Genomic DNA, 72,089 nt, shown 5'->3' with positions numbered 1-72,089 from the left:
TGGTTTATTTGTGATTCCCAGACCCCCCACCCCACATACACACACACAGATATTCGCATTCAATATAGAAAGTCAGTCATAATAATTATTATTTAAAATCCTATTCAGTTTTACTACGATACTAGCTCCGTGCATCTACAGAAAAGTCGTGCCGTATGTTAAACTGTTCCTTGCTTGTCGTGATGACCCGTCATATTTGTCAAATGAAGTTTTCCAAAAATGGACTTTTTTTTAAACGTCAGATTTGAAGTATATTTGTTACTTAGTGCTACATTTAAAAGTAACAAAATGTGTTAGAGCCAGGCATTAAATAAGTATATCAAGGAAATACCAAACAATTGAAAATAATTATCATTGAAGATTACATAGTTCCTCAAAATAAATAAGTTATAATGCAATCAAGTCATGAAGTTGATTTGATATTAATGCTCAAAAAGGTAATGACTTGAAAGTTGAATTGTAATGTTTGTATACTAACTTCTTATCAAGCGTTTTCACTTGTCGTTATCATTGTCGAACTCAGCCAATCGCCCAACGGAAATGTTGGGCAATTAGCAATTACGCTAGTCAACAAAATTTCAACTTTTCTCCCCTATTAAATTAAGATGGTGTGTTCCTGATTGCTTTACTCCGGAAAGGGACCTTATAAGTACTAAAAACCCACAAGGAGTCAACAGGATTATGTACACGTTAACTGGATTATCTCTCCAAGACGCCACACACATAGTAGTCCAAGAGGTTCAGATCCATCGAGCAAGAAGGCCACATTTTATGTCCTGCAGGGCTTTCAGGAAGTATGGAGTGGGTTTTTTTTTGCTCTCAGAACGATCATGAGTCTTCCTTGGAGGTGTTCCCAACCCATCAGACTCCTTGAAAGCCTTTGTAATATCGTAAACTTTTGATTTTGGGAGCTCTGTAAACTCAACAATCTGATTGAGCGTGTGACTGACGCGGAGGCACACAATGACTTTTTTTGTTTCTTTTTTTAATACAATTTGCAAGATACAATAAAGGTAATGAGTAATAACCTGTTATAAAGTAGTGTTATATCGGCTTTTCTTTGGGACTGAGGACTGTGGGTATAGTCCAGTCCTACTTTTAGTCCCTTAAAGAAGATAAATTGATACCTCATGACGTCATTGAGGGTGTTTTTCTATTGTGTAATATTTCTGTTATATAATAGAATAAGTTTTATAATAAAGTAAAAATAAATTAAGTTAGCATTATGGTCACATTGTAATTTAAACATAAATATATTTTTTGTAAATATCTTAATACATAACTCATATATCTTACTTGCCTTAATAAACCATCAACATTTGTGGTAAAAATTCTGAGGACCAATAGGACCAGTTCTAAGATTGGACTGGACCGAATAAATAAAAACCGACAAAACACTAATTATCAGCGTACTGAACGTCGAATGGTAGAAATCATATAAGCTCTACTTAAGCTGTGTACGGTTATGTACTAATAGATAAATAATCATTCCGACGGTTGTGAAGAAAATAATTGGCTCACTACCAACTGATTTTGGGCCTTGCTTTTTTTTTTTTGAGAAAAGGTTGTGTGAAACTATAAAAGTAAATAGATTCTTGTTTGTGCGTCTATTTTTAATAATGGATCTATTTTGTTTGAAGCTTTATTTATAAGAATACTAACAAGAGAATATTGATTTCCATAATGTCACATTTCATGTGACTTGAGATCCCCTCAAAATACGTTAGTTAGTTGACAAGGTCCAAACATAATGTTCCTCATACAAAATAAAATGCCCTACATGTCTATGTAACGTTATACTTGCTCAAAAATGTGTTATTCTAATTACAAAACAAGTCCCCCGCTTTCCATGAGCCAATCAATAAGGATTATTAAATAAATGTAATCCACCATAGCCAAATATTGTAACTACATACATACTGATAAGCAGGTGGCTAAAGCAATTAATAGGTCATTTCCCCCCTGTATGATAGATGCTATCATGATTACAACTATAACAAAAGATTTGAGATACAATGTAAAAATGTACTTTTGTAGCGTTTTACAGTACACTGCTAAATACCAAGTAGGAGTTTCTGTCGAATTTCACACTTTTTAATATTTCTTAGTACTATGTAGAGTAGTACATGAGAAGCTGTAAATCAATGGATCCGAACTTTCGTTTGTAGAACGCATAAATAACAAAAAAATATTGATACTTATCGCAGGATGTAAAATATTCGAGACTTCCTCCCATTTTTTTAGCCTTTACTATTCTCACAATCAGGGGCGATCTTAGGATTTTTTTTTTTTTTTTTTTTTTTGGGTGTTGAATATTTTTTTTTTTTCAAATTTTCCCGCTCACATCCCATTTTCCGACTCTAATGTGAAATGACTTTAGTAAAAAATGGGTCCTTTTAATAAAATATATTTGTTAATATGACTGTTTTTTTTAGAAAAGTAATGTTTTAATTTATTTGTTAAACCCATTTATTTAAAAAAAAAAAAAACTTTTGACCCTTTTAATAAATTGTCTAAATATTTCATTCAATGACGGTTTTTTCAAGGATATATTTCTTTCTTTTTCAATGGAAGCTTTTTTAAAAGTAATATTATATTTCACATTTTGTCTTCTTTTCTTTGACTCAAATAAGATTTTTTTTTTCTTCAAGTCAATAATTCATTTTTGCCATGCTCCCTCCCCCCGTGGCACTGGCCGGCCCATACAATACTCCATGCTCATAACAGTCATAAATTCATTAGAGAATCAAACATATAATTACGATTGTTCATTTATTTATTAGCATTTCTACCAACTAAGAGGAAATTGTATAATAAGATTACATACTAAAATGTCCTATTATCGAAACTGGCTAATAACCAGGCCTGACCCTTTTCACTATTTTTACGTTCATCCGTTAATTTCTATTAAAAAAAAATCCGTACAGAAGCTCGTTCGTTAATTTATTCGAGTTTATTTATTCATTTTTAACGCTCATCGGTTATTTTCTTTTTTAAACAAAACGACATCAAATTTTGTTCAAACTTAGCTGATATGTCTATATTGAGGTACCGCGGATGACGTCACATAATCATGCCTTGTTCTACAATTTATTGCGGAACATGATTATATGTATAAACCAATTCTATCAGTTTCGATCTAAAGTTGACATGATTTTTTTAAATGAAGAATTTAGAGTATTTGTGATGAAGGTAACATCTATGATCTAATTTTTGACTAATGAAAATGACTAATAAATATTTTATTGTATATTATAAAGTTCAAATACCCACAGTTATATTACTCTTAAATACATACTAAATGTGTAATTTGAATAGATCAAAATTAAATAGTAGCACCATTAGGTAGTTGGTAATTAAAATGACTGATGATGTAATTCAACACAAGTCCTTGGAGTACTTTTCGAGGCTTTTTGACCAATTAAATAAGACAGAAATGTCGTTAAGGACAATTAATATGAACCTTACAGAGGTCTCCGAAGGATACTTATTTCGAGTATAGGATAGTTCAGAAATTTGTTGACTTTTTTGTAAGCTGTTAAAAACAACTATTTTTTTATTAAATAATTTGATTCATTTTAATGACCTTTTGTGAAAAAGGTTAGACTTGTTTTGTTCTCTTTTCCTAGACTGTTTCAATATTTAGATGTTTGATGACGTTTAGTTTAAAATCACGACCTAATAATCCCATTTTTTTGTGACTCTTATACTCCATGAAGAGGGACCTCCATCATACTCACCACGCCGTAGCACCGGTCCTGATTCACAACATCTCTATTATAAAAAGATTCTTCAATTGGGTTGTGGTAGAGTATAACCATTTTTTATTTCCATATATAATGATATATTATCATACCAACGATCAGCCAATTATATATAAAGTAAATTTGTCATTAAGGCATCCATCACTTTTATCAGTCAGTTAAAGCTCAATAATAACCATGAGTATTTATTTACATGTCCCAATCAAGATTAATCAAATTTGTATCTTAAAATCTTTGGAATTATACTTTAAAAAGAAGAAAAAACTAATCTCCTTAATTTTCTCTAGTTCAAACAATTAAGAGTAAAGATTTGATCCGCCCTCCATATAACTGCATCCACTCTTTTCCTAAAACATGATCAGACTCGTTTTATTCTCGTTTTAATTCGTATTCGTAGTAGAGTCCATGAACTTTTGTCTTCTTTTCATCTTTTAAGGTGAGTAATCACTTATCACTGATAATCGATATCTTACTTTTTATCATTGCTTCTGAGATCTATTTAGAAAAAAATGATATCCCATCGAGTATTAACTTGAATTATATTTGTAATCGGTTCTTTTTACCCTAAATAGTTGGTGGCGGTCTCTAATATAAGCGGATGTAAATTAGTATAAAATATAAGTCTGTGTTTTACAACTAATTAAATTGATTTAATATTCGATATTTCTAAATATTTTTACGGGTTTGTATCTGGTTCAAGTTTTTGCGGTTCTATCGCTTTGAACATCTAATTTTGGATCAAATATTTTGGTCTAGGATATTTTTCATTTAAAACTTTTTTATGATCTTTTCCTTTTTTTTTTAGAAATGCCGGTTCTTGGAAATTTTTAAGACGTTTCTAAGTTACCTTGATAACTTTGCAGAGCTCTGAAGGACTCTTGTTATTCGCAGAGTCCCAGTTGGGAAACATTGCCTTAGTTTATCTTTACTGTAGACTAAATCTTAAAAAAAAAGAAAAAAAAAAAGGAACGAAACGTGCCTATTAGCTTGAGGAATAAAATTTTACTTTTACACTTTCTGTTCGTTTGTTAATTTTTTTACACGAAACGACGAGTACGTCATCATTTTTTGTCCCAATTTAGTTGTCTACTAAAAACTAAATTTCCTCGGGAGACATCAATTTTGAGGTACCAGAGAAGACGTCACATAGTTAAAGAGTAATTTTTAGAACACTTTGCCCAAAAAAATAATAAAATTATGTGATAATGATTCATGCTGCAATATTGTGTAATTATCTACTAGACTACTCCAATGATTTTTACACATTTTGATTATGATAGAGTCAGAGACGACCTCAGGATACAGGAGTATCGGTTGATACTTGATGAGATACAAAAGAGCTCCAACACATTCAATCCAAATGATGGAACCTAAATCATTAATTGATTAACTGCTTCTCTTATTTAAACATTTTTTTCTCATTCTAATTTATTTATTGTGTGGTTATCGTAATTTTTGTTACAAGGCTTATAATAGTGGCTGGAGCCAACTGTTAGTAAATGAATCAATTATTATTGATTATTGAAAACTCAATAATTCAAAACGTAAAAAATAATTAAACATTTTATCCATTAAAATTGAAGTAAATTGAATAATTGCAGCATGGATCATGAACATTGTGTGGCGATAACATAAAAGAAGGTTGGAATTTTTTGGATGAAACAGATAAAAACGCAATTGAAGTTTTTTTACTTCAATGAAAAACCGAAGAGGATTTTTTAAAGAGTCAAATACAATATTAAACCACTGAAAAACTGTCCAACAAGTTATTAATATGAATAACATTTGTTTAAATGTTTACATGAACATATTATAAACTAATTTAGTCAATTTGATTCTGCGGTATTTGAACCTTAAATCGATTTTTGCTATTATCAATATAATCCATTTCAGTTGGCAAGCCTTGTTCTTGAGCAGCTAATCCCTTTGTTTCTTTCGTTATTCCCGCAACACGAATACTTATACACAGTTCTTTAAAAAAAAAAAATCACGTCACGACGTCTTTGTATTTTTGATGATCAGTTTTACCAAATAACAGATTTTTATCTGGTTCAGTTAACCTTAAAAACCGCGGCTCCTAAAGACTTTATTACTTTTTTGAATTAATATAAATTATAGTACTCATATCAACGGATACATTTATCACACTGTCGCAATATTGAGAAAAAGTATGCCAGCTTGCTTTTATGTTATCGCCACAATTATATATTTATTAGGCAAAGTGTCCTTTCGGAAAAGTTTCCATGAACGACTCATGATACTTTTAGGTCTTTAAGTAGAAAATGTCTTTTGTGAACAATAGAAAAAGGAGGGAAGGAATGAATGGCTAAATATTTTTCCGTTCAGACGTTCAAAAATGAACGTCTCTCATTTCGGGCTCAATATCCAAGCCTGATTAGCTCTTAGGATCACAGCCCATGAAAAACGTAAAACAGATACTTTGTAGTAGGCTCATTGTTCAGTGTGTGTTTAACTGCCAAACTCACTTTTTGCGTGTTCTCCGTTTTTCATGGCGTGTAATCCAATATGGAGAAAACATACATATTTATAATTTTATTGTATCATGTGATCTACGTATAAACTTACAGAAACACACGTTATATGTAGTTGTAGGAACATATTTAGTCCACATTCTTTATTATACTCATAAATTGTTAAGACAAGATGGTAGATAAACATTTTTGAAGCATTTTAGACTTATGTGTCTACATATTGTATGTATATAGTAAGTGAAATAATTATAAATTCAGAACATAATTTTTAATATATAGTTTAAAGAGGTTTGCATTCATGTGTGTTTTAGAGCCATAAAACTTTTTTATGTTCTCAAACATTTAAAACATATATAGACCGACGACTTTTTCTTCAAAGAATGAATGGTCCACAATAAATCTTTAAAACTAACTAGCGAAATCAAGACCACGTGATATATATTTGTACAAGGAAGGGGTACTTTTTTGTTTGCTCATGTCGTTACTTTTTTATATCACGCAACCTTTTTTTATTTTTAAACAGAAATAATTCCCTAAATCAGTGGGTAATGAGCCGAATTAGTCAATTACATCAACTGCTATTTCTCTCTTAAATACTCCAAGACGATCATTATCATAATATTATTTATCCACAATTTTTTAAAATGAATTAAGTATTCTATTAAAAGCGTAGCTATACATTTGCGTTTCTATATGATGGTCAAAATATCTTCATAGGAATAATAAAATTGCCAATATATGGGTATATGTGACGAGGGATCAATAAAAAATTGTATATCTGTCCTTTTGAAAACGGAGCATATGTGTAGGTTAACTACTTCGTTTAAGTCATTAATCAACAGCTGGTTACAAAATAAATTGGGTATTTTTGTGTTATCAAGGTAAGGCCGTACTAATGACATTTTTTACTCAAGGACCAAAAGGTATCATGAATTACTCACTCTAAAACTACGGCATGAAGATAAATTATTTAGTGACGTCATCTGTAGTAGCTCAAAATTGACCTCTCACGCGGAATTTATTTTTCGTAGCCAACTAAATTTGGACAAATTTAATGACCTGGTCGTCCTTTTGTTCATAATGAAGGAATGAATGTGTCCAAGCTTGGTGATAATGTAAAATATTACTCCTTCAAATAACCCTTCGTTACTTCCCTACAAATCCTAACAAAATGGCTTCCCTGGGATGTTTAGCCACCCCCAGCATTAAAATGGATATATCTTTGGGGGTTTAGATAAATAATAAGAATACATAAATAAAATTAGTTTTAATTAGTTGATATGAATTTTCATAGAAGGTAAAGGACGCACACATGAAAATGATAACGAGACAACATCTGTGGTATTATAAAAAGCGATTCCCATGTAAGATACTTTGTCGTACTAAATATATCAGTACGTGTGCATTTCGCGAATCACGAGTAACAAAACAATTTCGTCAGCAACTAATTTTGAATTAGAATGGATAACGTGGTCGTTTTTTCGTTTAAAAAATAATGAAAAGAATAAACAGAAAAAAATGAGTACTTGAACGTATTTTTTTCAAAAATGTACCCCTGAGCGGAAAAACAGTGAACGGATAGAACCTGGTAATAGCTTTTATTTTGTGTACAAGTAGTGATGAAAATCCTGCTTTTATTATTTTCCTATGTAATTATTTAATTCCTCAGGAGTGAACTTCATTTTCTACTATATTCAATTATATTCAATACAAGAATGAAAATTTGTATTTGTTCATAAAAGACCCTGAAGATATGTTGCGGAGTTATAATTGTAAGTTTTTTTTGTTGGACTTGGAGTAGAATCGAGGATCGACATTGGAATAATTCCTTTGTCACTGCTCCTTGTAGCTGATCTAATGAAACCTCATGACAGCTTACCTACTCTTCCCCAAAACATTCTTCAACCGGTTAAGATAACCATGTTGACTTTCGGTATATTTCTTTAACATGCCCAAATTGCTCCGGATTAGCATCACTGTGCTGTGTATAAGCCATCGTCTCAAAACAACATAATTTCAACTGTTCTTATTTTAATATGTGGTGCGTCAAAACAATCTTGGACAAAAATCAAGAAAAGAGAAAATCCCAATTTGATTTTTAAATTTTGATTTTTTTTTAAAAATACGATACATGTATATTATATAGGGCCCAATATTTTACAGACCTATTTGAGAAAATTATAGGGGCTTTGCCTTAAAATTTATGACTGTAGATACACAATAATTTTAGCTATAGTTTAGAACCTTTATTTTATTTAATAAACTTATTTTGGCCCCGATATGGCCTTTTTAAACATGAAATATACCAATTTCTCACCTTTTTTTTGAGTGACGATCAATTTTTGGCTACTTTAAGTGCAATTTAGGGCCCTTCCAAAGGATTAATAAGATCCATCTTTAATAGAAAATGACGATAATTCATCCGTTGAAGAATACAAATAAAATTTGCACTCAATTTTGACAAAAATTCTTATATATGTAATACTCAAGTCTATATAATAAACAACACAGATTAAACAAATAGACATTCATTAGCTATGCAGTATGTAAATTCATGTATGTATCAATATGACCTGATTTACTGTAACTTATTTACTATAAGCTATATGTATATATGTACATGAATAAATTAAGCCTATAATGACAATTTGATACATAGCATTTCATGATTAATAGCTCAGTTAAATATATTTTGATAAGAATATGTACGTATAATAAACAGACATGATATTTATTATCTGACAAGCCGTTGAGTGCAGTCATAAGTTTTTAGGTGATTGTACTTAATATACATATTTATTAGTGTTGGATTCGAGCATAGAGATAAAATACATAGAATGCTTACGCTCAACAAAAGCAAGATGTATTTTTTGAGGCAGACATTTAGTTGAGCGAAACAAGTTTTGTATCTAAATTTATTCAAAAGTGATGGTCGATTTTGCATTTTTTTACGTTTTCTACTACAGTAACCATATATACTCTTCTGGGTAAGTATAAAAAAATCGATCTGTAGGTTTTGTCCTAATCCTGGTCACTAATAAACAGAACCGGGCAGCATACCAAATTTTTTGGTTCCGTATCTGCACCTCCTTACCATTAGACTAAGTGGATCCGTACCTCTGTTCATTTTTTCAGATTATGGTTCCGTATCCATATATCCGTTCCTCCCTAAATTATTTATTACAAATCAAAGATATTCTACTAATAAATATTGAAAAATACCTCAAATAACAAGTATAATAATAAACAATACAATCAGATTTCTTGCATTATCTTCTAATAATTAAAATGTTAAATTTATATTAATAAATATAATTACTTAATAATAATATTAAGCAAAATATGAATAAAATATAATATTAAATATATATATTATAATGAGAAATGATGAATAAAAAGATCAAATACACAATTTACACCTTTTCTTCCTTTCTCAAAAGCAAGTCCATGTTTCCCCTCATAACTACTAATAATCCCAATTATGGGAATAAGGGAAGACGTCTTAGGTTGTAAAATGTCTGAACCCACACTAAAGAGCCTTTCCATGCCTGCAGATGAGGGCAAGGGTCTATTGTACTCGACAAACAAGTCCATCTAGGCTGCCTTAAACACATGGGGATTATATTCTATAACTTTTTTTCTCCACCTCCCCTTTCAAATTATCTAGCCATTTATTCTTCTAAACATAATATTGAATCATAGAGCTGACAAAATTTTTGTAATACGATTAAAAACACTCAAGAAGAAAATATAACATAAATAAAAATAATAATTAACATTCAATACTTGAAATAATTATTTATCCCTCCCTTGTCATCTTCAATATATATACATATAATAACCGGTAGATCTGATAGGTAAGCTACACCGTGACTGAAAAGAATAGAGGATCTCGACTCAGCTCTCATAAATCTATCAATAACATTGTTCAAAACGGTTGAAGGACCCTCAGTCGTCCGTGGATGAAATCCTCGAGTCCTGTCGTCTGTATTATAGAGCCCACAGTCCGGGTGAGGTATCAAATGCAAATAACTTTCGTGATGACTTCGTCAGCTTTTAGGTGAGCCCGAGTCGTCGATAGCATAGCCACCCGCCAATCTTCTTTGTTAATACTAGACATTATTAGCAAATTCCAGATTCCCCTTGCAAATGTATTTTACCACAGAACATATACATATAGAGGTTTAGCTACAGACAAGCACTATTGGCAAATGCGGGACAGTAGCGCCTCAAACGTTCAGTGTGTATCAACAAGACCGATAAGTCAAAAATCTTGAAAAGATTAAATATTTCAACGAAAATTAATTAGGTAAGTTGGTTATAATACACTTTAAGTCCCTTAAAAGACACTTTAATATCGCTTTCACATTTTAATGGCTTGATACAACATTTCTCTACTTCAACGTAAAAGACTTCGCTCATTTACTTTTCAGTGTTCTAATACAAAATGAAAACTGTCGGGGGAACTTATTGTGCTGCGATAAATTATTCTAACAACTGGAAATCCCACTATTTGCATGTCTTTAGATTTCTTCTTGACGATGATATCTGTATAAGATGTAGTCAGAATTATCATCCTGCCGATAAGAGGAATGTCGAGTGAGTCAACCAACGTTAGTCTTAGAGTTTGTAATAAGCATTTTGAGGACTGCATGCTCATGAATGCTGCTTTAAAAAAAAAAAGATATCTAATGTAATTCCCACTATGTTCGATGTACCAAATCCTTCCAAAAGTAACTCCTCAACGTCGTCTTTTTCTCCGACGTATTCAAGATAAGAGCCCAATTCGTTTTACTTTACTTGAAATGCATTCAGCATGTATGATTATGATATTTACTGACAAAAACATATAGGGCTTAAAAAACATTTTTTGGGAGATAACATTTCCATGAATGTCTCTGCACCCGGTAAATCCGAAAAACTTTCACTAATCCTAAAACTCAGACAATATATATCTCTCCAAAATGGGGGCGATAAAAAGAATTTTGAGGAAAGCAATAAGAAGCTAAAAATCTAATTCATATTTTCTAAAGGTTATGAAAAGCGGGCTTGAAAAAATATTTACTAAGGTTCAAAGTAAACTCGTACTCAAGTCTCTATCCTCAAATGGTTACAGATACATTCAGTCACGTGGCCTTCTTCTGGCTCCTTCTGTGTCAACAATAAAAATGTGGATTCGAAATTTTAAAATAATCTGTCATTATCGAAATTGTGTCACATTAATTTAAGTCAAAATTAAAATCCTAAAAGAAGTTTATTGTCTTTCTGCCATTTTATTTGATATAAGTTATTGTTATAATTTATTGTCCGTTAATTACGTTTTGGCTTGAAATGTTTAGGCTAAATATGATGTGACATACAAGGATCATCATCAGGATCCCATTTGACATATCACTGGTACAAAATATTCAATTAATTCCTAATACATTGCAGCTAAATGAAGTTATATATTTTTTTAAACTTTTTATTCATCATATCTTGAGATAGATTAACACCAAAGTCGACCGTAGTCTGAAGATCTTAGAGGCCATTGTATAAATTGGATAACACTAGAGATACTTTTTTTAGTATTCTACATGTTAATTTGTATAATAATGTATGGTTATACTTGGAGCCATGTCCCATGACTTCATATCAACGGATAAGAAGTATCAGAAGATAAACCTTTAACTATACACTGATAAAGAATGCAGTACTTGGAAGTAAGACAGATCCAACAATACTCTCTGTCTTTCATGAGGACAACACACTTAATACCTATGTATTATCTCCTTAAAAATTAAATGATAGTGATAAGAGCTTTGGAAAATAAAAAATATCATTCAGATTGCCAACTAGAAAAAAATGTCACACTTGTTCCAAGTCATATTTTCTAAACATCTATTTTTTTTTTTTTTTGGGGGGTCAGACACTAGACATATTTAAACTTGTGCAAGATTCCAACTTGTACACTACATAATTCGTTACCAAGTGACATTTATTATGAAGAGTTGGAGAATATCCATTCTCTTGATCCATTTGATATAGGGATGATATTGTTTTTTGAGGGGGAGAGTTGTGTAGGATATCCTAAAGAAAGCGTGTTGTTGCATTCAATGAGTGAGAAATGTACAAAGCCTGCTCAAAACTGAGCAGCTGGAGAAGAGTGAAATAAAGGAACCAAAGAGTTTGGAGATAATAATCGTTATTATGAATCAATATTGAGTGCAATGGCGTTTGATTAAATATAAGGGATATTATTTAGTTACTTATAAGTAATTCAATTGATAAGAGTACATATTTGTCTATGATAATATGAAAAAGATTATTCATTAAATTGAATATTGACTTAACTCCACAGAGTGTGTCATGTAATGCTGTGTCGACTTGAGTTGATGCATTAGAAAAGGAAAAAAAGATATATATATATGTATCAAGGATGTTTTAAATATTGTAATTCATAAATAAATTGAGAAATGAAAAAATGTTTCCATGCTGTATGTGGCCAGAGGACCGCTAATTTAATGCCCTATATAATTATGGTGCATTCATTTTTATCGTAGCGGCTGTACTGCTCAGATTTAATAGGGGTCCGCAAAAAGACAAACAAACTTTGCTCTAAAAGTACAGATATGTACAGTCCTGTGTATACCTAATAACAGGGGTGTAGCTAGTTTTCATCATTTGGGGGGAAGCTTAGGCCCAAAATTTATCAACAGCATAATACTTATGTAAATAGTTGTTTTTAATTTATCATATATATATATGATAAATATAAATGTTTTTTTTTTTTTTTGGGGGGGGGCTTGAGTCACCCAAACAAAGGGGCTAACAACGTCCCTGTCTAGTATGGAATAGAAATTACTTAGCTACATACTACACCGTTAGCTCTATTGTATCTCACAACCTTTTCTCCAAAAAGAAACTGAAAAAAGGGTGAAAATAAGTTACCATTCGTTAGTTAACATCAAGAAGCTGTGTGAAGTTTACTGTTAGTGATATATCGCCGTACAACTTTTCCTCTGAGATAGTGCAATTCGTTACAAAACTGTTGTATAACTATGTCTAGTCTGCCACCTCAGAGATTTGAAGAACTTCAATATAAATTAGAGAGGACAGTGCCCTAATAGGGGAGTCGGTGGGTAGTGGGCTTGAGGTGCTGCAGACCCCTCCCCCCCCCAAAAAAAAATAAAAAATAAGGAATTTTTGCTTATTACTAGAATTTTTTTTGCCATTCCGGTAAATTATGCAGCAGAGCAAAAAATTTAATATTTGAAATGTTTTTCCAAAAAAATTAATTTTTAATTTTTTGTGAAAAGCTATGAATTTTTGAATTGTTTTTTCAAAAATTTAATATTAAATTTTTTTTTCTAAAAATTATTTTTTGTGAATAGCTGTAGATTTTTTAAATTTAATTTTATAATTTTTTTTCCACAAAATTATATTTTAAAAAGGCAATACTTGAATTTTTTTCAATAAATTTAATTTTTGATTTATTTTCCCAAAATAAATAATTTTGCACATAGCTATGTATTTTTGTAAAAAAAAATCCAAAAACCAAGCCCACCTCAAAATATAATTCAGCGGACGCCCCTGATGAGGTTTAGTAATAAAAGTTTTTTGCGTGGAATTTTAAAATGGACTCAGTATCTGAGTCGAGTCAAAAATTCATCGCCTCAACTCGAGTTAATCATTTTTCGAATCGACATAACACAAGTTTCCTATGGCCTACGGCGGGATTTCCTATGTAGTGTTAAAAAGTCTCAGTGGAATGAGAGAGAGATGATACTAGATACTTAAAGTTAGTACATAGCAATAATCAAACAGATGATAGGATGATGCGCCAGCTGTCTTTTTGCCTCCCTCAATATTGTATTATCATCTGATAGCAACGGAAGTCTAACTGGCACGAGTCCCCCACCAAACATTATTATTTCATCTCATCTCAAACTGGGACCTAAAAAAATAATAATTAAACAAAGGGCTCTCCTTTCTTCATCCCAAGTTCTTAATTATTATTACATCATCAGCACAGAAAAACAGGAAATTTAAATTATCAAAATTCAAAATAGCTGACGTTGGAGATGCCTCAACATCAATATTGATTCAAACTATTTCATCAAAAATATATACATTCTATATTATTTTTAACCCATATATATGTATATTCCATTATTAAGGGGGAAAAAGACGCTTGTTTGATGGAAAATCTCTCAAACTTATCATCGTCATCATGTGTTAAAGAAAGTTCTTCACCCTAACTTTGAGAAAAAAGAGATTCCCCTATATCTAATTTATGTCCGTAGATCATAAATATATGTATTGGATATATGAGGATAAATATGATATATATTGAGGATTGTGCAGTATGAATGATGTCTGACAAATATATAGGGACTAGCTTATCAAGGAGACCTCCCGGAGTGAATCCTTTAGATATAAATATATAGTCGAATATTTATGTAACAACGATATTACATTGAAAAAGAGAGCGCAGAGTTTTCAGTCTCTGCGCCTGAGGAGGGGGATTTTTGTTGTTGCTATTTTATGGGGGAAGGAAGGTGTTTTTTTTCCTTCTTTTAGGAACACCGGCCGGCTGTTAGGGAAAAAAAGAGTGGATCATTCTTCAGTCTACGTTAAGTCGTTTAGTTTGCTGAGAGTGGATTGAGGCATTCATGTGTTGTTTTACTAACTAAGTGTAGTTTTTATATTTGACAATTTTTAAATTACATTTCAGGATTGCATCCCACATTGAGTAAGTAGTATTATGAAATTTGTTATAGTAGTTTCATGTTGCCGGCGCGCGCTGCTACTTGATTTGCATGTTACTGGTCGTGGTTGCTGTGAGTGTGCGGGTGAGCACACAGTGACATTTTCTACTAATTTTTCCTTCCCTCTCATGCCCTCAGTTGTTATTTGAGTGTTAAGTTGTGTGCGTCTCGTTGTTGTACATCTGTTGATATATAAAAATTAATTTATATTTTAGAACTGGAGTTCCAAGCCTATATGCCTCCTTTATGGCCATGATGAATGGGGGGGAGTCCAAATTATTCACTGACTTTCGTGAGGCTTGGGGTTCTCGCTATCCTGGCTCTGAACTCCCTGCTGCCTGGGAGGAGGACGTGAGGGCCAATTTGGAAAAACATGAAACTAAGGTCCGAAGTTTGAAGGAAGAGCTTGAAAAGGAGGAAATGTACGTGGAGTACTTGAATAATCTCCTCCTAGACATTGAAAATCATCGTATTGAGCCAGGCGATGAGACTGAGGGAGAGTCTCCCTTTGTCACAGTCATCAATGTGAGTAGTCCTCTCCCTGAGGATAAATCCTCCAAAAAAAAGCCAGATTTTACTACTTTCCAACCGAAAAAGAATCCCATGTCACCTCCACCTCCTGCTCCTCTTACACCCACGAAAGAGGAGGATCGAGGACAACCTGACGGAGTTGATCATGAACCTCCATCTTCAAATCCAGAGCCACACCATGGCAATAAAATTAAAGCTCTGCGTGCCAATTGGGAAAAACAATTAGTCCCTGCTTCCATTCCACCTGCTCCTCGAAAAAAGCCTCCTCCTCCAAAATTAAGATCGAATGGACAAATGAAAAGTCGAGACTCGAGTGATAGTGAGGGGCAGGTTCCTTCTCCTCCTCATCCCTCAGAAGAAAGGAAAAAATCCAAGCCAAAACCTAAATTGCCTTCTGAAGATGATGAACCCCTCTATGACACGGTTGCACAGGAAGACGAGGAATGCTATGACAATCACCTTCTATATAGTACTTCCCTCAAGTCTGATACACTCAGTTCTGCAGACCTCGGTTTTGACGAACTAAAATCTTCTGCACAGTCTGGAGGATCCGGAACACTTTCATCTTCAGACACAGATGGTCTTGGATCCTCTCCACTCCATCGGGATCCAACTCTGAATGAGGATGAGGCAGGAGGAAATTACGTCAACATACAATATTTTCTCCATCGCGGAGCTCGAGGAGGTGGCACGATGAACTCATCTGATGTAGCTCAAAGTGACGATGAGCTTGAGGATCTTCCTCCTCCACGAAGACCTAGAAGAATCCCTGGACAAGCCGACAGACTTGTCACATATACTTGTGTACTGAATAGTGTTTTAGATTCTGAGTCTGTTTATTTAGAAGGACTAAGTGTACTTTTGCAATATATGAAGGCCATGAAGGTCACTCTCAACACACCCAATCCCGTGATTCCTAAGGAGGACTTTGATATCATATTTTATAAGATACCCGAGCTCCATGATTTACACTTTACGTTTTACAATAGTCTAAAAAAGCGAGTCGAGAGTCTGATTGCTAATGAGTCCACTTCTACAGTCAACATGACTGGAAGTAATAGCATAGGCCATTCCTTCAAAATGTTAGCCTGTCGAACTAAAATCTACGCCTCCTTTCTCAACAATTATCCAAAGGCTTTGGAAGCCCTTCATCGCTCGACCGAGTCATATCCACAATTTGCCGATCTCACTCGATCCATTAAGCTCCGCTCAGTCAAGGGGCTTCAACGAGGTCAGTGCATGAGTCTTGAGGATTTATTGCATAAACCAGTGGCTCGAGTTCAGAAGCATTGCCTTTGTCTACAAGACTTGATTAAATATTCCCCATCAGAGTCTCCAGATCTTCCATCACTCAACGATGCACTCGAAACAGTTCAAAATTTTCTGAACGAGTATAACGTATCTCACGCTGGAGAGCTCTTTCCTCATCAGGAAAGACAGCAGAGGCACCTTGTCAAGAACTCTTTCATTGTGGAGTTATTTGAGGGAAATCGTAAATTGAGGCATTTATTTTTGTTTAATGATGTGCTAGTCTGTGCCAAGTATAAGGCTTCTGGAGGAAGAAGTGAAAAGTTTACGTTTCAGCTCAAATGGTACATCCCTCTTTGTCATGTAAGTATTGCTGCATTCTATTAATTCTATGTTATTTATAATATATGTACAAATGGAGTGTGACACGGATTTTTCTTCTGCGTCTGGCTTTCCTTGAATCGATATTTTCCATATATGTGTGTGTGTGTACTGTACTCCCATTCATTCAAAACATGTACAGTATATACGTTCATTTATTATACGGCTAGGGAGGGGGAAAGAAAGATATTATACAAAGAAAATACACATCATCTTAGGTCAGCTGTTTTTTACAATTGATCATTTTCTTGAAACTCTGTTATATGTAGTTTTTTGTAACTTAACTTTTCTTATTAATTTTATGAAAAAAAAAACATAATATTAATATTGTAAGGGGTAATAGTTTTAATTATTAGTCTCTAGGGTCCCTTCATTTAACAAAAAGTAATTAACTAATTTAAATGGTTAGTGTTGGATCGGTCTAAAAAGACTACATTTCTATCAGTCTGGTCATAGTAAAATTTGTTAGTCCTAGAACCAATCTTTGACGGTCTTGTATGGTAACTGCAAGAGCTGAAATTACATATAAACCTCCCTCGATCTAACGGACTAATATAGAGAGAGGGTTAAAGCCGATAGTCTCTTACAGTAAGCTGATGAATTCCAGTAATATTTGCCCCCAATAATGCTGAGAATTTATCCTTGCTTATTGTTTTCCCGTGCATTTTTTCTTCGTTCTAAAATACTTCCGTATTCTTCGAGAGCGACCTCCAAAACAAAGCAGATTCATGAGCGTTATAAACTTGATTTTAATGCAAGTTTTCTTTCTTAATTAATTCATTTAATTTAAGCCTGTCAGTAGTGATGGAAATCATTTGTATTTTGGGCATGTTAAAAAAAAAAAAAAAGAAACCCAAAATCAACATGGTAACCTAGACAATTTGAAGAATGTTTTCAAGGGGCTTTGCTTTCATGACGTTTCATCAGATCAGCTACAATCAGATGTGAAAAGGATGGAGGGATGAAGGAAATCAAGAATGACATTGCCTAGAATCACCCCCATGTCGATTCCCAATTCTACTCTAGATTCCAAAAAGGACTTTAAATTATGACTCTGCAACAAAACCTAAAGGTTACTTACTCTCCGTCTTGTATGAGTACACACGAATGTTCAATCAGGTTTTGAATTTAATTGAACGAAGTTAATTACTCAGAAGTTAATTAATAATGACAAACGCTAAGTAAATGAAAATCCATACCTCAGATTATTAATTCCCCCCACCCCCAAAAGTCCAGGTGAAACCTCTCGCGGCAACAGGGAGACAAAATTTGGTGCCGTGAATTTCGTCCGTTGCAACAGGATACGTTGAATCAAGTTTTAACTGTATTATTGAATACAGGTGTCTTTTTTTTCTTCATTTTTAAAGCCTTTTGATGAAGTTTTTTTAAAATATTCCTTTAGTACAAATGTATCTATTTTATTTGATAAAGGTATTCATTATCATACGCCTCCAACATGGCGTTGCATCGATTCATGATGTAATCTGTGACGTTTGTGAATATGTTCTATTGTTTTTTTGAAAAAATAAACGCATAGATTTGCAAATAAATATAACGAGAAGGAACTACGAGACAACGACACAAAATCAGTTTTATGATATCTTGATTTGAAATCAAATCAGTATTGCAGAGTTTTAATTAATTTTGTTGATTATATTATTTACAATTTTACATACTGCTATTTCCATAATGGATGGAAATTGGATACTGTTTGTTTTTATTGATAGAAGGTGCATTTTTAACGTATGTGTGTTGTTAATCAGATTCAACTGATTATTCCTTATGAGGTGTTCATAAATATTAGTACATTAAACTGTTAGACTACAAATTTTAAATGGTATTTGAGTGAATTTAAGCTTTTGTAGATAAATGTTATTTTTGAGATGGTAATATTGACAGAATACATTGGGCAGTCGAGGATTTGGTCAATGTGAGATGAAGACTACAATTCAAAAATGTTTTTGAACCATAAATATTTCCTATATTTGTTCATTCAAATTTAAAAAAAAATTAAAATCTTTGACTCAAATTGAATGCCCATAATGTCAATAAGTCCACTACGAGGATTGTTACGAGTAAAATGAGAATGTAAACAGGATTTGTTCCGGAGTTATAATTTTAAGTCTTTGTTGGACTCTAGAGTAGAATTGGGGATCGACATCGGGTTGATTCTTGGCATTGTCCTTGTATATTTCCTTACCCTCTTCCCTTGTTACAGCTGATTGTAGCTGATCTCTTCCAAAAAAAAAATATTCAAATTGTCAGGGTTACCATGTTGATTTTTGCCTTCTTTTTTTCTAATATGCCCATTACACACGATTTTCATAACTGCAAATATATTCCCTATTTTTTTCTGTTTAAATATGACGCGCACGCTCAAATGTGTTCTTATTACTTAGATCAAGTGTCTTTGCAGTCAATATGCACTCAGAAATGAGATGCGTGTGTTGCAACTTTTCCCCGTTCTTTCTGTTCTTGTAAACTTATTGTTATTAATATAGATCCAAAGGAACCGTGTTTTTTAAAGGACTTAATTCTCCTTTTCATCCCTGATGTCTGTAAAGATGGGATTATACTAATTTGTTGGGAGTTGACGGCTCTATTTCTACAAATTCCTACTAATAAATTGACATGGAATGAATATTATAATGAATTATTGACTCACCCTTTTCAACATACATGTATTAATAGCCATTCTTTGAATACCTACAAACTAGGGCAACTGACCAATGGGGAAACTAAACAATATTTGTTCATTTCTATAATATTATGAATATAAATAAATTAGTCTGATGTCGAAAGGGATAACGTATTAATATGAATGAATAATTAATGTACAGAAAGTGAAGAATTTCGTCCTAATTGTAATTCATTACTTGGTTTATTTGCTTTCAACTATTTGCATTTTCACGTGACGTCAGGATTGTTGCGTATGTCATTTTGGGGGCATAACCAATCGAATTTTATAAGGAAACAACTCCGTTTGTACTAATATTGTGGAAAATTAATTATAAAAAAATAAAAATAATTAAGCTACGGTGTTAATAATCTTGCAAATTGTACATGTTTAGGAAAAAGGACTATAGCGTTAGGTTTGCAGTCTACCGAGTGTCCATTATAGTTTTTAAATTTATTTTTGATGACCTTTTATTAGAAAATACATCTCTATAACAGGAGTCCTTGTTTGGAATAATTAGTGTAGACAATAAGTTAACGATTACATTTGTAAAGAAAATATATTTTGTCCAGTTCAGTGTGGGTTCGTTTGAGTTCAGTCCTGCATATCAGTCCTACAACTTATATAGTTCGGTCCATGATGACGTCACCTAACTGTATTTGTTTTTGGTAATCAGTTATAGTACTGATAATCCCCAAGGACCGGTCCTAAGACTAGAATGAACCGTAATGAATAAATAAGGACTTACACAATAACATGGGGAGTTACTTTGCTTAGCTTGAACGTTATTTTTTGCCATCAAGAAGTAGTTTAAAATTAAAATACGAAATCGTTTTTGACTCATTGTTTTGTAAATAACAAAATTTGTGTCACAATTAGCCCAATAACTCACAAACTAAAGAACAAATTGTCATGAGATTTTGACAGCTCTCTTTTGAAGGTTGGCTCGAAGTGAAAATGAGGTTAATAATAATGAAAAAAAAGTGCCATGTGATGTTCAGGACTTTTCAGCCCAAGCGTTAGCAGCATATCTAATGAAACGCTAAAAACAGCTAGGCTTGCATATATTCTTCAAATTATCAGGATTAAAAGTTCCTTATTCGGTTTCTTTTTTTTTACATATTCATAGTTCATATTTTATACAACTTCTATGGCTTCCTGGCCTTATCAGAAGGTGGTCTTTTTTTATTGATATATTCATTTATGTGTACATACACAAACATACATATCTACATAGATAGACAGATAAAGTAATTAAACTCTAACTTTATTCTTACGAAGTAAATTGATATACTATACACATGATGATATGATAAGTGTAAAGAATATTCATATATGTCAGTTGTTGTATGAATTTCAATCTAATTATATGCTCATGTTGTATACTAATGTAAAGTAACTGCAAGTTACTGGAGATGCTGTATTCTTTGAAGTCGTAAAAAATGGACTAGATTCTTTTATTGATAACTAGTGATAGTACCTGGTATTGTCCGGAGTAATTAGGTGTTGGCTAGAAGACAAACTTTGCTTTAATTATATAGAAGACGCGGGTGTACAAAAGATTATAATTATATATATATTTTGTTTTTGGAATTTCTTAGAAAAAAATTTGAAAAATTAAATTTCATATATTAAATTTTTTGAAAAAAATTCAAATATTTAATTTCAAAAATCCAGTTATTCATAAAAAAATAATTTTTTTTGAAATTTTTTCCAAAAATTCTCGGCTCTTCATATAAAATTAAATTTTTTGGAAAGAAAATTCAAAAATTAATTTTTTTATGGATTTTTTTCAAAAATCAACAGCTGTTCACAAAAAATGAAAATTTTTGTATAAAAATTTCAAACATGAAATTTCTTAGAATTTTTTTTCAAAAATCCACAGCTATTCAAAAAAATGTTAAATTTCTTTGAAAATAACTTAAAAATCCACAGCTGCTCATTTAAAATTAAACTTTTTTGAAAAAAAAATTCAAAAATCAACAGTTATTCACCAAAAAATTAATAAAATTAAACGTCAAATATTAAATTTTCTAGTAAAAAGTACAAATTCCTTCATTCCCTCCAGCCACTCCCTGCAAACGCCCCTGGAAGATAAAATCCTTAGTTTTTTATTGTCTTTTGGAAAAAGGAAATGATCTTGCCGCAATTTGTTTTTGTAAACGAAGAACAATAACTCATAATAATGAACCTTTACCTTATAACTGAGAAATAATTTTCTATTATAAATTTTTGGAATTAAGAACATGTCAGAAGTACGTGAAATAGAGATAATGCAACTTCCTCATTAATTTGGGTATCTGTAATTAATGTTTAGCTACGGGTTTGCCCTATTAAAATATATTTTTTTTTCTCTATAATGTCACACAAATATATAATTATTGTACACATGATATATATATTATATCTTCATGGGAGGTTGAAAATAAAAGTCGTCATTCATTATAACATTTCATCAGAATAAAAGTCTTAACTCATGAGTAATTATATATTAATTTTTCTCTCCTTTCTTTGCAGGCTTTAATTGTGGAGGAGCCAAGTTCTGAGCCTAAAGAGAACAGTCCTGCTAATCTAGTATCTCTCCGAACTCAGGCCGCTGCTCTGAGGGATCAAATCCTACGTATAGAAAAAGAAGAAGAATGGAAGGGTGTGAAAAAGGGCCTAGTGAGTAAGGCCTCTGAGAAACATCGAAAAAAATTGGCAGAGATTGAATCACTCCTCGTACTTGCTTCCCCTAGTCTAGTCTTTCAGGTAGGGCGTGTTTATAGCTTATTATTTACATTGTACATAACCCGTTTTTGTGTTTTTATTTTTTTATTTCTTCAAAGATAATATTTCTCTTTTTTTTTCCAACAAATATCTCTTCAACTTGTTAGAGTTACATTTTGCGATATTATACTTCTTCTTATCTTTGATAATAAAACATGGAGACCGCAAATAATTCACCAATTCGTATAAGAACCCTTAAATTATTATTACAAACAGGGGGCAGAATACTTTTTACTCATAAAAAGAAATATTAAAAAATGTAAAAAGTACCATTTTTCACTCATAGGATCATAGTAGGTGTAGTTAAAAGAAATCCATTATTGTTCCAATAGATGGTTTTTGCAATGTGTATGCCTCGTTGTACTAGTAGGATCGGCTCAATCTAGATGGTGTTAGAAAGATAAGATTTTGTACTAAAAATACTTATTTGAGAGTTTTGTGATTGATTGTCACAGTATTATTTGAGCGGTTATCGAAGATGAACATCAGCAAAGACAAAATATGCCTTATTTGACAGTTTTTCTTCAATACATGGTAAAACGTAAACCATGCGGGTGAAAATGTGAATAGTATTTATGGCCTTGGTTAACTTTTTATTACACGGTCCGAGTTGAATATCATTTTCCTTGGTAGAATCTTCGATTATTATTACTTCGTTATTTTTATTGTATTAGGCAGCCTTTCATACAAAAATAAACCGAAAAAAGGCCTAAAATCCGTTGGTAGTTAGACAATTCTTTCCAACTGTGTATCCAATTATTGTTAGACATTATTCAGAGCTTAAAGTAAGGTAATTCTAATAGAACCAATCAACGTTCAGAATACTGATAAGGAGAAGGAAGAAGAAAAATCGACAGCTGATATCAAATACAGTGTAATTTTATGTTTTAATGAGGTAACGCTGTATTATATCAATGAAGTCATATCATAATCTTTGCGTCTGCACAATCATTTGTGTATCTTGTTGCCTCTACAATTGTATTTCTTTCTTTATTTTATAACCTATGAGGCATAAGCAAAATATTTCAACAACATTCGTATTGTATTTTAACGGTCATTCCCTCCCTTCACTTATTGAGCTTCCTCCTACGTCTCTAAGAGAACAAATTCATCATTATGCATACTATATACATAACCCAAATTGACATATTCTTAAGATGTTATTGTTTTTATAAAGTTGGGAAAACGGATGTTTTCCGTTTTCCTCTATTTTTATATACATACATTCATAATATGTACATCATGACAGAAGGGGCTTCATAGGAAACCTTATTTACAGAGTGCTGTAAATACCCTTTTGATATTATTTGTTTGTAATGATTACATAATCCTTTTATGTTTGTCAGTAAACTATTGTCAAATGCATACAAAAGTTTTATGTAAAAGAAATGTGCGTTGAACTAGTGCTGTTCAGACTCGGTCCGAGGCGTAGTTTCTTCCCGGTTCGGTTTTAAGTAAGGATTCATAGAGAATCGGTCCCGTTCAGTCCATTCCCAGTTATCGGTTCTTCAAAAACGTACCAAATTCACAAGCGCCCTCTACAATAAGTTTAGTAGTAAAACTTTTGAGTATCTTTAATGATGCCGAAATGAAGAATAATGGTAAAATATTCACGTGTTTTTAAGTCTTAATTAGACTGATTAATCCCTTAACGGATTTTACAGGGGATATATCATTTTCGATTTCTTCAATTTTTGGTGGTAGAGACGATCTCTCGTCTTAAAAATGAAAATTATGCCAATATAATAGAGATATAATTTCAGTAAGCTTGGACTGGGATTAAAGCGCTCCGAAAGATAACCAGCTGTAATAGATTGGATTGAAAATAATAAGTTTTCAATATGTCGAGTGGGGAAATTAGATTATGCCGGGACTTTGAAGAGGAAGGGAGTTTATAAACTTAAGATACTTCTTGTTATCGATATGAATACTTGATCAAATCAACTTCGACGGGGATGAAAGATTGTTTTACAGATCTATCCTTCCCAGAAGACCGATCAATGGGTCTTCGAATTCGTCATGATCCTTCTCTTGTAGCAGATTGATGACTCCTTCGCTCTCCTAAAATTTAAATATCAAGAGTTGATTTGCTTCTCTCATGAATCAGGGGTACCATATAAAAAATAAATATTTTTTTAGAATTTGTTTTCGCTAGAAATTGACATACATTTGAAAATAGATAAATCTATTAAGGGTTAAAATATTGATTTGTGAAGACGTCACTCGAATGTCTATGATGACGTCATTTGTCAAGACTGTTCAATGGAACGCCCTATTCGGACCCTCCTTAAAATTTTGGACGGAACAAAATTTAATATCAACATTTGAGGACCGATACATCCCTAGTCATAAGTGATTTTTCCTTAACTGAAATGTACCAATATTTCGGTCTGGATCGAAATTCAAATCTGGAGATCAAACTATAGACTGAAATTTCGATTCTAAAAAAGGTTGTAAGTAGTGTTTTGTCAGTCCTTATTAATGAGTTAAGACCAGAGTCGCGTCCAGTTCAGTCTAGGCCCGGTCTAGTTCAGCCCTGCATATTAGGCCTACAACTTATATAGTTAGGTCCTTGATTACGTCACTAATCTTTATTCTTTTTTATATATCAGTTCTAGTACTGACTGTCTGAAGGACCAACAGTTTTAAGGACTGGTTCTAAGAATGGACTGGACTAGACGGAATAACTAAGGAGGGACAAAACACTAATCGTACATCTGGGCCGAAATATCGGTCCAAATCGATTTTGAAAAATGTAAATGCGCTGTGACAATACGTCCCTAGTGTAAAAATGGCTTATGAATAACAATGGTTTACCAAATAAAAGAAGAAAAAAAACGAACCACATATTTTGCCTATGAGTCAGGAATAAATTCACAATATTTGTGTGTGTGTGTTTGTTGTGTGTTTATCACATTCACCTTGAAAACATGGTCTCCTTCTATTCAAGTAAACACGAAGGCTGGAAAATACAAATACGTAATATACATATATTGTTTAGTTAGTTAGCACAAAAACACCTTCGAAGAACAATCATGAAAAGGAGAAATACCCAATTTTATTATCCTTTTCTGTGCTTGAACTTGATTTTTTCCATCAAGAAGCAGTGTAGAATGAAAACCCGAGATTGTTTTTGATCCATTGTTTTGAAAATAACAAAAATAGAGTTACACTTAGCCCAATAACTCACAAACCAAAGAACAGATTGTCATGCAATTTTAACAACTGTCTTTTGAAGGTTTACAAACCCGGGCCTTGTAAACCATGTGTTCCAGCATACAGCCAAATATTTTATAGACATATATCGGTTCAATTATAGGCTTTCTATTCAAATTTCGGATGCTATAGTTTAGAACCTTCATTTAATTTAAGGTGCCTAATTCGGGCCAGATATGGTCTTTTAAATAGGTATATAAATTATATCAATTTCTAATTCTTAAATTATAACAATGCATTTTTGCTATTAAAAGTGCTATTTGCGACAAACCCAAAGGATTATTCAGTACAGAGTACAAATGTAATCCAGACTATATTTTGAGAAAAATCATTTGTGTATATAGACCACATGTATATATTAAGTACAAAAAATAAATTATTTACTGCGTAATTCATGACATCATATCTGGTACCTTCGTACATTATAAAGGAATTCCAAAGCCATTAATTTCATCTCTTATTGGTTAGCCGAAATAATTTACAATTATTCATTCAAAAGCGTTTCACTCTTAGTTTATTTTCTGGGGGGGAAGTATCCTTGTAATTGGTCATGAGACGATTAAAAAAAATGCCGATTCTGACATTATTTATAACACTGCGAACGATTTTTAGACTATTTCACATCTCATCATGTTTTTACTTACCTAAAACAGTCACTGGTTCAAGGAGGGGTGTCCAAACTTTTTAGCTCGAGGGATGCATTTAGAAGTAGATTCTTTGTGTATTTATTTATAAAAACAAGCAACTCACCTGTATTAGAAGTAAAATTATTAATGAGATTAGTGCATTTGCTCACAATCGTTAACAAACTTGTCAAAACCTTATTTTCCCGATAGTTAGTTGCAATATCTTGTGTCTGTGATATTTTTCTCCAACTTCTTTGTAAATTCTTAATTTATCATTTACTTTCTATTTCCAATTTTTTGATATTGTTTATTGGACCTAATGAAGATATTCTTGCTATTCCATTGAAATATATTTCTGTTTAACTTGATCACAACATATCCGATGAAATATTGGAAAAAACTGTCTAAAAAATTATAAAATCTCATTTTGGGTTGTTGAATTTGTTTAATATTTTTTTTTGCAAAATTTACATTTTAGATTAATATATATTGGTTAAAAATTTGTTACCAAACAAAGTGCATGAAAGCTTTAACAAATGTTATTATTTACTTGATAGGTTATCACAATGTATACGTAATATGTGCTACTTTAATACAGAGTTACTTTTTAAAATTGTCACATAAATAATTATAATTGGCTTTAAATAAAAACTTCAAGTCCAATTTAATTGAAATCTTTTGATAGTTTATCTATTACAAATATTTAAAATATGAATTTGTGCAATTTGGCTATTTTAGTCTTTTTTTATAGCTACCAATCTTTTCCAAGGCCCATTACAACTGGCATTTCTTCTCAAGGATTGTTATGAGAACATCCTTATTTCTCGAAGGATAAGCCTTGACTTCCCTCTCCAACATTCCATAAATGGAAAAGTCCAGGGGATTTAAATCGGGTGAAGAGGGAGGCCTCATAGACTTGTCCCAAAAAAGGCTGGGGTTTCTTAACACTAGTTTTGAACTGAGTGGGCACCATGAGTTGGAGCTGAATCCTAATTGAAGCAAACTTGTTGACGTGGAAATGCTGTTTCAATCCTGGGCTTCACTTTCTTGTCTTCAAAAAGTCTAAATAAACTTTTTGATTTATTTTTACCCCATTAGGAATCCGGAATATAGGTGATTTTGTCCCATTTGAAGCCACAGCGCCCCATACCATGATTGACTCCAGTTTTTGCAATTGAATCAATGCTGTGATATGTCTTTCCCTAGACTCTGTCATTTTGCTTGTCGAATTGCCAACTTACATTATATAATTTTTTGCTACAATCAATCATGATGATATTCCTATCTACTCCTTGCCAGTTGAACAAAACTTTGCTTCGATACTTCCTCTTTGTAGTGGCGCCCTGTGACAAAAGATGAACATACTGAATTTTGATTGTTTGATCCCAATATCATCTTTTACAGTCCTGGTCATAGTGGTCCTGCTTACATTGTGATTCTGGGTCATCTTTTATTATGATCTGTGTGGATTTCGCCGATTTTTTTACAGACAGCCTTGCCCAACCTTTGAGCTCTCACATTTTAGTTTTTTCAACCCTGACGTCCTCCTATCAGACTCAATTCCATCCTCCAATCGCTTTTTGCACATGTAAACAATTTTTTGATTGACCTTAGCAATGTTTTCGATGGACTTGGATTTGTGCCCGTCTTTTAAAAGAGGTTAATCTGTTTCCTTAGGGATTTGTCTATTTTTTGCTAAAATTATAAGTTCTATGGTAATTATGAAAATTTAATGTTTTGTTTACATGTATTCTTGTAAAAAATTATATTCAACAACAAAACCTCTCAGACAGTTATTTTATGCAATAGAAGTCTTTAAAATATGGGACAGTTTTAAAAAGCATCCCTGTAATTTCAACTAACACAAAAATATAAACTGCATTTTGTTGTCAGTTGTCGATGTTAGTAATTCTTTCCTCTTATCAGTGTTTTAAACGTTGATTGGACGAATTAGCATTCCCTCTTGTTAAGCTGTGAACTATTCCAAGTTAATTCTATAGGTCGGAAGAATTGGCTAACAAACAACTGATTTTAGGCGTTTGTTCTATTTAGGGGAAAGGTTGCCAGATACAATTAAGTTAACGACGTTCATAAACACTATTTTGGTGGATGTTTTATATTTTTAAATTCATTTTAGAATATATTTCAATGAAATATGTTCATGATGTCTATACTCAGTTCCAAAAAAAATAATTAAGCGTTATCAGTCAAATTTTAGAGTTTGTTGGCCACCTTAATGATTGTATGTTGGGTTTCGGTCGGAAAATCTTATACCGGTCTGAGATCATTATGATTTTTAGTAGACAAAATTAATTCGGTTCTTGAAAGAAGTTTGGGCTGGACTGGTTTCAAAGATAAATTTGCTTTAGATCATTCTCAAAGATACCTTTTGTCTGAATCGGTCTTGCAAAGAAAAATATTTCTGGATAGGTTTCTTATAAAATTCGCTCTTGGCCGATTCGATGGATAAATTGTTGATGATGTCATGTGTATTTTAGTTTTTTGAACATCAGCAGTATAACGTCATATATTTTCAAATGTGTTGCAACAATCATATTTGTACATGTCATAAATCAGGATAGGTAAGAAAATTGGCCCATAGATTGAGACTGAAATGTTTTTTCCTATATATTGAGATCGAAAAAATTAATCTACGGTCGGAGATGACAGTCTCGACCGAAAATCTGGTACAAATCGGTTGAGAAACAATCACTTAAGACCGAACTGAAAAAAATCGATCTTGGACCGAGTTTCAACACTAGTATATATCTTATAATGTATGTCATCAAATGAAATAATGTCGTAATGATGATTATAACATGTCCACAATTGTTAACAATTGTCATTCTGCAAATATAATTAAATTGACAAAAAGTATTTGCAAAATTTTTTTATTACTTAATTAATCTAACAAACTTATATTTATTATATTTCCAGGTTGCACACCGCCAAGGCAAATCCTATACCTTTTTCCTCTCGTCTGAGTATGAGAGGTCTCAATGGGTTGAAACACTTCATGTCCTCCAATCCTCTCTTTCTGCCAACTCGGGTACGACTACTCCTCCCATCAAGGACATTACCATGTTCGAACTCCAATCATGGATTACAAACTGTCGTAAACTACTCAAAACTAATATGGGCTCTTTTTTGATGAGATCTCCACGGGATGAACCCCTCTTATTTGGAGATCTTCATTTCACTGTTAGTTCTCTTCAGGGGCTTACAAGGTCCTCTGAAATATTTGTTATTCTGGAAGTTGATTCCTACGGGCATTATTTTAGGAAATCAAAGACCAAATCTATACTGACTTCATGTCCAGGAGATCCGACATGGAATGAAGAGTTCATCATTGAGTTGGAGGGATCTGAAAATATACGTATACTAGTCTATGAGCAAGGCTCCTCTTCTCCTCCTACTCTAAGAGGAAGAGCCACGCTTGAATTGAGTCGTTCTTGGATCTCTGAGTCAGAGATGGAGCAACGCATTTCCATGAATGATTTAGTACTTACTTGCAATATGAAGTTTGTTTGTTTTGAAGAGACATTGAGACGAGTCCCGGATGTGAAGTCCTCTTCCGGCCTCTTTGGAACGAGCATCAGTAACTTATCCAAAAAAGAAAAGCGTCCTATTCCCTTTATTGTGACAACCTGTGTCCGAGAAGTAGAGAGAAGAGGCTTAACAGAGGTTGGAGTCTATCGCGTCTCAGGCTCAGCTGCCGATGTGTCCCGACTCAGAAAAGCATTCGAAACGAATCCCTATGAGGCTGAACAGTTGTTAAAAGACTGCGACATTCATTCTGTGGCTGGTGTTCTAAAACACTATTTAAGAGATCTTCCAGAGTCCCTCTTCACCAGTCCCATTTATCAAAAGTTATTCGAGGCTTATCAAGATCCGGATCATGACCGTCGTAGAAACATCTATCTCACACTCTTTGCACTCATCCCTTCATCACCAAATCAGTCGTGTATACAATATCTGATCGAGCACATGGTACGTGTGAGCCGTTTTGAAGCTCAAAACAAGATGTCTCTTCATAATTTGGCCACGGTCTTTGGTCCCACAATGCTGCATGCAGGATCAGAGAGGGATAAGAAGGGAAACAAGGATATGTTGTTGACAACTGGAACTGTGGATGTCATGGCACAAGCGGGTATCCTTCACTTTTTCCTTACACGCAAATCTAACAATGAAACTCTACAACTTGTTGAAAGAAAGGTTTAAAAGCAAGAATTGTTACAAATTCATTCAGTCAAGGAATCCCCCAAGAAAAAAAAAAATGTGTTTGTTTCATAATATCTAATTTACCCGTGTTTTCTTCCTAATGATTCCTTCTCAATCTTTCGCTATGTTATTCTTTTCTTTGTTTGTTTTTAACACTTTAATATTTAATATATTTATGCACAAGGCACATATATATTTATCTTTATAAAGACTACATTTCCTCCTTTTCTGTGATCAACTAAGGCCTCCTTAAGAATACAATGAACCTACCACTACTATCAAAAAAATTTTATACCCTCTTTATATATACAAAGGAACTATCATTACATATATAGGCCCTTTTTCCTACAAAAATTTAACAGTTTTTTTTTCCATTTTTTTAAATATATAACCCTAACAAATGCTGTGTAACTTTTTTTGATCGTATCTATGTATTTCAATATATATTATATGTGTTTTTCTACTTTTTACCCCCTTCTCTTTAGTAGTAGTAGTTGTAATAGTATGTGTTTATTATTTATCCTTCAAGTGTCATTCCAATTTATATAATGATCCGTCATTACTATTAATACTTGAATGTCAAGACGTATTTTTTATATTATAAGATCCACACATACTTACATATTACATTTTATGTATGTACAAGAAGGGAATAAATAGGATTAGACTCTACATTGCTGTACTTTTTATTTATTGTTCGTAGAAATGAGGAGTGTTGTGTCAGTCCTGATTAGGACTGATATGTGGATTAAACTGAACCGCAAGGGACTGCAGTCTTCAGGCCTAAATAAGGAACGACTACAAATGAGTACTCTGTCCTAGAGATAAAAAACATAGGAGTAATGATATGAAAAAGAAGTTCATAGTTGGCTTTTTATATGAACAAAATTGTATTTTCCTTTCAACTGTTTTCACTCATTTTGACAGGGAGCAGAAACAATTACGAAAATTTAAGTTATTATCACTCTGACACGGTCCGATCTAAATAATAGTAAAAATGACATATCCTTTTTTTCTCTTTCTTCTTCTTGCAACTTTGATTCATTAATATAGATACATATTAAAGTATGAATGCAATAGATATGAAATTCAACATATTAAACGCCGCACATTTTCGACTTTAACATAGAGAAATAATTATATTTCATTTAAAAGAATGGCCAAAGGTTTGCGCTCAGCCGAGTGGCCATTAAAGTTTCCATTGTTTAAGCCAACTTAATTTCGGCTTCAACAATTATGCCTTTCTTTGGTTCAGCGGAAGCACTCCTATGTATTTGATCTCTATTGTTCGGTCCTAAGTTATAAACAAAGTGGCGAAACAAAGACAACGTGATTAATATTTGTATGAAGTAGTGATTATTTTGTCCACTTTGTCAAGTTTCTCATTCCCAGTTATAAAGATGAGAAAGGAACATTGCACAGGGCGTCAGGATGCTAGACGTATTGTCTGGGATGTATAAAATCAGACCTAGAGAGCGGGAGCGGGTTTTCTAGGTGGCAATCCGAATAGGCTTATTTATTTTCCAAAGCTATTATCCTTATTATCTAATTCTTGAAGACAAAACATCTAAGTATAAAGTAATCAAATCTGCGTTTGTTCATGATTGACGGAGAGTAATAATGAGTAAATTTAAGGTTTTGTTGGACTCAGAGTAGAATTGAGGATCAACAGGTTATATGTCCTTACTATATACGGAGTAGGATTTGTGTTTATTTACTCCCTCTTACAGCTAATTATAGCTGATCTAATAAAACGTTATGACAGCTAAGCTGTTCTCCTCTCAAAATTCTTCCAATTGTATGGGTGAATACGGCCATTTTTTTAGTACATTTAGTTTAAGAAAAGGTCCAAAAGCAAACTTTAAAGTATTTATGAAAAAAGATCATTTTATTAATGAATTAAGAAAAAAAAAACGATAGCACCAACCATTTTTTCTTTTCCAATATCCAAGCAGTTATTTTTCTCTACACTTTGCTCAGTCGTATTTTCAACCTGGGATATTATCATAAAGAGGGATGAGCAATGATGTAAATCATTTGTACTTTTTAGCTGGCCCGTTAATTTGTAATTAGTAGTATATAGAACGAATTTTCTTTTCCTTAGCATTAGTCATTATTATTTAATTCCCGAGTAGTGAACATCCTTTCTAAATTGATTAAATTATATTCAATACCTGTTTGAACGTTCGTGTGTGCTCATAAAAGACGGAACCATGAGGATTTGTAGCTGAGTTATAATTGTAAGTCCTTGCTGGACTCAGAGTATAATTGGGGATCGGAGTGGGAGTAATTCAAGCAAATGTCCTTGTTTATATCCTTTTCTCCTTCCTTCCTTGTCCCAGCTGATCTAAAGAAACGTCATGAGAATTATTCTTTCTCTCCTACAAAACATTCTTCAAATTGTCAGGGGTAACCATTTGGATTTTCGGTTCCTTTTTTTAACATGCCCATTCCACACTGGATTCTCACCTTTGTGGATGAAGCTCGCCCATAGAGAAAGAGATCTCTATGATCACGCCTCACACTTGTAAAATTGTTCAGGGGAAATATGAAATAAAAAAACACTCTTCAGATTGCCAGCTATAAATAATTTCACACGCGAGTAAAGGCAGATTTGTAGAGCTCCAGCTATAGATCGGTGAGCTGATTGCATCGGCAAATTAAAGGGAGTTGTTGAATCATCAATCATCTGCCAAAGTCACTAATTAATTAATTATTATTAATGTTTTACTTCCCTAAAAAACAACATCGAATTTACAAAAAAATAAATAAAAAAAATAGTAATTAAGTTTTTAATTACTATTTAGCCATAGAAAGTCCAACGTTTTTTCTTTTACTCTTAATTAATATTTTTGACCATAATAGTCAATTTAATTTAAAGAATGTGATATCACTTGTAACTATGTAGTGTTGGATTCAAGTATTACTCGAACTTGAAAATAATGCAACTTTACTAAAGCTGATAATTATCTGAAAATGATTCAAACTTGTCTGAAATATTTTTTGGAAAATTCGACTTTGAATGAAATAAAATTATAATCAAAAGTAGAAATATTTGATTATTAATGATTATACCTGTCTGATCAAACGAAAAGTTGGTGTATTAATTACATGGGCTATAGGAGCTTAGTATTTGAATAACTTCAATATGTCAATAGAAAACCAAATAAGGAATACCTCATGCTCCCCCCCCCATCCCTCTTTTGTGACCGTAAGTTTTTGAAATCATTAACTAGTCATTGTAGTCTCTCTGTAAAGTTAATTAGAATAATTTATTAATATAAATTGAAGATAATGGTTTGAAAAATACAAATGTATCCCTCGTTTGTTCTGAAAATAAATCCTTGCAGCGTTTAACCACCACATATGTGGAGATTCTCAAAATTGAAAATTCTGGAACTAGTCGTGAAAGATCCTAAATTAATTCATGACTCGATTCCAAAACAAATTTTCTAGTGAATTCAGTTGATTTCCAAATTTGTTATCACTATTCTTCAATCCTTGAGGAATCAGTAGGTATAAAATGATTACGTGTGAAAATGCTCATGACAGACGGAGAGAAACATTCAATTATACGACAATTAAAAATATGAATTCATTTTTATAAAGAGCTAAGACGCTAAAATAATTACAATATTAAGTTGAAAAAGAGATTTGACAGTCATTTAGGATAAAAAAATCGTTGTGACATCTTCTGCTATATTAGATTTGAGGTTCAAAATACAATTTTAGAGAGCAGATATGTCGGAAATAATAAAATACCGAGCAGTAGAAGAACTAGAAAATATAAACTGCTCAGAATCAAAAGGTTTAAGTTATACTATTGACAGATTATTTTATTCGGAACTCGCATTTTCAGATATGATATATAACAAATTGACTGCATTTGCTGATTGTGGCATATTAAGAAGGATTGATTAATTGCAAGTGGGCGATTAAGGATTATTTGCTGATACATCAATGTTGCCCTTGTACAAACACTAAAAAAAATGATACATATAAAATCATACAATTTAACAGCAATTAATTACTTTTACACAGGATTGAAAAAAACCAAATTTGTCACCGAATAATTTCATTTTTTGACTCCTAAATTTTTCATAGATTTTATATAACGACGACGTTTAACATTTCTTCAATAGAGCCCCTCGAGCCAAGCCCTGCCATCGCTCCCGAATATCCTCACAATGCATGACAGGTTACAAATTAACTGTTATTCATTTTTGTTTGATAAATTTGTAATTTGTAGGGGGTATTCATCTTATTTACATACTCGGTTGAAGAGAAGGGGAGACTGGGATCATGGAGGAATTCATATTTCTTTACTACCTACATCTACATAAAATGGGAAGTAAGTAATGAATGGGATTTTTTCTCAAGATGTTGCTACGGGGAGTCACGAGAAGTAAGGTAGACATTTTTTCTCTCTCCATATAATATAACAATTGTATACTTGGGTGGTGGTGGTTGGTTAATTACTAACTCAGTCTACCATTCTCTAGATTCTTATTAAGAGGAAGAAAAGAAAACCGGTTGTTCTGAAAGAAAATAAGAAATTCTGTGGAATTTGATGAATAGTTATACTAGAGTCATTGAATGGGAATATGTAATTATTATGGAGGTTTGTATCTTCAAAAGTAATTACCTTCCTTTTGGAACCAACAGTCCTGTAGAGCCTTTTATATGTGACGTCATTATTGTGGAAGTCGGCCATCTTGGATTAAATGTAGAACAGATCTATATTTGATTGGATCCGGGTCAATTCGAATATGTAAGCATTACGAGTAAATTGTGGAACGGTTCTGCTATCATTTTTTTTGGGTCTTCGGGCTTTAAATAGCTATTTTTAGCACTTTACCTGCACAACCTGAGGCCATGGTGTATTTTGGATATTTGAAGGGAAGCGGTGGTGGCAGAATTTAACTTGATTCAGGGACCAGCAGCTCATATACACAACCCATGGGTATTCTTGCATTTTAGTAGGAACTCTTGGTGCTTTTTAAACTGCCTTGAGCCCCAGTATGAGAGTATTTTGGGATATAATGAAGGTTCCTTGATGCTCAGGGAAGGGGTGGCGAATAAATTTAACTTAACTTCTGCTCAGCAGTTCACCCGCACCACCCATGGGGTGTATTATAGGAGATTAGAAGGGCTCCTTAGTGCTTAGAACCACAGCAGTGGTAGAATTTAAATTGTATTTTGCTACAGCACTTCACCTATACATCCTGCGAGCTCGGGTGTATTTTGGGATATTAGGAGAGTTTGCTCAAGGAAGCGGCAGCGGATAAATTTAACTTTAATGGGATTCATCAGTTCACCTACACAAGCCATGCGCTGGAGTACATTAGACGGGTTCCTTGGTGACTAGAATCGCGGCGGCGGTAGAGTTTAAACTGTATTTTGGCCCAGTACTTCACCTGCACAACCTGAGAGCCTGTGTGTATTTTGGAATATTAGGAGGTTTTGCTTATGCTTAGAGAAGCGGCTGTGAGACTGTGAGTTCGGCGTCTATCCCCAAAAAAAGCAACAACCTACAATTTGTTCATTTTATGTAGTAAAAATATCAGCTTTGAGCCCATAAGACGTTGTTTCCTTCAGTTTATGACGTGGTTTGGCTTAAGATGGGTTTACTAAACATTTTGAAAAGTATAAGCTTGTCAAATAAGCTGAAGAACTAAGGCTAAAAAATTCAAAAGAGAGTTTTTTTTACATATTTATTTTGTATATGTCCCCGGAAATGTCCCCACCTTCTGTAGTATAGGCAGACTTATTGATCAGTTATTTAGGTGAATAATAACGTCACGTATTAGAAAACTCTTGTTAATATTATTTATTCATAAAAGTTATTTCTAGCAACTTATCCTCATTAGAAGATGGAATAAGTTGCTTCGGGATGCATTCGAGTCTTCGAGCGTCTAATATTTTCCATTATTTTGGAACAGGGACAGTTTTTTGTCAGATTATGTAGGCTTGATACTCTACTTACCGCCACATACTATAATTTTGGGGTTTCAGATTTAGTGATTGGGGAGGCCAAGAGTAAATGTCTCAGAATTTACAATTGTATCGAGGCACTTTTTCACCATCTCTGCTTTAGAAGTGGTACTTTTCTGGGCCCATCGAGGGACACCACCTCTACACGATACAGAACTCTACACGGTTCTAAAAAAATATCCAAAAACCATCCTACCCTTGGAACCTCTAATAGGGGTGTTAGAGGAATTTTAAGGTTAAGTCCATGTTGAACTCAGTCAGAGTAGAATTTAGGATCGACATCGGTATTACTCCAACCTAAATTACCTTGCTATAAATGGAGCTGGATTTGTTTTTATTTCCTTCTTCTCACGGTAGCTTGCAGATCATCTAATAAAACGTCATGTAAGTTAAGCTTTGGTTTCGATATTTGTTATATACAGATAGGTCATATTTCTTACAACACTCGCCATAGTAAGTCTAAACAGAATCATCAAAAAATTATTAACTCATAAAACCACCTCCTTAATAATGGGACTTCATTTGGCTATAGATAATCCTATTCTATGCATGAACAATTGGAACATGGGTGGCAAGTTTAACAAGTAATCATTATAATTATCATTATTAAAAACTCAATGAGTATTTTTCATTTTTTGAAGAATACAATTGAAAAAAAAAAAAAAAAAAACTTTCAATTTTTTAGTAGTCTAAAGAATTTCTTTGCTTGAAGAATAAAGAAAACCGTTGGTTCAATTACACACTCTTCATATATTATGTATATTTTGTCTTGTATATGTGTATACAAAGGTATTGAAGAAGAAAAAGTTATTTCATTCAATGAGTAAATGGCTTCAAGAAATTCTTTCTTGTCATATCATAATATTTGTAAAAAAAATAGTCGTAATGGAATTTTAAATATTTGATCATCATTATTGTAATTACACAGCGTTTATCATACCTTTTGATAGGTTTTTTATATGTTTTGTTTGCTTTTCCAGAAATTAAAATAAAGGATGGGGATTTATCATCATATTTTATGGGTATTTCTAGGGGGGTGGGGGAGAAAAAGTCCTTATACTGCAAGTCCAACCCTACTCTCAACTCTCAAGACTTTGCTCACAGTTTTAAGAACTATAAAAAGGCAAAATAATTTATCTAACCATCACTAGGGATGGCAGGATGGATATTTTGTAGAGCACAAGGTGGGATTTATAGGTGGAATTGAGATTGAACATGTTACACGTCGTTGCGTTATTGTATCTTGGAACCTTTCATCCAAAAAGAAATATAACAAAAACCTCGCCCAAAATCAATTGCTAGTAGGCCAATTCCTCCCCATATGGAGTTTTTAATCAGCTGCCTGCTATATAAATTAGGTGGGAGAATTATCCAAGACAATAGATATATGCAGTGATGTATAAAACATCCCTTTCCGGTTTATAAAAATAAAAGAAACCGAAAATGAACTTAGTAATCCTGAAAATTTGAAGAATATTTGGAAGGATAGCAGTTGAGCTGTCATGACGTTTTGTTGGATCAGCTACAAGCAGCTGTAAAGTAAAGGAAATTCATAAAACACCTTTCTCATTATCTAGCACAAGCATATAAACTGGAAGTACTCCCGAGGAGAAAAGTTTTGTAAAATATTACAATAATTAAATAATAAGACACCGAGGCCCCTGCAATTTTTATAATCGTCTATTAGGCGTTTTTATCTAAAGAGAGTGACTGAACGTAGAAAAACTGTACAATTTAGTGGGTAAAGTCCCTGAATGACGTTCATTGATTGATTCATGTCTCAGGTCCTTTTACTCCAGGGCATTTAAAAAAAGAAGAAGTAAGTATTAGATAAATATACAACACGTAGTTTGATTAATAAGCCCCCTTTGCTGTATTTATCTCGACCTTGCATTGTTTCACTTCACTTCATTTACTTCCTTTTAAGTATAAAATCACAATCAATAGCGAGGTTATGAAAGCCAGCAAAAAACAAAAAAGAAGACATCTGACCAAGACTTTGACGGAGGGATCATATGCGAAAAATCATTTTTAATCGTGTTGTAGTTTTAGAGCTTATACGTAGCAGATAGACACTATGATTATTTTTTTTTTTTCGTTGGGTCATAAGGTCATATATGGACAATGTTGCCACGATTCGTAATGGATACAATACTAAAATTGCTATAGGTATTTGAATAATTTTTAGTACTTCAATATATAGTATAAGTTTTTGTTATAAAATATTTGCAATTAAGTTTTTTTCTACTTCATTAAGTTGTACCAAGTCAAAGTTTTTATTTATATTCGCACATTATTTTCTAATGTGAATGATAGCAGAGCAGGAAGCCAATTTTTTTTTATCTCAGACCTCTTTGACGCAGTAATTACAAAAAATGGACATTCCTAATATTAAAGACGTTCGTTAAAAGACAGGTTATAATGTTGATTAGGTCATTAACACTTTGGGCTCTCTTCTGAGTAGAGTTAGAGTTGGCGGGCAAATCAGAAAGAGAGATGCCGACATCGTGCCAGTTTGAATACCAAAATAAGTTTTGACGCAACTTTCTCAATGCACTATTTAGCTAAATATCCGTAAGAGGACAATCAGAAAAGCTTTAAATAAGGCAATGACATCAAGAACTTCGTGAGACTACCAACATAATTTACCCAAATGAGAAGGCCGTGAGTAAAATGACTTAAAATGCCGGAAAATCTGCCCATTCAATACGTTTGGCTTCCCTTGATCTCAGATTGACTGCTTACGATCGAGTATCGTCGAGAGGGAGTCCGATTCACACAAATTTGGATTATATCAACGAAGATATTAACCCTGCATACATCCAAGGTTCCTGATGGATGTATCAAGAAGGCCATTAGCAGTTTCAGTCCCGTTTCGAGTAATTTAGCAGTGCAAGTAGATATCATGTAAAATAAAACAAACTTAAAATTTAAATTAAATTGTTTCATCGTCAGGGGAATTTTTTTATACATAAGTAAAAAAAACCCAGCAAACTAATTTATTTGTGTAGATATATACAGATTTGTTATGTTATGCACCCTCTAATAATCAAACGAACATTAAAGAGAAAAAAATGAGCGTTTTCTTTCGTAAAACCTGGCTCATTATTGTAAAAATGATAAGTTCACATATTTTTCAAAAAATTAAGAATCAAATTTAAAGGAGCTTTATGGAGAAAATTAGTCATTTTTATCTACCAACGCCATGGAATTTTTTGTCTTGAATCAACTAAACAATCATTTTCTCATTTAGGGTCATATTGGTGATATAATGTTCTCATGACTTAAAGAAATTAAGTGGTTCAGTATGAACGAATACTGTGGAAGATGAACCTGATATCACGAAACCTTGACATAAACATATTCTTTCAGTTCTGTTTTTTTTTTATAATTAAACGAAATCAATATCATAAAAAACTGATTTGGACCTTTTGATGCCATTCATCTAAAATTTTTGTTTTGTTTTTCATACGCCTAATAATTGCTCATTCTTATGCCTAGGAGTGAATTGATGGAACCTGGTAAATACATACACTCCAATGGGCAATATATGAGCTTTTTAAAAATGACTAAAAATAAATAAGTAAAAGATCTGAGACTCTAGCTTTGTTTTCTTTTAACTCTCGTTATCCCTTATTCTTCCTTCTTTCTATTTATCTTTGTTCCTGCCCCCCTTCCCCCTCCCTTGTGCTTTCTTCTACCCTTTTCTTTCTTCCCAGTGGAAAAGAAGAGAACAGGATAAAAAACCCAGTGGTACTATATTATTGATTAACCTAAATAACTCGTGAAGCCCACATTTCATATGATTTCTTATAACATCCAATAGTATGTTTAGTAAACTTGGAAGAATATTGTAGAGTACTTAAGCATAGGCGTGATGAGAGGCAATGCCTCCACACCCACAAATTAGGCAAATTTGCTATTTTCTGCAAAATAAATTTTATTTTTAATATTATATGTAGGCAGAAATTTAAAAAAAATAATCCAGAAATTGTATTTTTTTTAAAAAAAGAACATAATAAAAATGAGTGTTGTCGAATTACTTTTTTTTTAAGTTTCCTTTAATTGGTTCGATGGGGTTGCACTGATTAAGTATAATTAAACATTATAGTATTACAATTACTCCATCTAACATAGGAATTTTTTGGTAAAATCCATATACATAAAGTATATTTCTTTCTCTAGGAATCACCGGGGCGCAAACGTTCAAAAGAATAACTCCCGAGCGTGCTATTCATGAGCTGTGGCGAATCCAAGAAGTCTCACTCTTTATTTATTTGGTTCGGATAAGATTTAGGAGAGAGGCGTCTGCAGGGGTGGATTGGAGAGACTATTGCCCCCCAAGTTAAGGAATTTTTTCTTTTTACTAGAATTTTTTTTCGTCATTCAGGCAAATTAAACCCCAGACAAAAATTTCAAAAAAAAATTCCGTAGCTATTGAAAAAAGATTTGAAAAATTTAATTTTTGGGAAAAAAAATTCAAAAATCCATAGCTACTTGCACAAAATTAAATTTCAAATATAAAATTGTATCAATTTTTTTTTTCAAAAATCCAGAGAAACTCACTAAAAATTTGTAAATTGTATAATTCAATAATTTTCCCGAATGTCGAAATTTTTTTGAGTAAAAACAAAAAGTCCTAAATTTGGGTAGGGCTACAGCAACTCAGGCCCACCCCCTGCGGACGCTCCTGGGTCTTAAGGATGAGTCCCGATGATCAACAGCCCTAAGGACCAATAGGACCGGTCTAGACTGAATGGAATAAATATGGACCGACACAACACTAGTCATAAGGACTGTCAGTACAAGGTCTGAAGGTCATCAAGGACCGAAATTTATTAGTTTTAGGACTGATACACAGGATTGAACCTGATTTGGCAGAATCTGAACGTGGCGAACTGCAGTCTTAAGTCCTAATAATGATCGAAACAAAACTAAAAAAAGTAATTTTTTGAAAGTGCCTGGATTGACAACAAAATAATGTGTGAAATTTTTTGAAAACTCAACTCTGTTAAAGTATCTTTTCTAGATAGACTCATCGACATTTTTCATTTTTAACTATCCTAATTTAAAAAAGAAAGAAAGAAATTATTTAATAATTTAAAAAAAATAAGGTTAATAAATTTAAATTAAGATTTTTTTTTTGTGTAGACATGACATATTTATTTTTAATAGGAAAACACTGGAGATATATGCAGTGCTTTTGAAAAAATAAAGTATACATAGAAAATATTTATTAAAAAATGTATTTAATTAAAAAAATAATCAAAGAGATGTCCTTATAAAAGGGCCCAAATTTATGTTGAATTAGTTATTCAATTATTAATATTTGGATAACATTGAAGACGCCCCCCCCCCTAAAATGTTATTATTTTCAATACTCCCTGAATCTGTTTGATTTTGATATTGGAATTATGTATATCATAATTCATATGCAGTTTCAGTATCTAGATGTTAAGATTTGAATTAAATATAAACACTGCTATGTTAAAATGAATTTTGTTTGTTTTTACTTTTGAACGCTCTAAAGACTAAAGTGCCCAATGCCGTCTACTACTGCTGGTATTATATAATACTATATATGAATACAATGACAAATACTGAATGGTCCTTCACTAATGAAACGAGAACCATGACCCATGTATGACACTTTTCCTTTAAATATCGTTGTATGGAACATACCTATTATGTAAACACATATGTACTAATAGTCATACCATAAATAAACTATGGAAGTGGATTATCTTAATCAGTGCTTCTTTTTTCTAGTTAGACACATTACCTTCATTCCCTCATACTGCACAGACTGTAGGTATGTAGATAGTATGTAAATATTAAACAGAACGGAGCAGTGACCATAAAAAGAATCCTCTAATCCTCTTAAGTGGAAGTTGTTACTTTTTTATGGTTGTTTTTTTTAGAAAATACTTGTATTTGAAGGTATCTGAAGTAAATAGATGAGGAAATCTTATAAGGATCATTTGAATATGTGTCCCGTCAACACAAAAACAAGTTTAAATGATAAATAAGTATCTTAATTCAAATTAAAGTTCTAAACTAGAGTATAATTAAAATTCTTGGTTATTTAAACTCATCCCACAAATTTGAATAATATGCCTTTAATTAACTCAAATATGGCTATGAAATATTGGGCTGTACGTGTATTTGAAGTACAGTAATAACTGTGATTGTCTACTTTTCTTGATCTTTGTTCAAGAATGCTTTTATGTTGATGCATCACATATGAAATAATATCATTTAAATTTGTTTTTCTATAAAAAAATTTATGTTTTTAATCGTCCCATCACTTGTTTGAAGACTAGTGATTGAAAATAATAAAATGTGTATCACTAGATAAGATCAACCCTGTATTAATAAAGCAAAGTTTCTTTGTTTTTCTGTCGATGTCTCGTTTTAAAGTGTGCCCTTAATATTTCAGAAAAATGGACTGTTTTATCTTAGAAATTACAATATAGCAACGAGCGTGTGTAAGAGCGTCATATAATTCAAAAAGGAAAATAAAAGGGGAAACATATTAAAGCAAAGTTTTGCCAGTTTGTACTCCGAGCAATGTCGGGTACTTCCGTTAGTAACTATTAGGTATAAGTCCTTTTTGAATTTATATTTTAATTGAAGATCGTCAGTGGAGTAGTCTCTCAATCTATATGTCTTTACTAGATATGAAATATAATTTGTGTTTATTTCTTTCCTCTTCTCATAACTGCTGGTAGTTAATTTAAAGACCCGTTATGACAGCTACTCTTTTCCTCCCAAAACATTATTCAAAGTCAGGCTTCACCCACTGTTTTTGAAGGTGGAGTTGCCAATAACTATAATAAAAACAAATTCTTTTTTTTTGTTGCATTATAAGAGTAAATCCTCAAAAAGTAGGGGGGTCATGGCTACCCTGGCCACCCTGGCCATTCGTGGCTTATGAATTTATCAGGCTTACCATTCAATTAAAAAATATATTTAGTGGTAGTATTTAGAATTTATATCTCTATGTAAAGAACTCTAGGGAAAGAGCGGTCAAGAGAAAAATAAACAATTCAATTTAAAAACAAGGAAGACTATGTTCCTAACGTAGTCCTCCTTATTCCTCTCTTTTCAATAGGGAGAGACTCACTCCTTTACTCTCTCCCCCTCCCACAGGCTGCGTGTCTAGCTGGAGGAACTTATAGCAGCTTCTAACTTTAAGCCAATCAGAATTGAGAACTACTAAAGCCTACTTTCCTTTCCTTGAGTGTCCACACTTTACCTGGAGTCCTTCCGCTCTATGTATCCCCTCCCTCCCTCCCCCAAAGAGTCATATTTTCTTAAAATCAAAGTTCTGGAGAAAAATCAATTTAGATTTATTTTCCTCTTTCCTAATTTATCGACTCGAGTCGATCCTTAATGACCCTGCTCGTGTCTACTCGACTTAATTGACTCGAGTCGATAAAAAAACAAACTAAAAGTGAGGAAACAAGCATTTGATGTCCTTAATCAATTACATAAGAGTAGTTGATTCAGAAGGTAAATGAATAGAGTCATATTTTATTAAGATAAAGTTCTGAAGGAAATTTGATTAGATTGATCATATATATAGATGACGATTTATATAATAAATCTTTGAAAAAATAGAATCATTCGCTATGATCTTTTGAAAAAAATACATATTCGTTTTGTTTATGTTTCTATTGTCACTTTATGGTGGTGTAGGTAAAGTATACGATTACTAGGATAATAATTTATGTTTTCTAAATAAAATGAGAAATTAGTATGAACTTTACGTCAGCTGACATTTAAAAAAGCAATACATATATACGTAGTTATAAACATATGTACACAGGGTATCTCTGTAATTGTGGTTTCAAGAAACACGGATTATTTCAACTACTCACTCAGTTAAAGATAGTAAGGGTCCAAATTTTCTCGTATCTGGGTGGGTTTGTATCTTTAAACGTAAATATTCTGATACAATTTCTGAGTATCAAGATCCAGAACAAAAATTGTACGGATATTTGTCTGGAATTTTTTTAAGGATTTTAGATTTTAATAAAATAGCATCCATATTAAGGTTTCATTTTTACTAATGCCAAAATAATGAATAACCCAATCTTATTACTACATATTACAACATATTTACAAGATACTATTAAAATTATAGTTAAAATAACATTAGATACGTCGTTACTTTTATTGTATCTCGAAACCTCACATCTGAAAATAATTAGAAAAAGACCCAACATCAGTTAGTAGTTCTTCAGTTCCACAATTCTTCCAACAATGGAATTATTATTAAATAATCTTTATATATATGATAGAGTTTGTGTGTGTATCCTTTATGGGTGCCCTTTACCGTTGGGCTTAGGAGGCAAAATTTTTGCAAAGGGGATTCTTTTGAACCTGCTCAAGGAGACTAGATAAGGGGTTGAGTTAAAAATCAAAAAGTGTCTCGCGTCTCAAAAAAAAAAAAAACAACGAATAAGAACGTTTTCTAAATGTATTTTTATTTCTGCAATTTTCTAGTGCGCAAATAAAATAAAAAAAAATATTGTAGAAATTTGTCTGGAAATTCGTTCCATTTAAATTTGACACATAAATGTTGATGTTTAACTGAAATATCTGTTATTTTCTGTATAATTTTTCAATATTTTATTGAACTTTTATTTTTCTATACTTTTTCATGAATCGTCAATTTTCAGCTGAAACAGTACAATATAGTATTTTCAATTTTCAGCACATTATATTCAATAATTTTTGTAATGCTTATAAAATGAACCAGTTATAGAGAGTTATTTTTTCGAAGACATTATTCTCCATAACTTTTTTGTTTTTGTAAATACTAAAAATCTTGGTAGTTTTGTGTTCTTCTTTACAATGACAATAAATGTCATTTTCTACTTCTTTTTTTGAAAAAACTAGTCCAAAATAGTTTTATGCGATTTCCTTACCCCAAGCAACGCCGGTTAATTCTTTGCTAGTAATTAATAATTGTTCACAACTTATTAAGAACTAATTTGTATCCAACGAACTAATGTTAGCCACTTCCTAAGCCTCCAATATTTTTTCGGATTTAAAGAACACTGATTAGAGGAAAATAAGAAGAAACATCGACAATTACATAACGGTGTCAGACGAGGTTAGGATTTTCAAGCCCTTTACTAAACTACGTTGCTCTTATAGGATTTTTCTTGTTCCCAAAAATCGCGTTATGGGAGGACCCCCTGTATGTTTCTGTAAAAAGAGAAAACATAGAATCGAAATAATAATTGTTGATTAGAATTTAAATGTCACATTGGATATTTGTAATATGTGTTTTATAATACTTTGAATGATATCCGATCATCTATTGTTTATAAACTTTTTAACACACTAATTTGAACAGAGTCACCCTCCTCTGTAAACTAATCGTAGTCAAACAAAGAGATAATGATATATGATCATCAACTATAGAATATTTCCTTTTATCCATTTACTGACAAATTACGTTCAAAGAATGAGTAACATAAAATGTGTTCTCCCTCTAAAATAAAAATCGTTCATAACTTATGTAAGTCAATCCCAAGGGACTTTTTCACATTGATGATATGATGATGATGATCTCTCTGAACCTTTATTTTAAAAGGAAAAAGGGAGAAACGCCAAAAATCCAATTGTAGATGCACTGTGTTCTTAGAGGGACTTTTTGATGTAAAAGAATATTCACAAGGGCGCCCTCTATCCAGTCAAAACTTGAACAATGAGGAGATCGAGGCTCAATAATCTGAATCTTGCAAATAAAACTGAATTGAATTGATGGTGAAATGAAGTATGCAAACAATAATTATTGACAATGATATGTGTAGAAATGCTTGTAAAGACTCTGAATTAGTATATTGTCTGTAACTACTTGAATTCAGAGGCTATTGGATACTTATGTTGTTACAATAGAACAAAATCTCAACAACATTTATAATATGGTGTATAACCCAAAATTTGGGAGGTGTTGACATGTTAAATAATACTTTAGCTAATTATAAAATCACTTTGAGAACAAAAAAAAGGTACTGAACATTGTATAATTGGTTTTTGAACGTTCAAATGGTACATACTTTTGTAAAAGAGTTGGAATCTCGAATAACCATAAACGAAAAGCCACAATGCCACAAGTTGAATTTATCAGGAGCTATGTCTATTTGATATCATCGTTTCATGGTCAAGAAGGCCCAATACCATACTTTACTACCTCTCTAGATAATAGCATTACAGCTGTTTTACACTTTGATAAATGGAAAATTATGTAGTTCAAGTACCTAAGACGAAGCCTATATGTCATTATTGCAAAAAAGTGGAAAACAAAACATTTTTTTCGCTGTAATAGTTGTGACATGTACTGTGTAGGCCTTCACCCACAGTACTTTTTAGCGTATCATACGAAAGCAAAAAAAAAATTAAATTTTCAGATTAAAATCTTCGATTAAGTATGTACAAATACTGCCAATTTATTTCATGTTTGAATAGAAAATACAGAAAAATAATATTTTATTTATTTACATGAATGATTCAAATCTGTACTTTTTAATACGAGGGCATAACGTAAATATGAAGGCCTAGAGGTAAACTTTAATTTTTTTATCCTCCATATTAACATAAAAAATAACAATATATCAAAGTATTGATGCTTAAATTCATATATAAGAATGGCTTGGTAGGGATACAATGTGTCGGTTTTCGAACCAGCCCGCGGGTTTTCGGTCCAAAATATTAGAAACTATTCAATAAAGGTAATCCAATATATACTCATGAGAGTTAAATATATTTAAAACATCAGCATTTAATAATTAAAGCATGAATTAAAATACCATGGAATAAAATCCAGATCAATTTAAGTAATATGCATTACTTTTAAAGCTATACAAACTGATAAATTATATTTTTATATACCTATGACTTTTTTATTTTACATACATGTCTTCATAACTTTTCGTAAAATTTTAATTTTGAGGGTTGCAAGATTCTTAAGACGATCGAAGGTGCTTGGGAATGTGTCATTGATATTAAAACCTTTTAGAAAGAGATTAAAAATACGAGCTAGTTGTTAGTTTAAATAGAATTTTGCTCTGGCTTTTACATATTTATGTAATAAATCCACCTCTACTCTCATCACATCTTTTTAAGAGAAAGGATGCCTATTGTCTAGTAACTATTTATTTGCCAATAATGCATACATCTGCACAGCTATTGTTGATCAAGACGTTTCCCCAAACCATTGCCAATAATTACCATCATCATTATTTAATTTTTTGCAAAGAAAGAGCTCAAAGAGAAATTACGTATCTTTTTTTTTTTGCAACTTTTTATTTGTTTTTTTTGTTGAGACGGAACTGTTTCTAGGTGTATGCATGTATTTAGAAATTGTTGATATATTTATAAGTTAATCTATTATGTAGTATATAAGTAGATCATTAGCTGCTTTAGAGCGATGCCTAATGATACATTGTACATGCTTGGATGAAGAGAATCTATTTTCTTGTACGTAAATATATGTAAACATACTTAATGCATCAACAATACCTAGAACATATAAGCATTCATGCAAATAATATATTTCATTTTTTTCTGGCAAATAACCAATATTGAAATCTATTTACTTTAATAATTATTCATACATTTTTAGCCTTATTCAATGTATACCACGTCCTTTTGTTTATTGTATTTTACAACCTTTCCTACAAAAGAAACAAAATAAAGGCTCAACCTCTTTGGTTGTTAGCCAAATTAATTTTCCTAGCCATAAAAATATTACACTATGCAATATCATTTTTGCCTGTGGGATAAAAACCACATTTATTTTTATTATAACCACAACAATTTGCATTAAAATTTTCAATTGCAGTAGGTTTGGCCTTTAAAGCCTTTTTTAAAAATCACGTTTTTTGAATATCATTTCGATTCAAAGCCTTATTTTGAAATGAAGTATCCATATAGATGAAAATTTAAGGTAAAAACAATTCCAGCATTTTAAAAGAAACGTTTTTTATTTAATTATTTTGAATATAGTTACTAAAAAATGTGTCCAACCATATAAAATCCAGTAAAATGAAGGATCACATATAAGCAAATTATTCTTTTTTGATATTTTTTTCAATTGTTTAATATTATAGCTAAAACTAAAGAATAAACTTTTGATTTGTCGTCAAAAAGTTTGATTTTGATAGATTTTTTCATTTTAACATTTATTTCTTATGGAATATTTAAACAAAAAGCTATGTAAGGTTTCGTCAAAATATTTTAAAATTAAATATAGTTAAGTCGATTATTTGACTAATTGTAATAATGAATTAATATTTTATCAGTAAGGACTTCCACTGTAATTGATTAGTGTGTATTTATTGATTAAAGGTAATTAGATAAATATAATGTCTAAGTAATATAAAGTTTTGCTATAATAATATGCAATTAATAAAAATATACAATAATTATTAGCTTCCAAATAAGACCCTTGATTGTAATTGATTTTTGTGTGATTATAACCATTTTATAGGAACTGTATTCAAGATAACTTAATAAATAATCTATTTTTTGAATGCTGGCTGGTTTTTAATCAATTGGTATGATGGCTGTAATTCCATTTTAAATGGAAAAGTGGTAGACATTCTTCTCTAAGAGCCCCCAGATTGCAAGGTTTAGGGGATTAGTTCAGGATGAGAGTTGGGACACATAGAGGAAGGCCAGAAGCCAGCCATATTTTTGCTGTGGAAGTTTGTTTTCTTCTTGACTGTATGGTGGCTTTAATGGACTTCTGAATGTTGTAGGCAAGCCGAATAGAGATGCCAACATACCCTGCACTCGGCACTGACATTGGCGTGGAGGAGATTGCACACATATTTTCTTTTTTTCCTTGCTAAGACATTTTTACACTCAGAGACATGTTTAACAAAACTTGATTGTTTTTGCTTCAGCTGTCGTTTAGTTGCGTAATGTAACTTTTTAATTAGAAATAAGAAGGGATGCTGCATTGAGTTTTGAGCATCCACACTCAAACTAAAACTCTGTCTTTCTCCACCTGATAGATTTGCTAAAAATAGGGGTAATAAGAAAGGAAAATGTCTGAATTTACGTTAGGAAATTTGAATTCATATGTAAACATTGAACTCAGAACTATACATTTAAAATCAATGAAATTATACTAACAATACTGTTTAAAAAATCAAATATATCTTTTTTTAACTCTGAAGCCTGTGGAGGATAAATCCCCTCCCGTTAGGATTGATGTTCTTGTATCTTTTGCTCACACTCGGGGTGAATTCTCTCAAACTTATCCTTATCTATATAACAACACCATTATTTGAGGTCACCCACAAAAATAAGTCAAGCTCGAAAACATCGTCATGGGAGTTCTACTAATCTGTGTTTTTTTTGTGGGTATGTATAAACAGTCTTATCACTCAGAAAAAAAAAAAATACTTGTCATAAGTACGTCCCTAACACGTCGTTACCCTTATTATGCTTTGCAACCTTTCATTCTAAGAGAACAGCAAAAAAAGGGACCAAAATCAGTTGATTATAATAAGTATATATTTGCATATCCAGCGAAATATTGTTGTCCGAAAAATGCAAGTTTTTTATTTAACATAAACTCAATCTTGCACCATTTGATTTGTAAGTATGTTACTCAACGTTTTTCTTGAGCACACTCACACGTAGTTGCTCAATACATTAATGAAAGAAAAATAATAATTATAGTTTGAGAAAAAAATAATTTATATGACTTATGAAGGGGTGAACCACGGAGTACTTTAGTCTTTGGAGTGTTACTTGGCTGAGTCAAACATACAGCTATTACACACACTAAATGCTACATGTAAAACACCAGCAATGTTTATATTTTATGCCACTATATTATTATTTCATAGATCAAAATAGTTATATACAGGATGCGGTTTTACAATGAAGAATATTCGAGACCAGGACCTTTTTATTCCATAAATTAGTATAAATATTTACAAATTCAATTATATACAAACGTAGGGACTCTCCATGAACCTAATCATTCAATCCAACCATCCTCAGCCTCAACCATGGCCTCCAACCTGGCGCAGAACCTGCGGCACGCCTAGATCAGGTCATATTTATTCATATTGTTCACAGCCTCATTAATGGAGGCTCTCAGAGAAGCCAAATTGTTGTGAGCACGCTTGTTGGACTCCATTTACAAGACGTCTCACATGAAATAGTCCAAAGGATTGCAGTCCGTAGAGATAGTCCTTAGATCAGAACATCTCCAAATTGTCCGAAAGCCAATTTTGTAAGTATATTGATCTGCCTTCTTCCTTGCTGGAGTTCCATCCCTCGAGACTCCTTGAACTCCTTTGCAACTTTGTAACCGGTGGCAGAGAAAGATGAAGATCTCTTTGGTCGCATGGCCTGCACGGAGGCCGACAATGATCGTTGCACGACGGTCGTACTCGGAGGACATTTCAACGCTATATAACCAGAACTTATACAAAATTGTCTGTTGAATCGGATAAACTGGTTTTTAAAGCTGTACGACTAAGGGTTCCCAATAGAAACCAGTTGAAAAAAAGTTCTTAATTGTAAAACTGTACCCTGTATATAAATCAGAGATAATTATAAAGAGTCCACCCTGTATATAAATCAGAGATAATTATAAAGAGTCCACCCTGTATATACGTTCAATGCTACATGCATAACGCCTGCGAAATTTCTCTAATATGACTACATTATTATTATCAAAATGACTATTTTTCATTCCAACATATGTACATTTATACATTCATCTGTAAAGATTATCTTTGCTTTATTAATATCGATTATTTTTCCATTGAACTTCTTTTGCGTCCAATTTGAATTGTTTCAGATTTAGGACGGAATGTATTTGAAGTCTACATTTTTGATATATCTCTAATATTTTGTAATTCAACCTACAACTTAACTTGCAAAAGTTTTTTCTTTCGTTATTGGAGCTTGCTCAATATTAATTATGATATTAGTCTCCAATTCATTAAAGTTGAAAATAAGTTAAATAACTTTTATTCTTCAGGATGTTATAGCTTCGTATCATTTTTTGAATGATACAAAGGGAAATAGGAGCTACTACACATTGATAGTTCAGTTTCTTCAAGGTCAGTCAGGCACTAAACATAAGTATTTTTGTGGGGTTTTTTTTTTTTCGGTTGTAGGAGATTCGGACGAAAACATTTTACCAAATGACATTTCCCCGAAAGGACAATTTGCCGAAGGGACATTTCGCCAAAGGACCATTTGGAACATTTAGCCAAAAATGAAACCTTATTTATTGATATATAGGATTGTGTAGTTCGAATCTTTACCGTTGTAGAACTTTAAATAAATTAAATTATAGCAAAACGCGACAGCAATTCTAATGGAAGAATTGCTTATCATTTCTCCGGTATCAACTAACTATGATAACATGATGGATTATTCATATTGGAAAGTACTCATGGATTGACGAACAAGCATAATATCAGGCAAGAGCAGTGATTTCACTTCGTTAGGATCCATAATGTGTCAGAAGAAGATAGCTGTTCGCTATAGTGAGGTAAACCTCTGATAAGATTGGGGGAGCCATTTAAAGGACGATTTGCAAGAGGAAATAAAAGAACTATCTGAAATCGGAAAATAAAAATGAAAAAAATGGTCTGCGTCTCTTCATGAACTTTATTATTATTAGAAAGAGTACAAAACACTCTGCACTTAAGGGACTCGAATCTTTGGAGCAATATATCAAGGACTGTGAATTCCTACTTCCAATAGATCTCAAATAAAGTTATGACAACTATAACAAGTGACTTATAGGCTCCCTCAAGTGGTAATTATCAAAGAATATGAATATTAATACTACTTATATTCACTCAATCAATATACTATTTAGAACGAGAGTCCTGTTAAAACTTGATTAATTTTGTATGATTAATATTCATGCCTTTAATAAGTTCGGTCAAGACCGATTGCACATAAAAATTAGGTCTAGATTGGTCAAACAACAAAAATCAGTCTCCTTTTAAATTTGGTCTACAACGATTCCATTGATGAACTACTTATGACGTCAGTTGTCTTTCAAAATTGTGAACATCTGAATAGTTACGTCATATGAAGTTAAATGTGTTGCATATATCATATTTGTACCCATAAATTAGGCGGAACTGTGAAACAATTGGTGGTACATAAATTGAGACCGAAAAAATAAAATTGTTCTATATATGAACACTGAAAAAAATCTACCCACGAATTGAATCCGTTTTAATTTCAGTCTTTTTTTGAGATCACGGCCTAAACCAAAATAATGGTCCAAATCGGGTAAGAAAAAATTATTTAAGACCGAATCGAATAATAAAAAAATTGGACTTGGATTAATTCTCGACACTGAATATTGTAATTTTTGACTATTTGGATGAAAATTAGTTATTGATACGTATTCTGTTGCACATTATAAAGTCCAAATGCCCCTAGTTATATTAATTTTAAATACAAAATAACTTAATAATTGTAACATATCAATTTGAAATGATAACATCAATTCATTCTTAATAAATTAAAATAACTGATTTTGTAAGTAAATAAGAGGTATACACTGTAACTTGTACACTTTGTCTATACAAGTTGCAACTTGCACAAAACATAGATTAACATTTTCATCTATGCTTTTATTTTGAACAATAGTCACATGAAACAAATGAAAAATAAAAAATCATACGTAATGGATATTTTTTTTTGGATGTTTTACCTGGATCCTGTTGTCCACGAACGTTAGACCATGGGCAGATGCCACACCTATGTATGTAAAGACAACACATTGTGTAAATATTGTAAGACTACATACAGAGCAATTAAAAAGAATCCTTAGAAATAAGTTGATTAAAGAGTAAATCAATCAAATGAACAAAATACTTGTGACTAATATAATTTTTCGTTGCTAGCAGAGCGGATGACGCATATTCTGATTCTTGTTACCTACGTTAGACTGTTTTTGAATTGTAGTCAGTATGAAAATTTAAATGGAAAACAGCATTTACAAATTAATTAAATAACTAAAAAATGGAAAATTAAATTAACAACCAATATTTTTTATGAAGGATGATTTATTGATTTAACAATCAGTTATTTACGATATTTGTCAAGGTCTTAAAAATCTTATTTTTTCGGCTATCAATCAGATTCCAAATACTTGATTTATTATTAGTTGTATTAATTTAGAATTCTATCACGAAACTGAATCTGGTGAAATCAATTTTAGCCTCATTATTCATGGAGTTATTCGAGTTCAAATATTTTTGAAATTAAATTTCAAATTATATAAATGAATTAAAAAAATTGTTTTTTTGTATATTAGAAATTGAAGCAGCAAACTGATATGCCTAAATCGCACCAATAAAAACTCAGGAGCTTAATTGCAGTTACTTCACTCTGATGAAATATTCTGATAAACCATTTTTGACAATATTTATTTTCGATGGCAAACGCACGTTCTTCACTCCTCCAACATATGATAGCAACGGACTGTATTTACTAGAAAACTTTAGAATCTCGTCTCTAAAGTCAAACCACGCCCACTCAGCTAATATTTCTACAGCCTGATTACCAAGCGAGATAATCAAGGAACCTATATAGTTGCACCCTGATAATGAAATAATACATTCTGATTAAGGTTTAAAAATTGAATTGATATCAGTGATATTGAAGGTATGAAATACTTCTTGCCGAAAGTTATTTTTGCAAATATTTTTTTTTTTGTTACAACCTTGAAATAACCAAGTTTTCTCAAAAATACCTCCCTCCTCAAGAAAAATCCTAATAACAGTCCTGATTACAAAGTTTTAATCAAGTACAATTTTATATTTGTCTAAATTTAAAACAGGGAGCTTGGAGCGAATCCAAATTTAGATGAGAGGTTCGTCATACATTCTTCTCTAAGATGCCCCAAACTACAAAGTCCGCGGGTTTTAGGTCAGGGGTGGAGAAGGGCCACATAGAGGCAGGACAGAAGTCGGCCATTTTTGTTGTTACATACCTTTTAGTTCTTTAGTAATGGACTTTTTGATGTTTTAGGGAGTCTAAATATAGATGGAAACTATCTCTGCAGCCTTCTCAACTTCTTCTTGGTTGCGTAATAAATCATCGTGATTAAAAAGAAAGGTTCTAAAATAGTAATTTAATGCTATTGCAAGTTTTGGTTCCCTATTCTGAAGCAATTATCCAATTTGAGTTAAAGCTTTTTCTCAATTTTTTAAATACCGTCCTTTATTTAAAATTCCATTGTCACTTTAATTCTAAAACAGTTTAAGCTACATAAAAGTTGCATTAGAGGGGTTTTAAACATATGATTTTGGAATATAGGGAGGGGATTCATAGTGTCACTTTTAGTGCAGAATGAAGAAATATTTTAATATATTTTAAGAGAACACCTTTTTTGATTTGAGGTTGTTTGTTCATTGATTCCATGACAATTCACACTTTTAGTAAAAATGGGACATTATCATCAGATTTTTACAAATAAAATAATATATATACTCGCATATATAAATTAAATTATTATTAAATAAAATTTTTTGCTTTTTTACTTTAAAAAAAAAAATGGATTTTGTTATCCATTAGGGACAAAAAAAAAAAAAAGTCTGTGCTATACGCGATACAAGAATACTTTGTGTTTGATTTTTTTTTTAATAAAAAACTTTTTAGAGGAAGTTGTTAAGATATATTTTTTAAGATTTTTTTTTTCATCTGAAATAGTTATTTTTTTTCAAATTGCTCTATTTTGTCTATTTTAATGCAAGAGTTCTATTTTGTGTTTTCGTTGATAAAGTAGTGATATTAAGAAACTTCAAGAGATTTGTGCTGTCTCAATTTGGCTCAATCTTTATATTTCTTGAGTTTATATCAAGAGAAACATTTTTCGACTATGTAATATTTCTAACGTTCCCTTCTACAAATAATGTTCTTATAAATACACATAATGTTGTTCACAGTAACGAAAGGCAAGCATGAATTTAAATCAAGTTAAGCAGAAGAAGATTGAGTAGTAGAAGATATGCTTGGAGAATTCGAATACAGAATAGTGGGAGGAAAAGTCTCGAATAACTATATGAGAAATAAAAATGGATTTAATGGATGGAGTTGAACTATTTGCTAATTTTTATTACTAGGACTCGTGCTCAAAAGTTCTCGAACTCGACCTGGTTTCATCTTTAAAAGAAACCATCAAACTTGTTCTTGTTTTTGGCGTGTTGAAAAAACAAAAAAACAGTTGGACCTCTTACCTCTTAAACAAGGTTTGGTGTTTTGGAAGCATTCAAAGTTTGAAAACTAGATAAGACTGCTCAGTTTGATGGCACACATTAAACAGGATGGCGTTACACCAGGCTTGACTGTACTTGCTGTACAGAAGATAACTTTCTGCATTTAAAATAGCCCTATTGCAGTGAAAATATTATAGCTATATCAAAATATATATATACGTATTCATATATTATAATTTTATTGTGTAAATTTAATAATTACACAAAAGGTAAGCGAGAGTTCTTTTTTCAGGGAGAAATGTTAACCCTACGACGATCTATCGAAGAATGAATATTATTTCAAAAAATGATTATGATACCAAGAGTTTTTTCTTTTCTAATCACAAAACAATGTATAACTAAATTTTATGCTCCACTTTATAAAACATGTCCCAGTGAATGCAAAATACAATTTTTACTAAATAATTTACCAATTTATTCATTTATCCGTTAAAATGAACAATTCTCAGGAACGTATTTCTTAATCAAACCAAGGATAAATTAGATGGAGGCTGAATGAAATTTTATGTTAGCGCTTCTTGACAACAAAATGAGTTCTCCCACATAATTCCCTAGTCCAAAGGTCTCATTAACAAGATTAAAAAGCTAAAGGATAAAAAAAGGCCTTGAAGCTACAAGGCCAAAAAAAATCAAAAGTGGTATGAATACAACTTGGCAAATTTCTGTTCCTGGTCAATGTGGCCTCTGTCCTCGCCCTATTGAGTACGGAGTTTTAAGTGCCATCGAGCGGAACACCTGTGACACCTACCATGTTAATGTGGATACTAAAAGCTACCGTGGAGTAAATGTCGAAAGAATAAGACCTGCAAGACCTAGGAATTTAAAAATAAAAAGTCCACTAATTCTTTTTGAGAATCTTGATAAAGTTGAGCATAAGAAAATTCGTTCACAATTAGCAAGAATACACTGTATAGACTTTAATCTTGTGTTACATTACATACAATGCAATTACCTTTGACCCACAAATTTATTGTACTACTTGACTTTTAAAAAAGAAGGGCCTAAATGCATTATTAATTTCCTCCTCCCTTTAAGTAAGAGGTCACACAATTTCTTTAAATATTGTTTTAAGGTCATTTGCTACCTGCATCTCATCAGGGGATTCCACATATGTATACCTATATCTGTAAGGAGGGTAAAAGAAACTTAATTAACTACACACATAGGTACAAGTATAATATAATATATAGGTGTACTGTATCTACACGTAACTGTTTCTCAAATGTCTAGACCTTTAAATGTGGGTACAATATACATTTTATTATTATTTTAATTGTAGTTACTATTTTGGATACTGTTGTGTCGACTTAAGTCGACAGAGTCGAGTCGATCAAAAGGTGAAGAGGTTCAGTAAAGCCATTGAAAGGCAAATTATGGATTCCCTGGCTGATTTGGTACGTAAAAGTTTCCTACGTTGAAAGATGCATTCACAAACACACAATTATTATTTTTTTGCAACCTTTCATATATTGTATTGAATGTACGAATGTATTGTATTGTGTAGTTAAGATAATAATACTGAATATTTGTATAAATAATTAATTAAGACATATATGCCACCCATTTAACATTTTAGCAATTTTAAGGAATGATCTCTCAGCGTTACTGAGTGATTATTTTTCCATAACTTTTAGATAGTTGAATTTCTTACAAAACAATGATATATTTATTGATAAAAATATGGTGTATTTCTTTTAGCTCTCCCGATTTTTGGGAGTAGACAAACTGAAGAGTAAATTTTCTTATACGAAGCTCTTGTCAAGATGATTTAATTCAACTTCCTTGCCTAAATAGATTCAATTATATTCAAAACCCGATTGCACATTAATGTGTGCTCATAAAAGATGGATTAAAAAGTCATATATGGACAACACCGCGAAACTCAAGAAATCCTTTCGTTCAATTGAATAGAGTTGAACCAAAACGAGTGTTGTGTCGAACCAAGTGAAATCAAATCGTTCAGAATCCACTCGAGTTCATACTTAAAGAAGGAAAAAAAGGAAGAAAAGAAAATGCCTAAATTAAGTAGCTGTGCATTAACTTCTATTCAATGAGCTACATTCATTGTCTACTGCTTAGTAGATATTAATTGCCTTCATTTCATCGACTACTGAGGCGATTATTATTTTTGCTTTGTAAGCAAAAATGACCTAATATTTTGTAGTAACTGTGAGATCCTGAGAATGGGGGCTATACTTACAACTTTCCAAGAAATCCTTCATGTTATTCTACATATTTGATGAGCACGCACACTCGTGGTTACAAATTAAACTTATATGTTCCCTCCTCAAGAATGAAAGAATAATAATCAGAGTTTTAGAAAATATAAGATTACGAATACACTATTCAGGTTGCCAACTAAAGAGTGGGCCCCTAAATTGGTATTTTATCTCAATGTTTCAATTACAATGTTTCATTACGAATCCAAATGACAAAAAACAAAAGAAAAAAAGGCAATTTAAATTCGTTTCAAGTTGACATCATGACAGTGTAGATTGTCATGGATACGGTCTTCCTCGACAAAAGCTGTTAAAGTTGTTATTGCTTGTGAAGGAGGACATTGGATAAAAAAATATAGCCAAATATAGTTTTTCGTAATTTAGTCTTGATACTGGAAATTTTGATCCCAACTCTATACAAAAAACCTGCACGCTAAAAAATGTTTAGGATATACAATTTTAATCATTGACTATTCCTAAAGCTTTAAACCAAAGTAGCAAAATGCTCTTGTTATAGAGAAAAATAATTATGCCGACTCAATTAAATATAAGTTTGACTCGGGTTTTTTCAAATGTGAAAACTGACTTTCTATTTGAGTCGAGTCAAATGGAACCAATCATTGTTCGAGTAGATACATCACTAATTCTTGGGGGATTTTGAGTACATTCCTGATTAGACACCTCCTTTTTCTCTCTTCTTCTTGAATGAATGATCCATAGATCCCAGACAATATATAAAAATAATTTTATAAAGATGATTACACGGATTTTGTTTACACAGAGCCCACAATGAAACATTCCTTAACAACGCGTTTCATATTATGTTAGGTACACACTAGTATCTAGCTATAATTAATTATTTACAGTTGAGCAGAGTTGAAAAATGAGGAGGGTCTCATAGCCATGATGACCACACCGAAAGGCTCACACAAAAATATGTGACAACTCTTTTAACAAAAAAGAAAAAAATTATTTTTTTCCTTTGATGAAATAAAAAATGATATTTATTTATTCAACAAAAAACCAACTTTACCGACTCTCGATCCCCCATTGATCCCAAATTTATATTTTTTATGAGTAAAATCTAGGATTGGCCCTGTTCCCACCCTTTCCATTCATTTATTGATTCGTTTAGGCGTTTATTTGTTAATTTATTTTCATTGATATGTCAAAGGGTTTATTTTTATTCATTTTTAAAAGAAACAATGGCCATGGGATCAACTTTTCGCCAAATTGAGTTGCCTACTTTATTCCTTTTAAGATGTCGCTTTTATCATTCAAAAATTAGCCGACTCTAGATAACAATTATCCCAAGTTTTTCGTTGTTATGAGTAAAATCCAGGATTAGACGCGTTGAAACTTTTTCCGTTCCTTCGTTCTTTTCTGAAATTTTTTCTTTCATGAGCTCATTTATTAATCTATTTTTGTTCATTTGATCTTAAACAAAACGATGACCATGTGACCATTTAAAACAAAATTTACAAAATGGCTTTTGTACTCAGTCAATGTCCACTTTATGATGCCATTGATGAGATCACTACATCATTTTTCCTCGTGAAGTATGTAATTCATTATTTCCTTTGCAAAATTCAAAATGTGAATTTATAAATTCAAATTTGTTCAAAAATTGATCACGTGGTTGTCGTTTCGCTACGTCTTAGTTCATAGTTTTGATCCTGGAATCAAATAAAGGACTGTCGTTCAAAGATTTTTCCATTAATTAATCAACTTTTTTTTCTCTTCACGCGATCAAAAATGAACAGAAAACATGAATGACTCTCATTTTCTACCCAATTTCCAGCCCTGGTAAAATAATATTCTCATTTACGGAGATCCTTATTAGTATTGAGATCTTTAACAATTAAACTCTATACTCGATTTGTTTAAAATTAACTTTATTTTTAATATAGAAACCTATCTTAGGCTTAAAGATTGTTGAATATATTTGAGGATTACATTGTGTTCATCTTAGAACCGTGAAAGATAAGAGAACAATGAACCACGCATAATATTTGATACAAGATAACTATTTCTGTATTTCTGAAAAAATCAATTAACTTAATTATAAAACATTATTTATGGATACTACTTAAATAAAAAATAAAAGATGCCCGTTTTTCTTTTTAAAGCATTCATGAACAACAAAAAAAAAATATATAGAAGCAAAAAGTTGGGGAATATTTTGGTCTAAATTTCACATTTTGATAAACATGGATATAGTTGACAGGAAAGCGAAGAGTTGGAAAAGAGAAGATTACAGTCACCGTATCTTAATAATCCCAATAGGGAATCATTTTTTTTCTTCTTTTTGGAATATTGTTTTGGTCAATTATTTATTCAAATAAATGATCTCAGCTGATGTAAAAAAAAAAACCTACCCAATCTCTTTCTATAGCAGTTTAGTTCTTCTACCCGAGCTGTCTATTCAAAAATACATATGCTACAATGCCTAAAGGGCATCAAAAATAACTTATCCTCTTTGTAAATATCTCAATGTTCGTGACTATAATAAACTCTACATTAGGGCGCATTGTTTGTCAACTTTTTTTCGAATTTCGATTATGGCCATAAACAGAAAAGTTCTCATGAAGTAAGGAAATAACAGCTGCAATGTTTCATTCTTCTACGATGACAACTGGAGGGCGCACATCTCGCTCAAATTTTGAAAAAAAAGATTTTTTTAAATTTATTTAGTCACTACATATTAAAATAAAGAATTATTCCTTATTTTGCTTGAAATTATGTCTATACACAATTTGCCAACTTATAAAAAGTATTAATAGGTTATTATCCTAAAGTCATGCTATTGAGAAAAAAATAGAGAATAACGTAAGAAAATTTTGATGATCCACGTATAGCGCGCATCTTTTATTTACATTTACAGAAAGAAAAGACCAAAAATAATATACTAGAGGTGGTAAGCGGCATCACCTTGAGTTATTAATTATTAGGTATTGATGAACAAACAAACTTTGCTTCAATAATTTACAAAATAACTCAACACGAACTCCTCAGTCATACTTTATATTTGACATGAGCACCCTCAAACATAACTACTCTAGTCAATATTACTTATATCAAGTCATATAACGTTTTGAATGTCTACTACCAAAGAATATATTAATACAAGCTTAAGAAAAAAGGACTAGTGTTATATTTTGATATTTTATGTTCGTTAAAAAAGGGAAATTGCAAATTATAGACGAGATTTTAGGCCCCTTAAAGTATTTTAAACAAAGTGAACAATATTTTGAAATAATAGACCGAATACTAAAAAATATAAAAAATTATACTACTGATATTTGGGAAAGTACAAGATGTTTCAAAAAGGTAAATTTTGACTGACAGTACTATTTTCTCCTAGATAAAATTACCTGAGAGGCCTCAAACTTTGCAAAAGTCAAATTTTTTGATTGTCGCCTGCAGGAAAGGTCGATGTGTAGGGAGAGAAAGTACAGATCCGAAATGGGGACAGTTTACTAATCATAATTAAATTTTAATCGAGCAATTGGTCATGAGTTTCATAATGATTGAATCATTTGATCCTTTGTATATTATTTGCCATGTAATTGCAAGCTATAAGCTCCTTTAGATAGTGTGTTACGTCACTTCACTCTGTCATCTCTCGGAGGGAATTGCTTTGCAAGTCTATCATTAGTTGAATTCAAATTGTTACAATGAAGATGTGCAATTCGATATACAAATGTAAAACGAGGTCAGATGGGTTCATTTACTTAATTTGGGGCTATTATTGCAATACCTTGCATAATTAAGGGCAACTTTTGAGCACGAAAAGGGTTTGTAATCTAAACTGCTCATAAACATAAACGGATATATTATAAATATCGGCATTTTAAAAGTGTCTGAGTCAAAAATGAATAATTTGCAAAGGAAGACAAGTAACTGTTTACATATTTGAAGAGGTGTAGTTCGATTCTAAGAGCTGCAAGTATGCAAAAAAAGTAAAGCAATATCAATATAGTAACCTTGATAATTTAAGAAAAAGTTTTTAGAGAACAGTAGTATAGCTGTCATGGCGTTTAATTAAATAAACTGGGAACAGAAAATCTCTCTATGTATCTAGCGAAAACATAGGCAGGAATTACTCCGTTATCGATGCTCAATTCTAATATGTGCCCAAAAAGAATTTGCACTAAATAACAAGTGATTAGTGTTGTGTAAGTCCTTATTTAGGACCGAGGACTGCGGTTAAGTCCATTCCTGTCCCATTTAGGCCAATCTAGTTCTCTCTTGTAGGCCCTTCATGAAGGAAAAATCGCTCCTTCCTGAGTTATTAAGGGTGTTTTCCATTCTTTAATTATTCTGATATAATAAAATAAATTTTATAATCAAGTTAAAATATAATATGTTCGTTAAATATTGACTTATAATTATACCATGAAATTTTTGCAAGATATATGCAATGCTCTTAAAACATATGTTATTTGGCTTATTAAACAATCGACATTTTTAGGTAAAATTAAAAGGACCGACATAATACTACTAGTAAGCCTGACAATTTGAAGAATGTTTTAGAGGAGAGCAGCTTAGCTGTCATGAGGTTTAGTCAAATTACATACAAGCAGTTGATGGATCAAGAAAATAGAAACAAATCGGACTCCCTATACCTATAGCAAGGCCATAAATAGGAATTAGTTCAAAGTCAATCATCATCAATTCTATTTTGAGTCTAATAAGGACTTACACTTAACAGTTACTCTCCGTCTTTCGTGGACACATTCACTTTATACTTTGATGTAAAAAAGAGAAACCAAAAATCCGCGGGTAGCACTCACAATTTGAAGAAGCTTAGGGAGAATAGCATCTTAGTTGTTATAATTTATTAGATTAGCTTCTAGAAGCTATGTAGTAAAGGATACGAACACAAATCCTACTCAATATCTAGTAGGAATTATTCCGATGTAGATCTTCAAATCTCTTTTGCTTTGGTCTACATCTTGACCCCAAGACCATCACTTTGTTGAAAGGGATGAAGACAAGACTAAATAATGATCTTCAAAAATTTGTCTTAATGTTTTCAAGGTCGATCTCAAGAACCACCACATCTCTGGCATTTCCAGTACAATAAATACCACTTATGGAACGAAAAGAATGATTCTAATTCATGTAGGTAAGTCACCGTCTGCTACTACATACCTATAATTATAATTGATATGATAAATACTAATGAATCCCCTTTAATTATCTAGGTGTGTAAGGTTTTAATAGAGCCAGATGCACTGATCAACTGACTGTATAATCACCTGCTTCCCAGCATCTATGATTGGATTGTCATGAGTCGATGTATGGCAATTAGGAATGTGTGGAGAAAATATTATCGGGGGAAAACCTAATTAGTTGCCAGTCAAGAGAGGGAGGCACACGCATCCGTGGCAAGCAAACATAGGGAATTATTATTATCAATGTCGTAATTAAAGAAGGTAGCTGTATGGCTTACAGGAAGAAAGCATCGGTTTTTTGTGTGCTTCCATAAGAAAATCAATTTCCTTAAAAAAATAATCATAATGAGTTCGTATTCAAAAGATTGTTTTTCTATAATAAGCAGAAACATCATGAATTACGAAGTGGGAGAGGAGAAGGAAAAAGGATTTGAAATCCCCTTCAGCAGGACTGTTAGAAACAGTTTCAGATCTTGTGGAGGCACAGATGGGGATGAATGTTCCAGTACAGCACTATGAAGGAGCCCATTTTTGTGTAATTATATATATCAAAGATAAAGGGACACATCTGTAATTTTAGTAGAAAAATAAGCATTTGACATAAGAATATAGTGTAATTTTCCTGTTAGAGGACCAAGATAAATGTAATTTCTTCTAACTGGATAATTATTTTTCCTCTAATAGTAAATAATTCCTCACAGCAAAACAAGAGCTAATTCGAAGTCAAACAATCCCGATCACTGATAAATGGAATATAATTTGAAAGTCAACAGCAGACAAAATCAAAGAAGAATACATTTTTATTTTAGTGACCACTATGGGATACTTTAACAAAGGATGGAACAGTAAAAATAAAATAATACATTAGTCGTCAAAACAAACAAAGCTACGCGCCAATAAATAATATTATACTTATTTTTCATATACTAAGCAATATTTACATTGCATTCTTCAATTTTGAAACTCTTGTTCGGCATGTAGTACAATATTTGTTATCAAATTTTATTCACTTATTAGTTATTACTTTGCTGACCAGGAACCCTCATTTCTGTAAGTCTTCTATCTCAATTTGATCTCCTTAATCTGCCTCCTCGAGATTCTATGGGAACTTATGTGAACATGATATATTTTCCTTTTTTTGATAACCCGGATGATCGTTTTTTTACATCCCTTGGCATTACAACGGTTACAAAAATAAAAGTTGAATAAATTTTAAGAGTGGTACGGCCCTTAAAAATAATATATTAACACAAAAAATGTATAGTATACAGAAAAAAAAGGAAGGTCTTTATTTAAATAAATAAATACAAACAGGAAATTTGCGTAATATATGCATACGTAAATAAACTTTATAGTTTAAAATTAATTTCCTATTTAAAGACCTAAATTTCTTGCCATTGCCTATCATGTTAATATACTATACTAATTATTAAATCATATTTCATATATAAAAATTCCAAACAAAAAAAATAAAAACAAAAATTATAAAATATTCAAGTTTATAATAAAATGAACTAAACTATTCCAGTACCTCCGACTCAACTACATGCTTCCTGTAATAGTTGATGATACGTTTTAGCATTTTCAAATCTTGATATGATTTGCTAATTAGACAACTAGGGAAATATTCTTTAATAAATTACTCTGAGGATATGTTCACAGCTTAACAAAAACTGATTTGTGTTTAACTAATCAAAGTACAGTGTTGGGTGTATATTACATTAGGCAGTAACGGAGTAACATAATGTCTGTTACAATTCGAGATTTCTTCTGTAATGTAAGATGTTCTAGATATCAAGCCAAATAATATGTATACCTTTACAAAATTTAGGCTAAAATTCTGAAAGAATTATTGATTTACAAATTTATAAAAGACTTGACGATGTTTAAAACAGGGGGAATCGCTAAAAGCAGGAATTTTACAATTAAAAGTTATTCCACAATCCTTGCAGGGACAATAAAATCGGATGAGATTATTACATATTTGAAATTGTGCCGTAAATTTTCGGCTATCGGCTGAATACCGGAAAATAAATCTTCCGGTATTAAAAATAGAATTTCTATGAGTGTCCTAAGTAGTTATATAACCATTTTCGATGGCAGTCTTTTCCAACATTTTTGGAGATAAAAGATTTTTAAAGAAGGGTCTCTTTTTTGAGTTTTTATGCACTATATCGACGATATTATTCGAATCATAAAGAAGTGGATAAACATTTTGTCTTGTTCCTATCCTTCACTTATATAGCCTATGGTGGATACATAGCGAACTTTTTGTATCACTGAACCTTTCCTCCTCCAAAAAGACAAATACAAAAAGTTGATATGATTTGCTAATTAGACAACTAGGGAAATATTCTTCAATAAATTTCTCAGGAAATTCTTCACAGTTTAACAACAACTGATTTGTGTTTAACAAATCAAAGTACAGTGTTGGGTTACTCTAATATATTACATTAGGCAGTAACGGAGTAATATAATGCGCTACTAAATATATTACGGTAATATCATTACAGTTACTAAGTCCGGTAACGTCCGTTACAATTCGAGCTGTCTCACAGGCGAGGGGATTTCGAAAAAACAGCATAGGCACAACAGTCGTAAATAAAGAGAAGAAGAAGACGGGTTTAAATCAAGACAAGAAGAAGACGATTTGGTTTGGAGATTTTAAGATGGGAACAACGAAGGATAATTCAACATTTTCCAAGAGGTTATACTCGCACTATTTCCAATTTATCCGAGAAATAGACAGGAACCTCACAGTAAGGTGCACTTTATGTGCTGGTGGGAAGCCTGTTAATAAGTAACTTATTACTCTCTGCACAAAAGGTAACATTGTGAAGAAACGCATTACTTTCAAATGCTAGACATATAGTTATATGAAATATATATTACATTTTGGAAGTAAGTTGCCCAACACTGTCAAAGTACGTTACAAACTGAATATGTGGCAAGATAAGTAGAAAATCAACAGCTGAATTTATAAATACATTGGAGTTGTTGATGTTTTTGGGATGTTAAAGTATGGTCTCTTTTTTAACAAACAAAATGTTCTATTAGAGTAAACATATTTTTGATCAAATCTCCATCGCTGTTTTGACCCATTTAAATGAGGGTTAAAGAGCCGGTTCATGCTATTCAAATCAGCAAAGAGGGTAGTGTGTAGGCTTAGGGATTATTCATTCAAAATCTTTTTTATATATAATTCTTCATGAAGAACAAGAGAGAGAGAGATACAGGGTACATGTCAAGGACGAGTAGATATGTTAAAGGAACCATGGCTTAATTGTGTCAAGAAACGAAAAGACGAGAAGGCAATGTAACAAATATAGATTTAATAGAAACAAATCTAAAAAAGAAAAATGTAACAGTAAAATAATGCTTATAGTGCTTATATGAAGTTAAAACAAAGAGTATATTATCAAGTAAGCATTTTACACCAGCGGGGCTGGAATGAATTTGCAAGTAGGGGGAGGGGTATAATATAAAATGGTGGCGTCATTATATATCTTATTCCTTCCTTTCAGAGTGATTTTGATTTTTGGACAGAAATTCGACCTCCTCTAAGTGTTTAAAATTTGAGATCCTGTTAAGTTTTGATTGTATCTACCCTATCTTGACGTGTTAACTATTAATCTATGTGTATTGAATGACCATAAATGAATGTTTTTCAGACATTTACCTCCCTCCTTATCGGGGTATGAATGTTATCCCCTTGGCCATTAAAGCCCAGTACCTAGATGTAAACGCCATTCGTTATTGTATTATATAATCCACTATTTTCATCTTTACTTTTTCATTTTCTCTTGACTGACCATTTAGTACAGGGTTGATTGTATATATTTCGATGAAATTGTACAGATATGTTTATTACGCCACAACACGGAAATAAAAAGAGGCTAAGGGTTCTCTGTTCAAATGTAAAAATTTGTTGGGCACCAATCTCACAATTGGGTATCTATATCAAGGTCAGGAAAGATGATTTTTCTATTAACCATGGGTGAATTGTGTCAAGAGTTGAAAAGACAAGTGGTCAATTGGAAAGTTAAATTTTGTATAGAACCTAAAAGGTATGAAGAATGAGGTTAACTTGTTAAAGATTTTTTTTGGGATTCTTTCATATGTTAAATTGTTACATATTATTTGGAAGCTTTATGTAAATGATTTGAGACAAAAGGTACTCTCTCATATCTAAATCCATATCTAATCCTCTTAGAATATGAAAATGCTTCGTCTTATCATAGATTTATCTTTATTGATTATAATCCCTTTGCTTATTCTATCCGATATATGTAGGTACTTAATTCTTCATTCTTTCTTTTCATTCCAAGATGACGAAAAATGGAAGAAAACAATTGTCGGCCGAACAATAATGCAATAGTGTTGTGTCGACTTGAGTCGAATCAAGTAGAGTCGCTAAGGATTTAATAAAAAATGACTTCATGTATATACTATATGTGAACTGTTCAAAAAATTAAAGTTCTTTCTCACTTTTTCAAAATTTCATTGCTAAAATTTGGCAATGATATACAGAGTGGGGACACAAAACTTGCAGTAGGATGACTAATTTACGAAAAACATGAATCTGATAGAATCAAGAAAATACAACTCAAAACCAATTTGTGATATGTTTAAATTCTATATTTTTTATTCTATATGTCCTCCTCTACAACAAGAAACAGTTTCGACACGCCAGTGAACAGATCGGCTGCTTATGACGAGGAAGCCCGTTCCCATGGGATACCAACCTGCCATAATGGTAACTCAGAGCTAATTCAAATTGGGAGGAAAGGTGCAACAGATATTTTTCTCCTAGATACCCAAACTGCGAAGTCCAGATGGTTGAGATCTGTGCTGGAGGAGGGTGTAATGAAGGCAGGCCAGAAGTCAGCCATATTGATGCTGCAGAACTTTTGATTCTTTTTGGCTGTGTGGATGTGATATGGATTTCTTGATATTGTAGGGAGTCCCGATGGAGGTGGCAACTGTCATCGCAGCCTTCTCGGTAATGACACAGGTGTAGAGGAGATCGCACACACTTTGCCTTTTTGTTGTTTCTACAACATTTCCACAAATAACATCGTATGACGAGCGAGGACTCCATATTGACAATGTTTCATAAAAGCTACCAATTTTATTAGGCCGAACACTTAAAATTGCTAACAAATGTCTTATAAATTCTTTATAAAAATATATTCAATTTAATTTGGGCCTATAAATAGGTTGCAAGGTGATTGATAAGAAAATTACAAAGGACCAGCGCTATGAATCTCTAAACATTTGATAGGATTTAATGACAAAGATCAAGCCCAGTTGAATGTTCTCATGAAGTATTTATCGTATTTGAAAATCGACTCACCATCTGAGACACAGCACTACATATAATGAAATCTGAAATATAAATAACAATTTGTTAACCAATTTATCTATTTTTCTTTTCACAAAAATAATTTCTTAAAAAATTATAACCTAATACATAACAATAACTTGTCAAATTTGATAATTTATTAATATATATATTTTTTTTACAAATTTCTATTATAATATATATTATCTATTAAATCACCGTCTGTTTGTTTCTGTTAGAAACATGATAGAGTCCTGGAAAAACGTGCTATGATTTGTATATAAGTACTCCATGTTTTATCTACGTGTGTTAGGGTGAGGCTAATATTCCGACTTTGTCCAAAACAGCTGAACCTTTTTTTTGCTACTGCGTTTGGGCCAAATGAGCACATCTGTGCAACTTCATCCAAGTATCCTATATAATTAAAATAATTTATATGTATATGTGTGATGTATTCTCATTTAGTAACAGAAAAAGGCTGAGCGTATATTAAATACGAATTAAAAAAGGATGAGCAAGTTAATCTTAGTATGCATCTTCAATCTTCATTATGGTTGAAGAAGGAGCAATGTCAATTACAATAAAGAAATCACATGGTAAAAAAAATGGGGTTGAAAAATTGCTTTATGTTTACTAAAGTTAGCATTTTCAGATGCATTTTCAAAAATGTCAAAAGGGGTTGCAGATTTGATTATATTTACCTCAAATGGACAGAAACAACAGAAAATGTTGTATACAAGGAGATTTTACAATAGAAATTTACCTATTATATAATTATAGTTTATAGAAAATCGTTTTAGTTTAGAATTTTAACATAAATCAGCTATTTTTCATTGGCATCTTTAAAATAACGTGTTCGTGCTAGTATAGTTAAATATTAACTTTGAACAGAAAGCCGTTAAAACTTTAGGGAACCTGACAAAAACTTATAAAATCCGATAATTGTGTTTTTGAATGTTCAAATAACTTTTGTAAAGACTATGGCATTTCTTGGTTACAAATGGTAATTTAAAAAATATGTATTTAATATTTTATAACTGTTGTATCCTAATGTAAAAACTGTATTTGGATAAAAAATTTATTAAACCTTTTAAAAAAACAAAAATGGGATTTTTACAGTTTTTGTTTTTTTCCTTTTTTCGAAAATGTCATCCGTTTTATGCTCAACTGGGTCAGAAAACCAATATTTTTACAGAAGTTTCGGCTACAAAAATTTTTATCGGTATTTCTGTACTTTGTTATACTTTTTCGATAAAAATATATAAGAAAAATACTGTTAAGGACATGTAATTACAAGAATATTAAGAAGCATGTTACTTAGGACTGACTAGCAAAGAAACTGGATGACATCATTTTTTGGGTAGCTTATAGATTTCGGCAGTTATATTACTGGCAGGTCATGATTTGTATGATGTAACTGTACTCCAGCAAGTACCGGTTCCATTACCAATTTATAATTGTGCCAAGGGGTATTGCTAAATTTCATCTTTTAGCGGGCTTAGCCCTAAAAATCATCAACACCGTTACACAAGAATAATTAAAAGGCTTAGTTTATATATAAATGTGATAACCATTTTTTTCAAAAACTTTTTTTGTGGAGCTTAAAGTAATATTCAACTCTCTTACATTATAGAGCATTTTTACTATCGTCATAAATTGAACCATTATTGAAGGAAACGGCATCACGGAGACTCAAAGCAGAAATTGTACTACATAAAATGGACAAATTTTCTATAAATTTTGATAAAATTCCACAAATTGTCTTTGTGAATAAAAAAAATACTTATCACTTGCATAGAGTACTACTTGATGACAATGATCAACACTGATATTTTAAATTAATCCAAGTATTATGTAAAAAAAAAGGAAAAAATTGCTAAATTTTTTCCATTTGTTTTTGATCGATTAGGGGCAAGAAAAGTAATATAATTATAAAGGTTGTTTCGACCACCAAAATGACCAACATCAACAATCATGACGTCATGTGAAAATGCTCTATACACACAACTAAAAAAATGTTCAGTATTAACTGTCAAAATTGATGAACTTTATTGGTCACACTCGCTTCACCCTAACGTACGTCTTAAATACATATTTTTCATTTCTTCCCATTCCCAAACATCAAAAAGAAAATCTTCTTCAGAGAAAAAGTCGTGATTAATAAGACAAATAACATACATATGTATATATTTTGAGCCCTTCGGCAATATTTGGGATGTGAGTACTTTGTACATAAATACGAGTACAAAGGAAAACTTCCTTTAATGTTAAAAAATAATGAAAATCATCATGTTGTTGTTATTAAACTATTATTTAACTTTTAGGGGTTAAAAATCCGGGGTCAATTGACCCAGCTGCCTCCCTTCCTCTTCAAATATGCACGAATAATCATAACATTTTAAAGTCAATTAGAATGATTTTTGAACTGAGTAGGTATTTTGTAAGAAAGACTGGGGATAATACAAGATTCGACAACATCTTTTCCTTTTCCAAATGGCAATAAAGCAAGTTTCATAAATTATAAATTAATTTATTCATACATATTCATATATATATATATATATTTTCATAATGATAGTAGACATTTAAAATTTATATTTACACAGTTTTGATAAATATATCAGATAGGTGATGTCCCCTTAATTCTCCATTCACCGAATTTTAGTATTTTAATACTACGTGATTCTTTTATTTCTCTTTAAATCATTTTTAATATAGACGTTTTAGAATGATATATATTTAATACAAAAAGTTGCAAAATTTTATTTACAAAATATGTTATATCATAGTTGTGGATGATTAGTTGATTAAACTATAATTCATTGACGATTTCGCAAAGTTCTTAAAAATGTTGGTTTTTAAAGAATAAATCCGGTTCCAATTGCTGAATTTGAACAAATTGCACCAATTTAAAATCCTTTTTATATTACTTTTCATTTAAAGGTTAAAAGGGATAGTTTTTTAATACAACAAGATGCACAATTTAATTCACAATATATCTTATTTCATAGTTGTAGGTGACGACTTAATAAACTCATTAGTTATTGCAAACTTTTAAAAAATCTTAAAAAGTTGGTTATTTTGATGTAAATCTGGTTTGAATTATCCAATTTAAACAAAACGTACCAATTTATAACTCGTGCATAACACAAAATTTGATGACACAAATTTTAGCTCTCTAACACATTTTTGTGTGAATTTATTCGGATTTTAAGAATTTTGCGAATTTCAAAATATCAGAAGGAATGGAAGGAGTAAATCGTTCCTTTCTACTACAGTCCATGATAAGGACAGACTGTGTTTCAAGAAAATTTCGCCTACAGAATGAATGTAGAAATTCTAGTCGAAACCTTACAGGATCTCAATTTTTTTTACA

The 72,089-nt window shown here is 31.9% G+C and overlaps 1 protein-coding gene across 1 annotated transcript; it reads left to right on the top strand.

Annotated features, from left to right (window-relative positions):
- Positions 1-14,856: 14,856 nt before the first annotated feature.
- Positions 14,857-31,347, top strand: LOC121119291 (active breakpoint cluster region-related protein). The gene is made up of 4 exons (XM_040713920.2): positions 14,857-14,990; positions 15,222-17,148; positions 22,361-22,594; positions 29,392-31,347. The coding sequence occupies exons 2-4, from the start codon at positions 15,253-15,255 to the stop codon at positions 30,673-30,675; spliced, it is 3,414 nt and encodes a 1,137-aa protein (XP_040569854.1). The 5' UTR covers positions 14,857-14,990; positions 15,222-15,252; the 3' UTR covers positions 30,676-31,347.
- The last annotated feature ends 40,742 nt before the right edge of the window (positions 31,348-72,089 follow it).

This window comes from Lepeophtheirus salmonis, chromosome 6 (assembly GCF_016086655.4).
Source record: "Lepeophtheirus salmonis chromosome 6, UVic_Lsal_1.4, whole genome shotgun sequence".
NCBI lineage: Eukaryota > Metazoa > Arthropoda > Copepoda > Siphonostomatoida > Caligidae > Lepeophtheirus > Lepeophtheirus salmonis.
Note: the sequence above shows the minus strand (reverse complement) of the source record. Positions and strands in the feature narration are given on the sequence as shown.

Bases quoted from the DNA above. Each gene is read 5' to 3' on its own strand.
- LOC121119291 (XM_040713920.2), top strand. From the start codon at position 15,253: ATGGCCATGATGAATGGGGGGGAGTCCAAATTATTCACTGACTTTCGT. The intron at 17,149-22,360 runs GTAAGTATTGCT...CTTTCTTTGCAG, and splicing joins GGTACATCCCTCTTTGTCAT to GCTTTAATTGTGGAGGAGCC. The intron at 22,595-29,391 runs GTAGGGCGTGTT...TTATATTTCCAG, and splicing joins CCCCTAGTCTAGTCTTTCAG to GTTGCACACCGCCAAGGCAA.